The 72089-nt window shown below is 46.0% G+C and overlaps 1 protein-coding gene across 1 annotated transcript; it reads right to left on the reverse strand.

Annotated features, from left to right (window-relative positions):
* Positions 1–23203: 23203 nt before the first annotated feature.
* Positions 23204–24887, reverse strand: LOC120646232. Its single transcript, XM_039922901.1, has 4 exons — positions 24682–24887; positions 24504–24596; positions 23882–23986; positions 23204–23791 (listed from the first exon to the last, which is right to left on the reverse strand). The coding sequence occupies exons 1-4, from the start codon at positions 24838–24840 to the stop codon at positions 23459–23461; spliced, it is 690 nt and encodes a 229-aa protein (XP_039778835.1). The 5' UTR covers positions 24841–24887; the 3' UTR covers positions 23204–23458.
* Positions 24888–72089: the final 47202 nt, after the last annotated feature.

Below are 72089 nucleotides of genomic sequence, written 5' to 3' on the forward strand. Positions count from 1 at the left end.
ACACATATTACGGCTACATTGAAAAGATATGGGAGCTGGATTACGGTCCCAATTTCAAGGTGCCTCTATTTCGTTGCCAATGGGTTAAGCTATCTGGAGGAGGGGTAACAAAAGATGAGTATGGGATGACAATAGTTGATCTCAACAATCTTGGGTATAGAGACGAGCCATTTGTCCTAGCCCAGAATGTCGCTCAGGTTTTCTACATTAAGGACATGTCCAGCAAGCCAAAGAAGGGGATAAACAAGCAAAAGGATGAGCCTAAGCGACACATAGTTCTATCAGGAAAGAGAAACATTGTTGGAGTGGAGGACAAGACAGACTTGTCAGAAGAATATAATAATTTTGTTGTCATTCCACCTTTCGAAGGAAATGCTGATCCATGCATCCTGCTAGCCAATGATGATGCTCCATACTTGCGCCGTGATCATAATCAAGGGACATTTGTGAAGAGAAGGTCTGTTACCGCTAATCCTTCATGTACTTAAATCATTTTATATTATTGTATAAAAACATAATCGCAATTCGAATACTTTTATTATATATGTACTGTATAATTATACTTTATGTGTTATATATATTATTTTATATATTTTTCACTTAATTACCAGACTCAATTATAATTTTCATTCAATAATGGATTACTCAACTAATTTTATTTATTTCATGAAATTACATTCACATTAACACACTATACTCTCTCACTAACACACACAATCTCACTAACACAAACTATCTCTCAAACTCACACACTACTCATTAATATCATGAAATTGCTTAATTTTATCTAAAATTCACTTTTTAAACGTTAATATCGTGATAGAATCCACTTTTTGTCGAAAAGCAACAGTTTGAAAAATTTTGTTCACCTAATATATTTTTGCATGGTCAAAATAACAAATATGATTTCAAAAAAGTTAGATATTTCATTGACCCAATCACTCGAATGAAAATTAATTATTTTTGTTGCGTGTATCAAGTTTATATAGAGATAAGAAATTTTGTTCCATAATTTTCGGAATCATAATTTTATTAACTGAATTAACAAATGAAAGCCAATTTTAAAAGAGAAGTAAAAAGAAACAAAAACAAACATAAGATTAGGCGGGAATGAGGGAAAACGGGCCCCTTTTGTCCCGGGTGGTAGATCCACCCGGGACTAAAGATGGGCCGCGGGCTGGGAATTTTCCCGGCCTGCCCAAAAACACCTTTTGTCCCGGTTGAAGCCACGACCCGGGACAAAAGGACCTTTTGTTCCGGATGGTGGCTTCACCCGGGACAAAAGGCCCCCCCATATATTTCCTTCCTCCTTCGCCCTTCCCAAACACTTGGTCATTTCATCTGCGCCTGGTGCCACCGCCGTCCCCGAGCACCGCCGCCGTCGTCGTCGCCGCCCAGAGTGCCGTTGTACCTGCGAGCGCCGCCGCCGTCGACGTCCGCCATCCCGGCCCGGACCCCGCCGCGCGAGCCCAACACCCCGGAGCGCCGCCGACCTTACGCCGTCACCCAGAGCCCCGCCGCGTCCTCCGGCTCGCCCTGCCGTCGCCTATGCGCGCCCTGGCCCTGCCACTGCAGCGCCCAGCCGGCGCCGCCGGCCGGCGCCGCCGCCCTAACCCCCTTATGTGTTTAGAAATTAGTTTAAATATGGATTATTTGTTTAAATTTGAAAATATGGACTATTTGTTTAGAAATTATGTTGTAAAATATAGATTATTTGTTAATTCGTTTAATTTTGATGACAAATAGGGTGTTAATTACTTTTGAAATTATATTATTTAGAGTTCATGTTATTTAGAGTGAAATCATAATTTGTTGTTTAGAGTGAAATCATAATTTGTTGTGTAAATAAACGTATATTTGCAAATTTTTAAATGTATGAATGTGGATGTATGTATGTATGTGCAAAGTGAGTTTAAATTTCTTTTAAATATTTCATGCATATTTCTTGAATTACTCAGAGAATATTTCTTGACTTCATCCATCGATCGTTACTTAGTGAAAAAACCGTCTAGAATATTTCATATATAGATGATTTCAAGTTTATTTCTTGAATTACTTAGAGAATATTACTCGACCTCGTCCATCGATCGGTACTTAGTGAAAAAACCATCTAGAATATTTCACAGTCGATACTTAGTGAAATTATAGATAGAATATTTCGTGTATATTTTTGAATTACTTAGAGAATATTTCTCGACCTCATCCATCGATCGGTACTTAGTGAAATTATCGATAGAATATTTCTTTTATATTTCTTGAATTACTTAGAGAATGTTTCTCGACCTCATCCATCGGTCGGTACTTAGTGAAAAAACCGTCTAGAATATTTCATATATAGAATATTTCAAGTTTATGTCTTGAATTACTTAGAGAATATTACTCGACCTCGTCCATCGATCGGTACTTAGTCAAATGCTCGCAAATATGTGGATTATTTAGAGATTTTTTAAGGGTTTTTTTTGTATTCATATTTTAGTTACGATGGACCCGCGACACACAGACGCGGAAGACGAACAGTTCCTGTTAAATATGATTGGCGAAGGTCAAGGAGATGTCCCTGAATAAGCTGATGATTGCAGCAATACCGACATATATTTGAATATGTCCGGTGATGGAATTGAGCCACCATCTATTCAGGATGATGCTGCTGCTGAACAAAGTGCTAATGTATATATCACAACTATACTTATTTGTAGTGACAATCATATTCTCATCTGAATCTATATGAATACTATGAATGTTTTTTTATAGCCGTCTGGATCATCGTTGCAGCAGAAAAAGACGAAGCGAGGCCCAACAAAAAAACTGGAAGGGCGGTTCATTATAACGGAAGTTGGTCCAGATGGCGAACCGATCGCTCCAGAAGCTGCCGCTAAAAAATTCATAAGACAATCCGGATGTATTGTCAGGGACCACATCCCGATCAGCTTCAGGCTCTGGAAAGCTTCCAATCCAAGCGAGGAACGGGATGCGGTACCCAAAAGAGAAAAAGAATGGTGCTGGCGGGAGCTTAAGAAAAACTTCACGGTTCCAGCTGAATCCGAAGAGATATGCAAGCGCTGGACCCTGAGTAAGATGGCCGAACAGCTGCGATCATTCAAGAAAATTTTGACGAAGAAATATATCAAGACTGGGACCACAGCCGTATTTACCGGCGAGCTCGAAAAGCTCAGGGGTCACTGGGATGTATTTGTGGAATACAAGTCTTCAGAGCTTGGGCTTGAGAAGGTGCAGAAGGCCAAAGACAACGCCTCGAAGAAAGTGTACCATCACACTCTAGGCCAAGGAGGCTAGAAGCTTGCAGTACCCAAATGGGAGAAGATGGAGCAGGATCTGCTTGACAGAGGCATCCAACCTGCGATCATGAACTGGCCTGAAAGGTCAAGGACCTGGTTTTATGGTCACGGGGGAAGCTTGGACCCATTGACTGGTGACTGCATCTATGGGCCAAACATCCAGCGAGCAGCCCAGAGACTACAGGAGGCCATACAAGCAGCGGCCGAGGGAACATTCCAGCCGGATAGAGAGAGGGACGAGCTGACTTACGCCCTTGGGAATCCAGAGCATCCGGGCCGCACAAGAGGCAAAGGCGTGGTTCCGTGGAAGTATGGGTTCTGGGATTACATTGAATCATATAGAAGCCGGCAAAGAAGAAAGAATGATGAGCGGGAGCACATGCGAAGGCTAGAGGAACGGCCCATGTCACACGATCAAAGACTGGAGGAAGAGGTTCAACGTCAAGTGGCCATAGCAATGAGCCAGCAACAGCAAGCCCAAACGGTGCCTCCAGAGCCTAATGTCGCAGCCGATCACCTGTCTCAGCGGAAAAGCAGCTGCGCTTCCACAGACGTCGCCGTCGCCGAGCCAACGGGGATCCAGGCCGCAGTTGAAGCGTCGGCCCCGCAGCGATTTCCAGTGGATGAGATCACCCACCGGACACCTTGTGACCTGCAGACTGCCGTTAAGAACTTAATGTTCACTGTTGCGTACGGTACCGCCATGCCAACCGAACCAGGCGACGTGTACCACGGGCAGCAAATTCCGCCTAGATACACAAGAGTTGGCGTGGAGCAGGTGTGCCAGGGTTGGGAGACGCTCGAGCTTGATATTCCTGGAGGCGATGGGGAGAGGACACTAGCAGAAGCCATTCATGGCTACATCCTATGGGATAAGCGTTACATTGTCCTAATGTCGGATGATCAAACACCAAGACCGGCATCTTAGCATGCCTCTCCAAGACCGGCATCTCCGCAAAACTCCCCAAGGGCAGCACTGTCTCGGCAAGGTTCACCGGCACATTCTCCATCACCATCATCTCATGCGCCGATAGACACTCAAGCGTCACCGTCGCCTCCATGGTCACCCCATCTGCCGCCGGCAAAGAAGCAGAAACGGCCGCCGGCAAAGAAGGTAGCTGCACCGGCTAAGAAGCCTCCAAAGAAGAAGGAAAAGGATAATGTAACACCCGGTTTATAAAAGAACATAAACCGAGCAATCATATACGTGCCAGGATCAAGTCACACGTATATACAACAGAATGAACAGTATATCATAGCACATATCACGTAAAAAGATATAATAAAGCGAATACGAATGTTATTTATTACAATAATGACATAAATGTCTGATACAGCGGAAGCGAAGTACAAAATACGAAAAAGCTCTCCGAAGCTGAAGCAGGGCGCCACAGGGACGTCGACTGGGAGACGAAGCACCTAGAAGTCCTCGTAGTCCTGGTAGCGCTGGACGAACTCCCTCGTGTCGGCAGGAACTGAGCAGCAGTAGCGTAGCCAAGAGGAAAAAGTAGAGAAGAGGCAAGAGTGAGTACACAACTTGTACTCAACAAGTATAACACAAACTATGTGGCTCTAAGGTTGGCTGACTCAACTGCATTAGCTTTTAAGTGTTGGCAAAATTTTATTAAAGCTATTTACTACGAGTGGATGAATTACCATTAACCCAGTTACATAGTAATTAATCAAGATTAAACATGTTACTACTGAGAACCAAACCAAGACCAAGCCACCAAGGTAAACCCCGAGAAGCACCTCCCTCGTCGGAAGGAGATAACTTCACTAATCAAAAGGAGGATCTGGGCCGCTCATAACCGTGAGCACGGCTAGTATACCAGTTTTACACTCTGCAGAGGTTGCACATCTTTACCCACAAGTCGTGAGCTACGCCAGTTGTTCATCACACTTCCTTAGGTGAGATGGCCAGCGACTCACTACGAGGCCTTTAAAAAGAATCTCGTTGGTAAGGCGTAACCGCGAGAGTTAGGTCGGCGACGATGGGGCCCACCTCCGGGGGTACAAGCACAGGAGCGCAATCCAAGCACAGACCAAGCCGGAGGAGCAGGGACCATTGAAGCTTACTACTCTTGCCCCGCAGGTAAGTTACTCCAAACCAAAAAGATCTAATTATTACGCCAAGTCTATCCCATTCTAGCCTTGTGGTAGCGCTGTTGTCCCAGGTTGTCGCTCTATGAACCGGTCCTTATGGAGAGTGGCCAACCAGGCAGTAAGCACCGTGCTGGCCCCCTAAACCATGTTTCTACAAAAACCATATTTTAACGAGACGTGAGCCACTCAAGCACGAAGCACAGAGGGCCACTCTCAGAATTAAGTTCAAGTAAACCATTAATCAAATTAATTAAAAAGGACCAGAGTATGTTATAGCGCAGCAACCTAGCACAACTAACCAAAATGCAACCCAAGGATATATATAAAGGATATAAACTGGCTAGGAAATCCTTAAAGGCATACAGTATTAAAATGCAGTATGAAATTGTAATTAAAAGTGATGGGTTGTTCATGTTATACTTGCCTTCCTCGTACTGCTCTGGCTGCTGCTCAAAGTGGTCAGAAGACGGGTGCTCCGGGTACTGGTACTGGGGCTCCTCAGATGGATCAACGTCTACTCTCGAACACATGGCCAAAACATTGCACGAAAATAAGCATACAAACAAACATTAACAAAAAGCTAAAGAATAGTACATCAATACATAAAAACAGCAAGAAAAACTAAGCTAAAACTATTCTACGCGTTACAACGATCGCGTGGATAAAAAGAACGCTAAAATCGGAGCTAAAACACATTTTCTGGGCTAAAAACAAGTTCTAGGGGCTTATTTGTAAGAAAAACAGAGTTCCAGGGGGTTTTCTGCTAAAACCGAGGACTAAAACGTAAATAAACATTAAATCTAAGGGCTGACGTGCAAAACATAAGGCCTGGACTGCGGGTGCTAATTTGGGAAAACTCAGGGGCTTAAATGAATAAAACAGGGCCAAACCGTAATTATTTTTCAAAAGGAGTGGACTGCGGGTTGATTTCCAAGAAAGGCGAGGGCTCTTTAGCAAAAGGGGCAGGCCGAAGGGGTACGGTTGGATCTCAGCCGTTGGATCCGGATCTGATGGTCCAGATCTGATCGGTTTGGGGATCTAATCGTGACCATCTATTTCGGATCGGACGGCCAGGGCGGTTCGGGCGTTCGGGGCGCGGCGGCGTCGTCGCCGGAGCTCTGCTCCGCGGCGGAGGGTCGCCGGGGTTAGCAAATCCGGCGTTCCGGGGGCGGATTGGAGTCGGGCTATGGTCTAGGGGCATCTAGGCGGCACACGCAAGCCAGCTGAGGGGTTAACGGGGTTCGGGGAGGAGTTTTGCGGGGTTCTCCCTGGCGCCGGGCGGAACTGGGTGGTGGTGGTCGCCGGCGAGCGATGTTGTGCGGGCGGGACTGCGCTACGGCCACGAGAACTAACGCAAAAGGAAACTGAAGGGAATGGGGTGCTCACCGAGGCTCGAGATCGAGCGGTGATGACGTGCAGGGGAGGAAGGCGGCGACGTCGGGCGGCGGCCCGCTGCGGAGCTCGGTGACGGAGATGATGCAGAGGTGTTGCAGGGGTCGTAGCCGGGGGTAGAAGCTCTGGGAAGTTTCCTGGCGGTCCCGGCGGAGTCGAAACGCGGCGTGGGCGGGACTCCGGTGCGGCGGAGGGGCGTGGCCGCGGCGGCGCAGCCCTCTGCTCTGCTCGACGGAGCTGCGTGGCGAGGCGGCTAGGAATTGGGGCGGTGCTGCGGGGTAGGGTGGACGTAGGGGGGGTCCGCGGGGGTTTAAAGGAGGCGCCGGGGATCTGGGGGGCGCGCCCGTCGTGATCCCGGCGGGGATTGCGGCCGGAGATCTCGGCCGCGCCCGCAGTTCCGTTGCTCCGCGGAGGGGAACGAGCTGCCATGTGGGCCCGGGTGGTCAGGCGGTGCGGGTGAGAGGGCGGCGACGCGGGGTGCGGGCTGACGCGCGGGCCCTGGCTGGCAGGCCGACGGGGCGGGACTGGGCCGAGCGGGGGAGTGGCGTAGCGGGCCGGAGAGCGGGCTGGCAGGGAAGAAGCTGGCCGAGGGAAAAAAAATAGAGAGCTGGTGTGGGCCACGAGGAAAGCGGGCCGGGGGAGAGGGTTGGGCTGGTGAGCTGGGTTCTCCCCAATGGACTGGTTTGGGTTTCTCGATTTGGGTTTTTGGGTTTCTCTAACCTTTTCTATTTCTATTCCAAAACAAACAAAGTTTGAATTCAAACAAATTTGAATTCAAACTCCCTAGCACTCAACCAAAATAAACAACATATGCACCAGCATGTATGCAACAAAAATTTAAACCTATGATAAATTTTAATTTCTTGAGGAACAAAATTGGATTAAATGCCAGCTAAACACAATAAACCTTAGAAAATTAAATAAAGCCAATTAATTTATTAATAAATACTGAAATTTAAAATTAGGGTGTTACATACCCTACCCCATTAAAGAAATCTCGTCCCCGAGATTTAGCTGGGCTGGCTAGCAAGGAGATCTGGATATGTCTTCTTCAACTCTTCTTCTCGCTCCCATGTAGCCTCAGCTTCACTGTGATGACTCCACTGAACTCTGCACATCTTGATGCGCTTGTTCCGAGTAACCCTCTCTGATGTCTCCAGAATCTTCACCGGATGCTCAGTATAAGTCAGATCCTCCTGGACATCGACTCCATCCAGGGGTGCCTGCTCCTCGGGTACTCGCAGACATCTCTTCAGCTGAGACATATGGAAGACATCATGAACTCCTGAGAGGCTGAGAGGTAACTCCAGGCGATAAGCAACTTCGCCTTTCCGCTCTAGCACCCTGAATGGCCCCACATAACGAGGTGCTAACTTCCCTTTGACATTAAATCTGCGGATTCCTCTCATCGGAGACACCTTCAAGTACACATAATCGCCAACACTGAAAGTCAGGTCCCTCCGTTTGCCATCAGCATAGCTCTTCTGTCTGCTCTGTGCAATCCTCAGATTCTCTCGCACAGCCTGAACCATCTGCTCTGCATCATCTATGATCTCAGGGCCGAAGAGCTGCTTTTCACCAATTTGATCCCAATAGAGAGGAGTCCTGCATTTCCTGCCATACAATGCCTCAAAGGGAGACTTCTTCAGACTAGCCTGATAGCTGTTGTTATATGAGAACTCAGCAAATGACAGGCACTTATCCCAACTAGTACCATACTGAATAGCACAAGCTCTCAGCATATCCTCCAACACTTGGTTGGTTCTCTCCGTCTGCCCATCTGTCTGAGGGTGATAAGCCGTACTGAAACGCAGCTTCGTATCCAACTAATCATGGAGCTGCTCCCAGAACCGAGAAGTGAACTGAGACCCTCTGTCAGATATGATCTTCTTGGGCACACCATGCAAGCAGACAATCCGAGAGATGTACAACTCTGCAAGTCTAGCACCGGAGTAAGTAGTGTTCACTGGAATGAAGTGAGCAACTTTCGTCAGACGATCCACTACTACCCAAATGGAGTTGTACCCTTTCTGAGTACGAGGCAATCCAACAATGAAGTCCATAGTGATTTCTTCCCATTTCCACTCTGGAATCTTCAAAGGCTGTAATAGACCTGCTGGCCTCTGATGCTCAGCCTTGACACGCTGACAGGTGTCACAAATAGCCACGTACTCTGCCACTGAACGCTTCATCCCATACCACCAGAAACGTTCCTTCAGATCATAGTACATATTCGTGCTGCCCGGATGAATAGAGTATGCTGTATCATGGGCCTCACTCAGAATCAACTTCCGGAGATCATGCACATCAGGCACGCAGATCCGGTTCTTGTACCACAGAGTACCCTGATCATCCTCTCTGAAATGAGGAGCCTTGCCCTTCTTGAGCAACTCACGGATCTCCTGCAGCTTCTCATCATCTTTCTGATGCTGCCTGATCTCTGACTCTAGAGTCGGTACTGCCTCAAAAGCTGCACTAGAGGTATGATGCAAGAAGCCCAGACTCAACTGCTCGAACTCCTCGCATAACTCTGGAGGCATCTGGAAAGCAACGGCCATGTTGACATAACTCCTTCTGCTCAAAGCATCTGCTACAACATTGGCCTTGCCCGGATGATAGTGAATTTTCAGATCATAATCCTTGACTAACTCTAGCCATCTTCTCTGCCGCATGTTTAGCTCATTCTGCGTGAAAATGTACTTGAGGCTCTTGTGATCAGTGTAGATATCACACCGCTGCCCATACAAGTAATGCCTCCAAATCTTCAGAGCATGCACAACTGCGGCTAACTCAAGATCATGAGTAGGATAATTCAGCTCATGCCGACGTAACTGCCGTGAAGCATAAGCTATCACTCTGCCCTCCTGCATCAGAACACACCCAAGACCATCCTTCGAAGCATCACAATATACCGTGAACCTCTTCGTCTGGTCTGGCAGAGTCAGGACTGGCGCCGTAGTCAACCTTTTCTTCAGCTCATCAAAGGCCATCTGACGCTCATCAGTCCATACAAAAGCCACATTCTTCTCTAGCAAAGAAGTCAAAGGCTTCGCGATCTTGGAGAAATTCTCAATGAACCTCCGATAATATCCAGCTAAGCCCAAGAAAGACCTGACTTCCTTCACTGTCTGCGGTGTCTCCCACTCAAGCACATCCTTCACCTTGCTCGGATCAACAGCAATGCCTCCCTGAGAGATAACATGACCGAGGAATGGCACCTCGTCAATCCAGAACTCGCACTTGCTGAACTTGGCATACAACTGATGCTCTCTCAATCTCTGCAACACGAGCCTCAGATGCTCTTCATGCTCTTCCTCTGTCTTGGAGAAGATCAGAATATCATCAATAAAGATCACCACGAAAACATCCAGATAATCCATGAAGACCATGTTCATCAGATGCATGAAGAAAGCCGGGGCATTAGTCAGGCCGAAGGACATGACTGTATACTCATATAGCCCGTACTTGCAGGTGAATGCCGTCTTCGGAATATCCCCAGGACGGATCCTCAGCTGAAAATAACCCGAACGAAGATCAATCTTCGAGAATATACGAGCACCTCGAAGCAGATCGAAGAGATCCTCAATACGGGGCAGTGGATGCTTGTTCTTGATAGTAACTGCATTCAGCTCCCGATAATCCACACACATCCTCTTCGAGCCATCCTTCTTATCTACCAGCAATAATGGAAAAGCCCAAGGAGAGAAGCTGCGACGGATATAGCCCTTGGCTAGCAACTCATCAATAGTCTTCTTTACTTCTTCATGCTCTATAGGTGCCATACGGTAGGGCCGCTTTGCAATAGGAGCTGTGCCAGGCAAGAGATCAATACAAAACTCAATGGCGCGTTCAGGCGGCATACCTGGCAGATCATCCGGAAAGACATCCGGGAATTCAGACACCACGCGAATACCGTCCGTGGGTCTAGCCTCCATCTGATGAAGAAATCCAGAAGGCTCTGAAGCACTGACTGTCACCTCTTGGCCATCAGATGCCGATAAGTGAACTGTCCGCTGAGCACAATCAATACGGACTCCCCATCTGGTAAGTGTCTCCATGCCCAAGATCACATCTATCCCCGAGGAGTCAATAACTATCAAGCCAGTGCGGAATTCTACCCCCTTTATGACAATACTAACTCTGGAGCATATAGAGCATGTACGAATCTGACCCCCAGGTGAGGTGACTACCATAGCTGTCCTCATACAAGAAACCGGTATACCATGCTGCTCGGCAAATGACTTGGAAATGAAAGAATGGGTGGCACCGGTATCGAAAAGCACTGTAGCGGGGTGAGAGTTGACCATGAACGTACCAATAACCACGTTAGGAGCCTCGGCCGCTGACTCGGCCGTCACGTGGTTCACTCGAGCCTGTGCTGGCGCCCTGGGCTGAGCTGGGCGTCCCTGCTGTCCCGCCTGCGCCTTCCGGGGGCAAGCGTTGGCGTAGTGCCCCGGCTGGCCGCAGTGAAAGCAGGTGCGAGGAGGTCCCTGAGCCTGCTGTCCGGTAGGAGCTGCCGGACGTGGAGCCTGCGGTGCCGGTGGAGCAGCACGAGCTGGAGGTGCCGGTAACCTCTGACCCTGACCTGCCTGCTGCTGTCGAGGCGGGTACTGCTGCGGTGGCCTCTGCTGGTACTGCTGAGGAGGCCGGTACTGCTGCTGGTACTGCTGGGGCTGCTGGAGTCGAGGACGAGTGTTGCTGCCGGAAGCAATGGGGACAACCTTCCTCTTCTTGTCCTCCATCTCCAAGTGCTTACGCTCAGTGTTGAGCGCACTGTCAACCAGATGGTTGAAGTCGTCGAAGCGGAGGTTGAGCAGCGCGTACTGGAGGTAGTCCTCAAGACCCTCCATGAAGTGCTCCTGCTTCTTGCGGTCATCCGCAACCTCGGCAGGGGCGTAGCGAGCCAGCTGAAGAAAGCGATCACGATACTCCGTGACCGACATAGTCCCCTGAATTCACAAAGACAGATAGATATCGGAAGATCAACTCAAGATTCATAAGGATAGAACAAGGGGCATTAGCTCAAAAGAAACCGCTGAATGATTATACTTAAGGTTACCTGCTTCAGTGCAAGGAACTCCTTCTACTTCATCTTCATAACGCCCGCGGGGACGTTGTGGCTACGGAAACGCTCCCTGAACTGGAGCCAAGTGAGAGCCTCGCGGTCGTGAACTGGGTGGGACTCCCACCAGTCCAAAGCTGCCCCTCGCAGTTGTCCTGCTGCGTACAAGACGCGCTCACGGTCATCGCACTGGGCGATGTCCAGCTGACGCTCCACTGCACGGAGCCAGTCGTCAGCCTGGAGAGGGTCGGACGTGTGAGAGAACGTCGGCGGGTGACCCCTCAGGAACTCAGCACGCCTGTCGCGAGGCTGCGGTGGTGGAGGAGGTGGAGGCTGAGTGTGAGCCTGCTGAAGAGCCTGAACGGTGTTGTTCAGGGTGGCCATCATCTGCATCTGGAGCTGGAAGTACTGCTCCGGAGTCAAAGGCGGAGGCATCGGGATCCCGGTACCCTGGTTGTTCTGACCCTGCTGCTGGCCAGAACCGGAACCGGTGCTCCTGGTGTTCACCATCTGATTTGAACAAAAGATTTCACGAGTAAGGATATTGCAGGAATAAACTCAGATGGATATGATAACTCTTTGCGGAAAAAGACTCAGCCATGATAAAGTAGACAGGATAGAGTTGACTGTTTTACCCCCAACGATCTAACTCATTTTATTAATTAGTTAACTTTAACATCCGAGTGATTTTCTTTAAGCAAATTTAAACTACTAAGCTAGGCAATCAGTCAAAAATCCAGATCAAGCATGTAGCATAATAACAAGCAGACAATTTTCACAACTTAGCCGAGTTTAGCAAAAGACTCGACTAACACAACGCGTCGCAGAACGTGCTATCGTGTTATTATAAAAAGGTCACCTAGCTAACTCATGGTGGTCAGATGACTGATTCAGGCCAAAATCTACGAAACTATTCTTCAGAGAGAGAAATCAAGGCAAGAAGGGTAAAAAGTCATAGAAGTCAAGGGGTATAATAGTAAAATAGTTTCAGCAGTCAAGGATTGGAGAGAAAGAGTCCTAAAACTCGACCAGTTCTATCTAGGCTTCGTCCTACAGTCGATATGGCTCTGATACCACTCTGTAACACCCGGTTTATAAAAGAACATAAACCGAGCAATCATATACGTGCCAGGATCAAGTCACACGTATATACAACAGAATGAACAGTATATCATAGCACATATCACGTAAAAAGATATAATAAAGCGAATACGAATGTTATTTATTACAATAATGACATAAATGTCTGATACAGCGGAGGCGAAGTACAAAATACGAAAAAGCTCTCCGAAGCTGAAGCAAGGCGCCACAGGGACGTCGACTGGGAGACGAAGCACCTAGAAGTCCTCGTAGTCCTGGTAGCGCTGGACGAACTCCCTCGTGTCGGCAGGAACTGAGCAGCAGTAGCGTAGCCAAGAGGAAAAAGTAGAGAAGAGGCAAGAGTGAGTACACAACTTGTACTCAACAAGTATAACACAAACTATGTGGCTCTAAGGTTGGCTGACTCAACTGCATTAGCTTTTAAGTGTTGGCAAAATTTTATTAAAGCTATTTACTACGAGTGGATGAATTACCATTAACCCAGTTACATAGTAATTAATCAAGATTAAACATGTTACTACTGAGAACCAAACCAAGACCAAGCCACCAAGGTAAACCCCGAGAAGCACCTCCCTCGTCGGAAGGAGATAACTTCACTAATCAAAAGGAGGATCTGGGCCGCTCATAACCGTGAGCACGGCTAGTATACCAGTTTTACACTCTGCAGAGGTTGCACATCTTTACCCACAAGTCGTGAGCTACGCCAGTTGTTCATCACACTTCCTTAGGTGAGATGGCCAGCGACTCACTACGAGGCCTTTAAAAAGAATCTCGTTGGTAAGGCGTAACCGCGAGAGTTAGGTCGGCGACGATGGGGCCCACCTCCGGGGGTACAAGCACAGGAGCGCAATCCAAGCACAGACCAAGCCGGAGGAGCAGGGACCATTGAAGCTTACTACTCTTGCCCCGCAGGTAAGTTACTCCAAACCAAAAAGATCTAATTATTACGCCAAGTCTATCCCATTCTAGCCTTGTGGTAGCGCTGTTGTCCCAGGTTGTCGCTCTATGAACCGGTCCTTATGGAGAGTGGCCAACCAGGCAGTAAGCACCGTGCTGGCCCCCTAAACCATGTTTCTACAAAAACCATATTTTAACGAGACGTGAGCCACTCAAGCACGAAGCACAGAGGGCCACTCTCAGAATTAAGTTCAAGTAAACCATTAATCAAATTAATTAAAAAGGACCAGAGTATGTTATAGCGCAGCAACCTAGCACAACTAACCAAAATGCAACCCAAGGATATATATAAAGGATATAAACTGGCTAGGAAATCCTTAAAGGCATACAAGTATTAAAATGCAGTATGAAATTGTAATTAAAAGTGATGGGTTGTTCATGTTATACTTGCCTTCCTCGTACTGCTCTGGCTGCTGCTCAAAGTGGTCAGAAGACGGGTGCTCCGGGTACTGGTACTGGGGCTCCTCAGATGGATCAACGTCTACTCTCGAACACATGGCCAAAACATTGCACGAAAATAAGCATACAAACAAACATTAACAAAAAGCTAAAGAACAGTACATCAATACATAAAAACAGCAAGAAAAACTAAGCTAAAACTATTCTACGCGTTACAACGATCACGTGGATAAAAAGAACGCTAAAATCGGAGCTAAAACGCATTTTCTGGGCTAAAAACAAGTTCTAGGGGCTTATTTGTAAGAAAAACAGAGTTCCAGGGGGTTTTCTGCTAAAACCGAGGACTAAAACGTAAATAAACATTAAATCTAAGGGCTGACGTGCAAAACATAAGGCCTGGACTGCGGGTGCTAATTTGGGAAAACTCAGGGGCTTAAATGAATAAAACAGGGCCAAACCGTAATTATTTTTCAAAAGGAGTGGACTGCGGGTTGATTTCCAAGAAAGGCGAGGGCTCTTTAGCAAAAGGGGCAGGCCGAAGGGGTACGGTTGGATCTCAGCCGTTGGATCCGGATCTGATGGTCCAGATCTGATCGGTTTGGGGATCTAATCGTGACCATCTATTTCGGATCGGACGGCCAGGGTGGTTCGGGCGTTCGGGGCGCGGCGGCGTCGTCGCCGGAGCTCTGCTCCACGGCGGAGGGTCGCCGGGGTTAGCAAATCCGGCGTTCCGGGGGCGGATTGGAGTCGGGCTATGGTCTAGGGGCATCTAGGCGGCACACGAAAGCCAGCTGAGGGGTTAACGGGGTTCGGGGAGGAGTTTTGCGGGGTTCTCCCTGGCGCCGGGCGGAACTGGGTGGTGGTGGTCGCCGGCGAGCGATGTTGTGCGGGCGGGACTGCGCTACGGCCACGAGAACTAACGCAAAAGGAAACTGAAGGGAATGGGGTGCTCACCGAGGCTCGAGATCGAGCGGTGATGACGTGCAGGGGAGGAAGGCGGCGACGTCGGGCGGCGGCCCGCTGCGGAGCTCGGTGACGGAGATGATGCAGAGGTGTTGCAGGGGTCGTAGCCGGGGGTAGAAGCTCTGGGAAGTTTCCTGGCGGTCCCGGCGGAGTCGAAACGCGGCGTGGGCGGGACTCCGGTGCGGCGGAGGGGCGTGGCCGCGGCGGCGCAGCCCTCTGCTCTGCTCGACGGAGCTGCGTGGCGAGGCGGCTAGGAATTGGGGCGGTGCTGCAGGGTAGGGTGGACGTAGGGGGGGTCCGCGGGGGTTTAAAGGAGGCGCCGGGGATCTGGGGGGCGCGCCCGTCGTGATCCCGGCGGGGATTGCGGCCGGAGATCTCGGCCGCGCCCGCAGTTCCGTTGCTCCGCGGAGGGGAACGAGCTGCCATGTGGGCCCGGGTGGTCAGGCGGTGCGGGTGAGAGGGCGGCGACGCGGGGTGCGGGCTGACGCGCGGGCCCTGGCTGGCAGGCCGACGGGGCGGGACTGGGCCGAGCGGGGGAGTGGCGTAGCGGGCCGGAGAGCGGGCTGGCAGGGAAGAAGCGGGCCGAGGGAAAAAAAATAGAGAGCTGGTGTGGGCCACGAGGAAAGCGGGCCGGGGGAGAGGGTTGGGCTGGTGAGCTGGGTTCTCCCCAATGGGCTGGTTTGGGTTTCTCGATTTGGGTTTTTGGGTTTCTCTAACCTTTTCTATTTCTATTCCAAAACAAACAAAGTTTGAATTCAAACAAATTTGAATTCAAACTCCCTAGCACTCAACCAAAATAAACAACATATGCACCAGCATGTATGCAACAAAAATTTAAACCTATGATAAATTTTAATTTCTTGAGGAACAAAATTGGATTAAATGCCAGCTAAACACAATAAACCTTAGAAAATTAAATAAAGCCAATTAATTTATTAATAAATACTGAAATTTAAAATTAGGGTGTTACAGATAAGAAAACCAAGAAGGCTCCTATTAAACCCTGGGATATGAGCCTTGAAGAATGCGATCGGATAACTCAAGAAAGAGTTAAAGAGCACTTCAAGCCGAAGCCGAAGCCGGAGCCCGAGAAAGTGATAAATCCGATAGATTTGAAAATTTTTTAAGGGAATTTGCGAAGAAAATAAGAGAAAATTCATTCCGAGAGACCCCCCTTCAGACTACGAACGCACAATTATCAAAACTACTAAGAAAAAGAAGAGACAATCAAAGTCGTCGTCGTCCGACGTTCCACATCTCGGAGCCCAAAAGAAACAATCAATAGAGCCTCTCGTAGTGGGACAGGCGACGCAAGAACAAGACTTTGTTACATTTTTGAAAGAATCAAACCTGACGGCGGCTCAGATTGCAGGGGGAGAAGATATTCCAAAGGCCGATGTGGTCGTCAAATGGACGTTTGAGATCGGCAAAACTCTTGTACCCCCCGAAGTAGTGTCTGTGCTTCCAACGCAAATGTATAAGCTGCACCAGCACTACATGCGTGCGATGGCCGATTGCATCTTCATGCAGGGTGAAAAGATTAAATATGACGATTTCTTAGGGGGGAGGCCATTATATGGATAAACTGGGAAGAAATTTACCAACTATTCCATCAGGAGGCCCTCGACATCTCTATGGTCGGCTTGTGGGTTCTGTAAGTAGTTTTACTCTCCTTACGTATTATTTTGCATGATCTCAACATACTGATCTCTTGATTTATTCGGTATCATGTAGAATGGAGATACATACTTGCAGAAGAAAGGGATACTCTCACCTCGGCTTCATCGACCCAATTACTTGTAATTGGAGGCTTCTACGTGACAATTCCGATGAGATATTCCAAAACTTGTTCAAGTACATAAGCGTTCATCACAACAATCAAATGATATTGTTTCCTTACAACTTTGCGTGAGTGATTCCTTCCGTCTAACTCTTTCTATTCTGTAATCGAATTGTTTAAACCTTAACTACCAAGAACTGCCTCTGTATAATCTTGCAGTGAACACCGGGTCCTAATTGTCATAATTCCCGAGAAGAGCCTACTCGTGGTTATGGACTCATTGAGGAGATCTCCAGAACAATACGAAAATCTTCTTAACATGATGAAAAAGTAATTCTACCACTACTCCGTCGATGACCGATAATTTGAATCACTTTGTTACTTGACTATAATTGTTCTAATCATGCACAGGATTTCGAAAGAATTCGCTAAAAATCATCTAGGCAAATTTGACAAAGAAATGAAGATTAAGACAGATTTTCCGGTACGCACTTGGATGATTCGTTGCATGATTCATTAGTTTTATTATATATTCATGTAAATACCTGATAATTTCTTCTCTCTTAAAGTATATGAGGCAGAAACAAGGCACTGTATTGTGCGCATACTATGTATGCGAGAACATCCATGGTCTGGTAGGTCCTCCAAAGGGCTGGACAGATTGGGAGGAGGAAGTAAGTAAAAAACTTGTTAATATTTGAACTCGTATTTTAATTAGTCGAAATTAATTATCCCCTTTGTCCATAGGTCGGGGAGATGCGCAATAAACTCATACCGGAGGAAAAGATTATGACGATTCAAGAACAATTCTCCGGATTTATTGTTGAGCAAGTCCTCGATCCAAAAGGTGAATTCTACTATGATGGAATATCTAATATTGACAATCGCAGCAAATATGACAATATACGCGTATATATGTAATTAAGAACGAATATATCTATGTAATTAAGAACGAATATACCTATGCAAATACGATGGAGTATGTATGTATTATATATATAAGCACTCCAATAATATATATGTGTATATATATATTTATATAATATTGGTCCTAGACATTTTCATATGTAAAGGAATTCACATGTATAGATATGTGTATACACACACACACATATATATATATATAAGTGAATTAATTTATATATGAAAACTATCTAGGACAAAAAACTTACCAGCAGATCAAGTCGCTCGAATGTGAGGCGTCCTTGATCAACTCGAAAGAACTCGTCGAAAAAGAGAAAAGAAAAGGCGAAGTCGTCAAAAAAGTACAAAGAGAATTGTAAAGTATTGTTGTATTGATCGTGTGATAAATCTCCTACAATGAATGAGGGTACATATTTATAGCCTAGACAACCTAGTCGGTCACGGCACACCAAACTTGCTAAAGAAGAAATATCTTAAATAAAAAGAAATACTAATATACATGGACTTTAAATTCCTTGTGTAGAATCCTCGTCGATGAAGCTCCTGACTTATCTCGTCCGCCAGAAGAGATATCTTGATTGGCTTCCCAACAGACGTATATCGTCGGTCCTCAGGCCGCGTAAACACCGACCATGCATGTACATTACGTATGGTTTCCAAAATAATATACCACCAACGACCGTGTACAAAGCTCTTGGTCCACACGTGGATCTTCCTGCCTGCCGCACGAATGTTTTCGTCCTTTCTTTATTCTAATCAATCATCATCCTGCGCACATGCCAAATACTTATCTGAACAATCAGGCAACCTCATGCGTTAATTATGGAAGCCAATCTGGGAGCTATGCCTCCTGCTTGCCGATACATGCATATGCATCTCCTCTCCTACGTGAAGAACACATAGACACCACGCACCAGGATAAGCTTGACCAAAGTATGGCATCATCATTTGCATGCGAGCTCCTATTAGCGTTTTCCTCCGATCGTCGTCACGACTTCATCGGCAACTGCTGTTGACTGTCGGCTTACACATTGACCCAAAGAGTTAATTGTTCCATAATTCAGAGTACATCGGATTTGTCAAAATCCGGTGTCAACAGAAGTCCATCGAGATGTCCGCCCACACCTGGGTGGGAACCTCGAGGGGCTGGAGCAGCCCCACTGGCCGCTGCGTCGGTGTCTTGTTGTGCTGGCATGTCGGGTAGGCGCGGACGAACTCCTGCACCAGCCGACTGTCGTGGGGGACGTAGAAGTCGGCGCGCAGACGCTGCAGGGTCTTCTGGACGCCCTCATAGCCTGCTGAATGGATCAATGAGAGCACCCGCTGGCGAAGGTCGTCCTGGGCAGGCACGAAGATGCGCTTGCCGTGGAGGAGGAGCCCGGCATCCCAGCGCCAAGGAGCCGTGAGGCCATCACCCTGGTGCTAGGCGGCTTTGCTGTCGGTGGAGGTAGCCGCCCGAATGTCGTCGATGAGGCTGAAGGATGGCCCGGAGATGGCGTGGAGTGCCGCTGCGTCGTCGGAGCTAGACTCGCTGTCTCGGCGAGAGAGGGTGTCGGCCGCGGAGTTGAGGCACCCCGGACGATACTCCACGGCGAAGTTGAAGCCGAACAGCTTGCTGAGCCACTGGTGTTGTGAGATCGTGGACAGCCGCTGGTCGAGGAGGTACTTCAGGCTGTAGTGGTTGGTGCGGACCAGGAAGCGGCGCCCCCACAGATAGGGCCGCCAGTGCTGCACAACCTGTACCAGGCCAATGAGCTCCCTCTCGTAGGCTGCCAGCTTGACGTGGCGGGCAGCGAACGGCCTGCTGAAGAAGGCCAGGGGTCCGGCCCCATGGTGGAGTATGGCGCCAAACCCGGTGCCAGAGGCGAGTCGACCACGAACTGCCGCTCGAAGTCCGGCATCTGCAAAACCGGGCCGGTGGAGAGCGCCTGCTTTAGCGCCGCGAAGGCCTCTGCTATTTCTGCGGTCCAGGCGAAGGCCTCCTTGCGCAGGAGGCAGGTCAGGGGGCGGCGATGGCCTCGAAGTCCCGGAGGAACTTCCGGTAGTACCCGGCGAGTCCCAGAAAGCCACGGACGCCCCGGGCCGAGTGGGGCTCAGGCCAGGACACCACAGCCTCCACCTTGGTGCTGTCCATGGCGACACCCCCAGCCGAGATGACATGGCTGAGGTAGGTGACCGAGCTGCAGCCGAAGGAGCACTTGGAGCACTTGAGGTGGAGGTCGTGGGCGCAGAGCGCGTCGAAGACGAGGCGAACGTGCTGTAGGTGCTCGGACCACGAAGAGCTGTAGATCAGGATATCATCAAAGAAAACAAGCACGAACCGTCGAAGGAACGACTGTAGGATGTTGTTCATGAGAGCCTGGAATGTGGCTGGCCGTGGTGGGTGCGGAACTCGGTCTTCTCCACGTCGGCCAAGTGCATGCGCACTTGGTGATAGCCGGAGCACAAGTCCAGCTTGGTGAAGAACTTGGCGCCGTGCAGCTCATCGATGAGCTCATAGACCACTGGGATCGGGAACTTGTCCTTGGAGGTCTTGTCGTTCAGCGCGCGGTAGTCGATGCAGAAATGCCAAGTATCGTTCGCCTTCTTGACCAGCAGCACAGGTGCCGAGAACGGGGAAGTGTTGGGTCAAATTATGCCCTGAGACAGCATCGTGGCACACTGGCGCTCGAGCTCGTCCTTCTACAGCTGGGGGTAGCGGTACGGCCGGACCGCCACTGGAGCTGTGCCCGATAGGAGGTGGATCCTGTGGTTGTAAGGGCGGGATGGAGGCAGCCCGCGCGGCTCGGCGAAGACGTCATCGTACTGCTGGAGGAGGACGACGAGGAGGGGGCGCTCGCGGTCGGCGGCCAGGACCCGCAGGCTCGGCTTGAAGATGTCGTCGCAGGGGGATCCAATACCCCGCCAGAAGACGCGGCGCCCGTGCCACGTGAACGCCATGCAGAGGTCCTCGAAGTCCCACAGGATCGGGCCCAAGGTCCGCAGGCAGTCGACGCAGAGGATGACGTCAAAGCCGCCCAGGTCGATGCCGAGGCAACTGATGGTGTATTCCTCCTTGCCAATGTGCATGGCGATGTTGCGGGCCACCACCCCACAAGGCACACGGTCTCCATTGGCCACCGTCACGTGCGTCTTGGTCGTCGATGTCGCCAGGCCCATGCGACGCATCAGATGTACGTGGACGAAGTTGTGCGTAGAGCCGCTGTCGAGGAGGGCCGTGAGGCAGTGACCATGGATGTAGACGGGTACCAGCATCGTGTCCTCCGTGCGGATGCCGGCGATGGCGTGCAAGGAGACTACCGAGGCGGCCTCCTCGGCTGTCAGGGCATCGGCGTCTCCGGCCGCCGAACCGTCCTCATCGTCGGATGTGTAGTCGCTCACCTCCAGGAAGAAGAGGCACTGGCACTAGTATCCGCGGACATAGGGCTCGTCGCAGTTGTAGCAGAGGCCCTGGCGGCGGCGTTCCACCATCTCGTCTGGCGTCAGGCAGCGAAACGTCCGGGGCGGCGGCGCTGGTAGGGCCGGCGCTGGGGCTGCCGGGGCCGGCAGTGCCGGGGCTAGCGCAGCCAGGCGAGGCGCCGTCAGGGGCCGTGGCAGGGGAAGACGCATGGGAGGGCGCCCTAAGCGCTGCGGTGGCACGGTCGTAGTGGCCGCCGCGCGGCGCTTGAAAGCCCGTGCCAAGTGCATGGCGTCCTGGAGTGTCTGGGGGGCGCGGAGCTCGACGTTGACGTGGATGGGGTCAGGCAGGCCACCCACGAAGGGGTCTGCCTTCTGCTGCGGCGACAGCTCTGGCATGTGGCACACCATGGCGTTGAAGCGCTCCTGGTAATCCTAGACGGCGCTGTGCCTGGGCAGCCAGTTCCAACTCCGAGAGACGATTGGCACGGATGGCTGGACCAAAGCGCTGGGTGACGAGCTCCTTGAGGCGCTCCCAGGATGGCATGCCCTCGTCCTGCTCGAGGGCGTAGTACCAGGTCTAAGCCATGCCCATCATGTGATATGAGGCGAGCCAGACCCTATCCGAAGCTAGGGTGCGCTGACTGCGGAAGATCTGCTAGCAGCGGTGCAGCCAGTTCAGCGGGTCTTCAGCGCCGTCGTAGGAGGGGAAGTTGATCTTGCTGAAGTGCGGAACCCCCAGCCGCTCGCTAGCACCGCCATGCCCTTGTGCCCCTGGCGCCCCGAACGAGGGCATGGTGAAACCATCCGGGATCGGCGATGGCGAGTGGGAGAACGGGATGCTGGTGATCGGCAGGGACGGCGCCGTAGTGGACGCCGCGCTCGTGGCGGCGGCGGCCGACGAGGAAGAGCCTGCCATCGTCATAGATCCAAACCCTGTCATCCCGTAGGGGAAGGACGCGGTGAAGGTCGGCGCACGCTGCGACTCCAATGCCTTCAGGCGCGCCTTGATGTCGTCCAAGGCGTCCAGGCGGCCGAGGACCTTGGTCATCATGGCCGCCAGTCCGTCGATGGTCGTCGGCGTAGGGTTCTTGCCTTCGTCGCCTGGCATAGCTGATACCAGGTTGAATGAGGGGGCTTGCGCAGCTGCCGGCGAGTGGGCGCTGTGGCTGCGAGCGGCGGTGACGGAGGAGGAGGTGGTGTGCGTGGCTTGCGCGAGAGACAGAGAGGGAGGCGGCATTGGGGGATGCCCCGTGAGGCAAGGGCAAGAATATTGCCTGGCTTGATTCTCTCTCAGTTGTTTAGGGATACTTATATCCTTTTACAAACCAATTAATTTATGGAAACAATTAAAATATCTAAAGGAGCAGATCTTAGCCACTAGTGCGACGGCGACGTTGATACGTGCTGATCGGCGGCAGCTGCGCCGGCTTTGGCGCATGGGCCGACTGGGCCTGGCCCATAACACTCTGCTGACATGTTATTGATGTGGACGATGGCATGGCCACTGACGTGGATGATGATGTCATCATGGAGGCCCATTTATTGACAGGCCAAAATGAGCACGTACCATTTTTTCGAAGGGAGTGCAGCCCATTTATTAGCAGGCCAAAATGATTACCGGGCCAAATGTTCCTAGGCCCAGCAGCACACTAAATTCAACAAAATATATGGCCCAACAAATTTGAACAGCTTATTTTTCACAACCATTTCAGCCCAGCCCAAGAAAAACCATACCATATAAAAGTAGTAATTTTTTCGCACAATAATCAATTTCAATATTAGCACACAGATACATCATCTCTAGTTTTCATCCAGATTCTAACACATCCAACAATCCAGAAATTGAGCATGACAACACACAAGTTTGTTGAAGCAACATCACATCCCATCCCATGATGTGTTCTGCAACAAAATGCTGATGCAGTAACAAAAGTTTATTGCAGAACACATCCAATCCCATGGCATATAGGCACTCCACCAAAAACAGCAAAACACTACAGCAAGCAGCAGCAGAATGGTAGCAGTGGTACAGCAAAACAACATATGCAGCTGCTTAACTCCGTCGAACCTGACTTAGCACTAGTTCAAGTTTCGCTTCCAGCTCAGCTTACTTCTTACTTGTCTCTTCTTTGTCCCGATTCTTCCCTCCTCTGTTTCATGTACTTTCATTGTCAAATCATCAATCTGTCTATGTTGGGTGTTGATAATCGACCGAAGTTTAGCATTCTCTGCTTGCAGATCTGGGACAGCACCATTTTGTTCACTGGATGTAGGCTGTGCAATCTCGATCCCCACATTGCAAAGGAACTGATTCTTTCGTGTTCTCTCAGCAAGCACATCAGCTACAACCTGATTCACAACCTTGGGTGCTTCACTTTCTGTAGTTGTAGATAACTTGTTCTCCATTTGAGCCTAGCAAGCATGCAGCAAGCATGGTTCATGATCATTAGCTATAGATTGAAAGTGATAATTTGAAATAGCATCATTTAGAAGCTGACTTACAATTGCAGCCTGCACAGCAGGCGTGTAGCCCTTCGTTTTCTTGTTGTAGTGGCAGTCCTTGAACAAATCAAATGCATCAGGTTCATGACCACTGTACTTATCTCCCTGAAAACATATACATGTATAATCTTTATTCACAACACCTGATAGTAGCAAAACATTGAAGAAACAACAGTACACTAGAATACATTTGACATATATTTCTGCAGCAAAAATATGTTCTGTACATTTTTAAAAATAGAACCTGATAACATAAGCATTGTAGACAAGTACACTAGAATAGATTTGACATATATATCTCTGCAACAAGAACATGTTCTTCGCAATAAAATAAATAAATTGATCTAGACAACATAAGCATTATGAAACTAGAAGCATCATTTTTGAAATCTGAATGAACTATGCACAGGAAAAAAGATCAGGACTAGTTGAGCCATAATCCAAAATAAATTACTGATTTGCTAAAAAATGATAGGACAACATCATTTCTAGCTAGTGTCAGAACAACACTATCACTTCCTGCTAGCGAAACTATTTATTATGAACCACATATTGAATGTACAAGTGAATTAAGGTATATAGAAGATGATAGATGTACTGAACATCAACATAGGTAACTTACAATATTTTCAACAAAGACCATGTAACTCTGGGACCCGGTAGTTTGATGTAACATAACATTATCTCGGTTGTCTTTGTTCGTTTGACATATGTCCTACATCATTGACAGAAGTAATGTAAGGCGTGTCGCACAGTAGGATGTACATGCAAGAGTTCAGTTTTTGGGAAGAAAAACATACCATTTTTTCTGGAGCCTTCCATGATTCCACAAGGTCAATCCACTGTTTATCAGACATGGAATTGATTGGAGAAGTTTTCATAACTAAATGTAGTGGAAAAGGATCGAAAAATGTCTTCTTCAGCCTGTAACGTTGTTGGCGAACCGCAAGCTTCATCATCTCAATACAAGCTTTCTTAATTGTCGGATTCCTTGTGTCAACATCAAACTTTGCCTATTCAAGTTGAAGATATATAAGAAATTTAATATATTAAAATGAACAACGACATTGCGGCAATGTTGACGTTGTGGCGACCGTGGATGCGGCGAGTGTTGACGTGGTCGATGGCGTGGCGACCGGCGAGCGCAACGGGGCATCCTGGTGGTGGGCAAGGCGGACGCCGTGCTGGTGTTGGGCGAGGCGGATGCCGTGCAGCGGAGAGCAGCCTGGACGGTGCCGATTCGGGATGGTGGGCGTCGTCGATGGCGGATCTACATGAACTGCCTCCCCGAGCAACACTCCCTCGTCCCTCAGACCCAAATCCTCGCCGGATTCCATCCGCGGCGGAGAGGAAAAACGGGGTGGCGGAGAGGAAAAACGGGATCTGGGTTTCGTCCAGCAACCTCAAAATATTCAAATACATAAAAGTAAATAACGAGGCTGGGCACTAGCAACCAACTGGCCTGGTGGTAGATGAGCTCAATGTTATGTCTCAGGTGCTGGGTTGGAAACACCGTCACGCCGCAATTTTTTTGGTTTTGTTTGCGGGCCAATAATAGAAAGCTGGAAAGAGTATAAAAAGAATACGTCCCCCATCTATAACACAGAAGCTAATGGCGCAGTGGTAAGGAGTCCGTTGGTAGGTGGAGCTCTTTTTTTTTTTTGGCTATTTTTCTCATTTAAACGCAGCCACCAGGGCATCATGTAGTTAGTGGGCTATACTGTGACGGATTCATTAGAACGTCACTATATTTTGAGTCTAATATCCATTGTTGCAAATCTGTGACGTTCTCGGAATCCGTCACTAAAATTTCGTCACAGATTAAATAGATTGTTGTAGTGCTCCGCCGGCCTGTGCCACATCAATCGTGTTGACGACTATGGACTCGAGGCAACAAGAAGACAGAACAGATCATGGAATGTTGATTCGAGGAGCTGCGTGTAGCGTGGCGCCATTTTTATCGCTCGGCCAGTCCGTGTAGTCATGTATACATGTTGGCAGAGCTCTTTGCCGATTTTTCAAAAAAACATGTTGGCAGAGCTCTTGCCGGTTTTTTTATTTTAAAAAACGGTATTCTTTGTGCTTGGATGTCCGATCAAATTTTTTATCAGAAGGTCAGTCGTAACATTAATAAATAACAATTGTAACATCATAAATCAACTCTCGCGACATAAAAAATAGGTAAAAAATATGTATACAAATAGCTCTGATATCCGATTCAAGGATAAAAATTCTCATCGCAACGTAACATCATGTTTCATGCAACATCCACCGCAATATAAATAATAAAAATAATTGCAAACGTACTGGTACTTATATTATCTCTACAACATGGGTCGGAGCGTCTGATTTTTTCTGAACATCGGACGTCTTAATCTTAGCATTGCCGGAAAAATTACACAACATTGAGTCATTGAGAGGCCCCTTGATCTCGGGGGGCGTAGGCGGGTCCGAGGAGGATCAGAGAGTGGATCTTCTATGTGTCCCAGAGCGCTTTCACAGACATCCCTAGCCTGATGCCTCGATCACAGTGGTAAAGTTTGGCTGTATGTATCCACCATTTTGTGGATATAGAGGCCGGATTAATCTTTTATCTAAAAAATTGCGTGCTACGATGATGATCTTCGTGCACATCCCTTGTCTGTGGTAAATAATGGGAGGATAGCTATAGTATTATTATGGTGAAACTAAAGGACTTTCCAGGATATATGATCCGAAGGGCCCAAATGTGGCAAAGATGAGTCCTCATGTTGGATTTGATTTGATTTGTACAGATATTTAGTTGTGTTGCTTTTGTTCATTGATAAAAGTTTTACAACCCATGTATCCCTATGGCCCCCCTATCTATTGTTATCGTGATACTTTATGGTTATTATCCTCGGTTTTGTGAGGACCAATGGTGGTCACCTCAGATAATAAGTAATTTGATAATGTTGTATGGATTTGATGTATCTCATGGCTCGTGATGTGCAAGTGTAAGATGCAATGTGGCGATCGACGGCATGCGGTGAGGTCAAGCGAAAGGTTCATGCTGATGGACCAACAGTGGTGAAGGGTGAAAGCGAGTAGACTTGGACTGAGAGACCCAAGGAGTCCGGGCGGAGTCATGGATGGTCCACTTAGTACACGGAAGATCAAGAGTACATGGATCTGATGTAGACGGCGTCAGTCAAGTCAAAGCGGAAGGCAATGGCAAGTTCGAATAGGCTGCCCCTGCGGCGGGAGCGGGGAAGACTTGAAGGTGTCGAAGTTGGGTGGAGGCCGGATACGCGTCGACATCGGAGGTGGCAGGTTTACCGGTTTGATCCTCAAAATCGAGTGGCGGCAGGTTCATCGGTTCGGCCCTCAAAACCAGGCGGCGGCAGATTTGCTGGTTTGGGCCTCAAAACCGCGAGCGCGTCCGATGTGGCCGGATGGCGGTTGCGGAGGGCACGTGGCGTCATCGCGAAGCTTGCGCCGAGGCGAAGTGATGTCGTAAAGGCGGTGTGTCCGTCCGGTGGTCCAATAAAAAATTTGACGGTTTTACCCCTTAGGGGTATTTAGGTTGTATGATTTATGTAAGAGCATTTTGGTCATTCCACAGTTGCTTATATATATGTGGAAGACCTGTGTGGGCAGCTTAGAGGTCCTCTCATTTGTGGGTGATAGTTTGTTTTTGGATTAGATAGAGAGTGGATTATTGTTTTGATCTTTTGGCAATCTTACCTTTTTGTGTGCTCAAGAGTAGCTTGCAACCAGATCTCATGGAGTAATTGAAATATCCTATTCGTGTTCAATCTTGTACTCCGGAGCATTTTTATTTTTTCACTATTTTTGAATATTTTTCATGCGACTTTGGATTCTGAAGTTATACTTGACTTTTTTCACAATGATTTTTTTCACCAACTTTTTTCTGAATCTGTTAATTGTTGAGTTTGTGCATTCATGATTCGAGTTTCCACAGATTCAATACGTCACATGATGCGGAGCTTTGTACAAGAGAAAGAAAACCCTCTTCTCTGGGCATCAACTTATCATGCAGGTGAATGTCTTGACCCAGTAGCAGTTGCTGAAGCAAAAGCTAGGCGGAATGCAAAAAAAGGCTCAGGCGTGTCAAGCAGCTCAAATATTGATTACAAAAAAAGGCCCAGTAGTCACATCGGCTTCTTGTTTCTTCAAATTCGGGATCAATGGGGTCGAGGGACGGGGTCGAGGAACAGAATACGGTGTTTATGAGAGGTTTTACAAAACGGGGACGTAAATGACTCCGCGTTTCCGGAACGGGATCAATATTTTCAGGTCGAGGAACGATACCCTCGAACCCGATTTATGTGACTATGGTTCGAGCAGGTGAAGCATTCGCTGAGCGAGCACCTGTGGCACCGCGGTGGGCACTGTGCGCCCGGCGGCGCGTGGAAGATCGGAGATAGGGCGGCTTCGCTTGATGGACAGCTGCCGGTGGCGGCGGAGCACTGCGCTCCCTCAAACGGTCGTGGGAGTGCGGGGCGAGCAGCCCGTCAAGGCGAGCTGCCCAGCAGGATGACCAGCCCATGTGGCGATGGGCTTCGCGTCGCGGCCCAGAGAGGAGGCCAAGTGGGGCAGACGGGGCAGTGGCCCAGGAGCAGCACCGAGGCGGGCCCAGAAGGAGCAAGCTCGTGCCTTAGCCCAGGCGGAGAGGCAGCAGCCCACGTGGGGTGCAAGGAGTCGGCCCAGCTCACCAAATCAATCCAGGAGCACAGTGAGCAAGTTTCTTTTCTCATTTATTCTCCGCACATGTCTCGGCTCATTTCATGCTTAGGCTAATTGATTAAGAGTACCTGTGTCGCTAACTCTTGATAATCTTTACATGCTTGGTTAGCTTGAATTAGTACTTGCTCGTACTAATGTCTTGTGAAAATTTGTATGTTTAATTGACTTGTGTTAATTAGCTCTATTTGTTAGTCTTCGCATGCTTAATTGATCGGGTTGTGTGCTAATCATCACTACTACAAAAACGATTTGTAGCAACGCCTCATTTTTTTAGGGGCAGACCAAAAAGTCACCCGCCCCTATAAATGGCGTAAGGGTACTGTAGAAACGGTCCGCCCCTAAAGATGGCATCTGTAGGGGCGGCTCACCCCCCATCCGCCCCTGAAAAAGCCATCATTTTTAGGGGCGGCTGAGGGGGTGAGCCGCCCCTAAAAGTATCATTTGTAGGGGTGGCTCATCAGCCCACCCGCCCCTAAAAAGGTATATAAAAATTTGGGCTTCTTCCTCCTTCCGACCCTCCATTATTGGCTCGGGAGAGGTGCTCCCCAAGATCGAAAAAAAGGAAAAAAGGGGGGAGAGGTTTTCAACTCTATTTCCTTGAAGTTTGGGGATCTAGGTGGTAAGTTGACGCTAATTTTTTGTCATTCCTAAGCTCTTTTGTTAGATTTGTGGCTCAAATGGTGCGCTCTTTCCCTCTAACTAGCTCTAGATCTCCATGGTGTGTATTAGCTATTTTAGATACCATTTGCCTTAAACTTTTGGATGAAGTTGTGCTATTTTAGATGGAGAACAAAATTATCTAATCATTAGTATTGGATCTACATATTTTAGCCACATTTCTAAGTAAAGTACTCACTAGATCTATGGTGGAGAGAGAATAAGATTTGTTTTTTCCCTATTTTCACTCACACGGATGATAGTTTTTTTTGTTGCAAGAAATTGTGTTACAATAATATGTTTGGTTTTATTTTCTTATTTAGTACTATCTAAATTACATTTTATTAATATATACGCTTATAGATTACTATGTATATTTGCAATTTCATTTATGGTTATTATACTTTGGAGAAATGAATTAATGTTTTTCCTAATTATTTACGTAAGTAGTTGCTTTTTTTGATTCATTTGAATTATTTGTTATTGTTTAGAGATGGATAGGACATGGATGTACACTGCAAAAAGGACAGACGCCTATTTTCATGGAGAGCTTAACAAATTCATTCAAGTTGCCGAGAATCATGCAAGAAATGAGAAGACATAGCTGATACATTGCCCATGCAATGACTGCGAGAATTTGAGAGTATTCAGCGACCCAACTACAATCAGATCACATGTGATTGTGAAAGGTTTTGTCAAGGACTACACGGTCTGGATGAAACATGGCGAGGTGGATGCTCTACCTCAGGCGGATAATCCACTTGTTGAAATCATACAAGACGAGGATTTTAACAGATTGGTTCATTCTTATTTTCACGGCGGTGAAGATGATGACGGTGTCGACGACAATGATGATGCTGCTGATGATGGTGGTGGTATTGGTGGATCCCATGGTGATGACGTCGACTGTCCCATGGATGGTGATAGTAGTGATGATGAACTTGACGATGGTGATTTTCTCGGCCAGTTGTTGCGCCACACCAAAGCGGAGGTATTGGTTGCTAGTGCTCGGGGGTTAGCAAACTTCGAGACGGTGAAAAAATCAGCTAAGGAACTTATTTATGACCGCTCGAAGGGATGCTCGAAACACTGGACGTGCTTCGTTTCATACTTGAGTTGTTGACTCTGAAGGCTAAGCATAGTTGGTCAGATGGTAGTTTCAATGATCTGCTGTGTATCTTGTCTTGGTTGCTTCCAAAGCCAAATAAAGTGCCAGCCAACACATACAGAGCAAAGAAGCTTGTCAGCCCGTTCACCATGGGTGTGGAAAGAATCCATGCGTGTCCTAATCGTTGTATATTGTATCGTGGGGACACTTTTAAAGACCAGAAGAAATGCCCTATATGTTCCGCAAGTCGGTACAAAAACAATGCTAGATACTATGATGATGACAATCAAGATCCAACCAATGTGAATAAGGGAGCCTTTGTTGAGCCAGATGACGCTACTTTAGGCATATCTGAGAAGCAGAGCAGAATTCCCACCATGGTTATGTGGTACCTCCCAGTTTCTGATCGCCTTAGGCATTTCTTCTTGAACCCAAAGGATGCTGAGCTGATGCGATGGTGGGATTCAGATAAGCACAAAAAGGGTGACGGAAAACTCCGACATCCTACTGATGCTCGGCAGTGGAAGAAATTTGATGACATATACTATCTGGAATTTGGGAACGACCCACGAAATGTTCAGTTCACGTTGAGTACAGATGGAATGAATCCGTTTGGTGAAAAAAGTAGCACTCACAGCACATGGCCAGTGATACTGACAATGTACAACCTGCCTACAAGGGAGTATCTTTTGCTATCCGTGCTTATACAGGGCCCCAAGCATCCTGGCATTGATATAGACGTTTTTCTTGAGCCTCTGATGCAAGAGATGAAAACTTTATGGAAGGAGGGTATCGATATATATGATGGTTTTGCACGACAGCCCTTTAATCTTAGAGCTATTATATTCATCACTATCCATGATTATCAGGCATTGTTTGTCCTGTCAGGACAGATCAAAGGAAGGACGGGATGCACGATGTGCGTGGATGACACCGTATTATCTTTCCTTGAGGGTTCTCGGAAGGTAGTTTACCTTGGATACAGATGTTTCTTGGTTGAAGGGCATAGGTACCGAAGTAAGAAGTTCTATAATCATTTTGATGGCAACCCTGAATTCCGTTCTTCCTCGCGCTCAAGGTCCTCCGCCCCTCCCCGAACTCGGCCAAGCCCTACCCCGGCCGAATCAGGGCTTGCGCCACCGAAGCCACCTGTGCTCCTCCGCCGGAGCGCCTGTTCGTCGATCTCCGTTCTCCGGCCGCCCTCCGTCAAATCGAGCCCGCAGTGAGCTTCCCCGTAGCCTCCTCTTCCTCCCCAACCCATTCTCCCTGGGTTCTTGCTCCGCCACCGCCGGGGCACAGCCGCAGCTGCTCGCCGCCGCGCGCCCCCACCACAGGCCGCCCCTGCAAGGGCCCGCGCGGCGCTGCCGCCACCCCACCGCCGCCTTGCCTCCCTCATGTCCTCGCCTCCCTGCCCTGCACCGGCTGAATGCCGCCGCCACCATGCCTGGCCGTGCCCATGGCCATGGCCATGGTGTGCGGGATCGGAGCTGGGGCTGGGCTGGGCCTCTCACTGACTAGTGGGGCCCAGCTGGCAGCTAGCCATGGCCATGGATGTCGGACACTGATGACTACCTAAAGCCATTTCCAACCAAGAAGAAAACACAAAAGGCACGAAAAAAATTTCATGACGAGACCATCTCAAACGTTGCGGCCTACATATCGCTTATGATGACACGATGGGAAGACATGGATATCATATATGCTCCATACCACATCCAGTAAGTCTAATATTGACCATTTCATAATAAATCATTGCTTGGATCCATGCCTACAAAACGTACATAATATTTGTTTTTTCTTAGAAATCACTGGATTGCTTTCCTTATACAACCAAAGCTCGGAAAATTCTCGTTTTCGACTCTTTGAATTGGGAAACCAAGCGTTACGAAGAATTCTTAAAAATTATACAATTGTGAGTGAATTTCTTATTATCTTTTCCATGCACATCATGCTTATTTCTATAGAGAATATACATATATAAATTAACGTTCATTCATTTTAAAACAAGGCTTACAAGTTCTACATTTGTAAACGAGGATCTCATCCCACCGACAAACCTAGTGAAATGACTCTGCGCACAAGATTCCCGTGCCACAAGCAACCTGCAGGTTCCATGTACTGTGAGTACTACATGTGCGAGAATATGAGGCAGCAAGGGAGATATACAACATATTCAGAACGTGTAAGGGGCTACTCTTTATTAGGGTTATATGCATATGTCTACACAATTTTTTTACTGTAACTAGCACTTGCATAATTTTAGCATGATTTCCATAATTGCAGATTCATCCTGAAGAACACGGTAGCCAGCTCCAGGATAAACAACTTCTAAATGTAGTCGACGATTTGTGCCGTTTCATTATGCATGAAGTGGTCAATGCTAGGGGCAAATTTTTCGATCAAGTACAAGATTTGGCAACCGAAGATAAATACATTGGGCTTCGTGAATGGGAGAACCAACAACACCGTGCCGCCACTAGTAGCGGTCCTAGGGAGGATTAGGAGAAAAACATGTATTGAATATACACTTTAATAATTTGTACTGTAATGATGTTTAGTTTTCATATAATTTAATTTTGTATGCGTAAGAATTTTTATTTACTGAATATATTCTATATTTCGATCGCCTACTACATTGAATGAATTGAATTGGCTTCAATGCAAATTGGCGGCAAATTGCAAAAAATAGCGGAAAATATAATTGAAACTTTCAAATTCGAAAAATTATTGGCAGGAAAATCATTTGTAGGGGCGGGTCACCCCTGAAAATCCATTTGTAGGGGCGGGGGGCTTATGGACCGCCCCTACAAATGCATTTCCAGGGGATTTTTAGGGGCGGGTTCGTTGCCCGTCCCTGAAATAGAGGTATTTTTAGCAGCGAAAACAAGCCACTGATTTTCTACTCGCCCCTAAAAATAGCGTTTTACCCGCCCCTACAAACCTTTATTGTAGTAGTGCATTATTGAATCGTTGAATGCTTTGTTAAAGGGAACTAGATCTTCGCATGCTTTGTTAAGTGACGTTTTGATGAAAGTTTTGCTCGAGCGAATCGCTTTATATTTGCTTCCGCTTTGTGTTGTGTTTGCTTTGCGTCGAGCTTTTCCTAACTATTCCTAGGTTGAGCTCGTCACGAGTTGTCTTGTGTCACCTTTGCGGTTAGAAGAGAGGCGCGTAGGATTGTATTTAGGATATAGGCTTTGTTCTCTCGGAGAATTTTTTAAAGGCTCTCATTTACCCCTTCTCTAGTCGCCCGTCCCGATCCTTCATTTTGACACTGTTCTGATTATGGCCGGTAATAGGGCGATGCGGCTCTGCGCGTTATGAAATGATTAGCAGTTTTTGAATACTAAGCATGTGTAGTTAACTTTATTTGTTCGTCCCTTGCCATGTTCTAGGATGCATATTTACCACGGATTGGTTTGGCTCATATGCTTGAATCACATAATCTGATTGATCTGTGCACCCTTTTTGTTCTTTGCAGGCCCAACCATCTACAATCTGGAGTTGTAGCCCTTGCTTTTTATGAGAGCTCAATTCAACGGCCTTCATGACTTGATCTGTTATACAGTACGTCCCAAAAGACATCAGTCTCTCAGTTATTTGTCATTATAATATTTTTCATCATTGTGCGCGTTTTGGCTCAACATTCTTTCTGGAATGGAGGGAGTATCGGTAAACCCATTCCTGCTCCTTACGAGCCTTGATTACCTGTCGTTGTGTTGGTTCCGTGCAATAAAAGTGGAAACTATGGATTCATTGAATTTTAAGGCCGGTTGCATTCAGGCAAATTACCTCAACGGGGGAGTACAACTGTACAAGTTGATTGTGTGATTGGTAACGGCTTTTTCAGCTACTCTTATGAGCAGCTATGCGAGGTCTTCACACTTGGTGGCACAATGATGCTCGGTGCAGAACCCAGTAATAATGGCCGTGTTTGCATCCAAGAGCTAGAGCTATTTGAGCTAGAGCTAATTAGCTCAAGCAAATAGCCCTTCAATAAAATAGCCCTTAATATGTTTGGATTCAAGAGCTATTTAGCCTTTAAAGCATCTTTTCCCAATCATTGGAGCTCTATTACATCTCTTGCTATTGTGGGCCCCACCTGAAATAGCTCAAATAATCACCTCTTGGGTGGGAAAGTTTTTTTAGGTAGGCTATTTGCAAATAGCAAAGAACTAGCCCTCATGTTTGGAGATTTTGAGCTATTTTGGGCTATTTTAGGCTAAAAATAACTCTAGCCCTTGAATCCAAACACGCCCAATATATATACATTTTTTATGGGTAAGTTAAATCCGATGGCAAAATTTACAATGTATATTGCACGCCACGCCCAACTTTGCAAAAAACACAAGAAAAAGTATTGTCCTGAATACATAAGCATATCATTGTTTCAAATAAAACCAATGCTAGTACTTCATTGTCCTTGACCCACTAGCTAACGCAAAGCCCACCTGTCCCACTTTTTACGACCCAACAATGCTACAAGTGCGCCCCAAGCGGACCACATCCTTGCATTTGCGCGTCTTTGGGTCATACACCCTCAACACGCCGTCTGGAACTTGCACCCAGAAAGCGAAGTACCCGTCATCTAGCACCATCAGCGGTTGCGCAAAGTTTTCTCGGGGGCGTCGCATCACCGGTATCAATGGAACCGGTTGGCTCTTGTCGGGCTCTTCCCATCCACGCAGAACCGATCCAAATTGAAGAGATTCGATCCTCAGCCACTTCTCCTTCGCCAGGTCCGCTAGCACCCACATGTTGATGCAGTAGGATAGGTAGTCATGGTACACAAACACCAGGCAGGCGTTCAGCTCGAACCAGGCTCAGACTGGAGTGGCAGCAATTGCGGGCATTGGCGATGATGGGGCCTTGGAGGAGGCTCGGCCGCCACTCCTCCTTCGCCAAGTCAAACGAGGCGATGCCGTCATAGTCGCCCACGTGAGAATTGGGCGAATGAGGCGACGCCATCAAGAAGTGGGCGAAACCTTGGGCGACCGCCCTGTGCCGGGCAACCGTCATGTCGACGGGCGCCGGAGGGCTCTATGCCGGCCTCCAGCGCAGGTCTCTGCGGCCGTCGATGGTGAGGATCTCGCATGATTGGCTGGGCTTGTCACGGTCTTGGGCAGTGTAGATGCGGAGAAGCTTGTATTCAATTGTGTTGGGAACTTGCCCAAGCACGTACGACGACCAGGTCGGCCGACCATCCACCGTCATCGTTGATCCAGCGGGAATGCTGACGGCGCCGGCTACCGGATTGAGCACGCGGAGCGAGCCGCTGCCAGTGGGCACATGGCAGATGAGGCCGCCGGTCGCCACGATGCTGCCGGCTCTCTGCGCGTCCAGCTTGCCAACGATGGCGCCGGAGGCCGCGTCCACTTGTTTAAGGTCGACGCGTGGACGGCGGCGACGAGGAGGGACAGCCCCTTGGAGCGTGTGGCGGGCGCAGCAGCGGCCATGTGCGGTGCTGCTGGCGACGCCATGGATCGCCGGCCGAGTGGAGACTGGAGAGAGCGAGGCTTGCTGGATCGGAGCACCAGAAAAAAAAAAGTATGGAACTCGAGCGCTGGGAACGCTTTGGGATTGACGTGGTGCTGGTTTGGTGTGCCATTGGTTGCTTACAAGGACGGGGTGGCTTGAGTCCGACTCGGCTGTTCTGTCTGAATCGGCGTCTGACTTGAGAAGCAATCGGAGTCCGGGGTCTTTCCGTGGAAAAAATTTCTGTGGAGGAGGGTTGCAAACCTCCTCCGATGCAGCCCTGCCACGGATTGCTGCCGCGTGGCCCTTCGTGGGATCTGACGTTGCCTGCTCGTGCGCATCCTCCTGTGCGGTCGGCCGGCTCGATGGCTTCAGGCCTTGAATCAACTTCAGGCCTTGAATCAACAGGTACACATCGGCTTCAGTCGCGCTCATGCAATTGCCACCGCCGCCGGACTCGTGACAGCCTTGTGTTCTCTAGCCAGCATCGTGATCAGACCTAGCAGCCACCACTGAGGCCGACGCTGTTACTGCGGCCTACGCAAATGCATTCACATTTTGAATCTATGCGGAAACAAATCATATTCTGCGAAAACATTCTTTTCCAAACAATTGATTTTCATGGCTGCTCCCATTCATCAACGTTGCATTACATATTTTAGAATAGGTAGGTAATTTAGAAAACCTAACTGGAGTCACTTAAGAATGTGGCACATCTTTTTAACACATCCATGACGGTACTGATTTCAAAACAACCATGTATGTATTCTAGATCAACAAAGGCATTTTACATTATCCAAAATATCCACCATTGACACTTGACGCAGCCCATAAAAAATCTATCAGCATCTACATTCTAGGTCTGAAGTTTGTTCAGTTCTGATGATGGTCTTTCAGTTCTGCAATAGCATTTCTGGCCATCCTGGTTCATTCAGTTCTGAAGTTTCGCAATAGCAGCGATGCATGTATAGAAACAGCACTTTGCTTTCATTTTCTGCACATGGACGTGATGAGCCCGCGTGCGGCGTGTAGAGGTGATTATACTTTTAGCACCCTGTGGCAACGGTGTTGTACATGAAGACGTGGACGGGGCTGCCGGAGCTTAGGCGGCGGCGATTGCAAAGGTACGCGTCGGGTCCTCGGGGGGCTCATTTCGAAAGGAGGGATCTGGACAGGGGCGCGGGACCGGCGAGGTTCATAGTGGCAGCGGCGGGCGAAGCTTGGGCCTGCCGGCCAGGGATTTGTGAAACGAGGGAGAGAAGGAAACAAGAAAGAGAGCGGCGCGTCTGAAACGAGCGAGCCTGAGCCGAGGGAACCGCCGGGCTGAGGAAATCTTCTTCCTGAGCCGAGCGATGCCCCTCTGCTCGTTCTAGCGAGTAGCGTCAGATCCCACGAAGGGCCACGCGGCAGCAATCCGAGGCAGGGCTGTACCGGAGGAGCTTTGCAACCCTCCTGCACAGAATTTTTGGGAAAAAAATTCGGTAAGGACGGTCTCTAAAGTCCTCACCGTGAGGACCCCTCTCGATCTCTGTCACGTGCCATCCTTACTGATACGAGGGGATAACAGACTTGGCTCCTTGTGCTTTGATGGACGCGGCTCGTTCGCCTCCAAGCCAAGAAGATGGTTCCACGTGGCTCGGCTCCCAGCGCAGGCAAAAGAGCAAATAAGGCGATCGTCATCTACCGCCATGGCCACCGCCGGTGGTACTCCCTCCAGCCCTGCTATCCAACGAGGATTTCCTATCCTATTCTATGGCGTAGCTACCCACCTGAACCTACACTGCTAGAAAATTAGGCATGAGTACCGGACAGGAACCTCCGATTAGTACTGGTTCCCCGCCCGGTGCCGCCCCATCGGTACTAAATGCGCCTATATTTAGTACCGATCGGGCTTACCGGTACTAAATATTGAGTTTAGTACCAGTTGGTGTGTTACCAACCGGTACTAAACTGCTTGCCACGCTGGGGCATCTGACGGTGCAGTATAGTATAAGTTGGTGTTACCAACTGGTACTAAGTTTTTTTTATTTTTTGTTCCCTTTATGTTTCTCTTCTTTTCATTTTAGTTTTAATTAATTAGTATTCGTATTCGTAACCATTTGTGTATTCGTACACGTATTCGTATCTAGCATTCATATTTGTATCGAGCAAAGCAAAAGCAATTATATGTACATATTATATTTATATACACTTAAAATATTACAATTACTTCTAATAGTAGTGCACTTGGGATTACAAAAATATTTACAAGTAGCCATGCTCAAAGTTTTTTCCGACAAATTTTTAAATAATACTGGTCGTCGACGTCGTTGCTGCCATCGTCGTCGCCGTGCTTGTTTCGATCAACTCGAGCCACGCTTATCCTATGATCCGCATAAAATTCTCCATTTGGATTTATGACCTCATCCAACAGGAATCCACCAATTGATTCTTGAATTGCCCTGATTCTTTCCGGTTCGATGAGGTCCTCTTTCATACACCAAATCTGTCAAGTGCAAACACCAATATTTCAATTAGTACCTGCATGGAATTAAATGCAAAAAATTGTTATTAATGTTATATGTACATCGAATGCTTGTTGTTGCATCCTCTTGGTGGCTCCACAAAAATAATACATGTGCTCACATACATAATAGCCACATAGGTTGTTTTCTGGCTTCTATCTCAAACACTATATATATATATATATATATATAATTTCTTTCTACACTTGTTTGTAGCTACTCCCATGTGTGCATTTCATGATACATGATGTATATGCTCCAACAAAGAGTATGTACGCGGAGTATGTGTTCATACTAGAATATATATGATGATATATATATTGGATATGTGACCATACATAGAGTTTATGGATATACTTATTTTATATACAAATACTAAGGTATAATCATAGTATATTAAAAAAATAGGGTTGTTTTTAAAATTTTTTCATGTATATACCTTTGAAGTATCTTAAAATAAGTATATGAACATACTCAAAGTGATAAATGAGTATGCGGACATACACACAATGGTATATTGATGATGAGAGTAGGTACACGCGAGTGTAGAAAAAACTCATCACAATGGTATATTCATGTATAATATATATATATATATATTATAGAGAGAGAGAGATGGGTTATCAAATATTCATGGTGTTTAAAGAAATGACAGTAGATGTGCGATATGTAATCGTACCGGCTTTTTCAAGTTTAAAATAAAGATCACACGGCGTGTTGACGTGACTCCTATGTGTTTTTTCATGAACCGAGCCCATGCCTTTTGCATGATGTCTATGAGAGCTTGGTAGTTTTCTTTTGGCTTCCTCGAAGAGTCGAACACCACAACTCGGACGCGATCGATCTCGATTCAGAGCAAGATCCAGTGGAAGCTATTGAAATTGAAGTGATGAAAAAAGTTAAAGTTTTCACTCAAAGTTGTACGGCAAATTGAAGTGATGAAAAAAAGTCAAAGGACTTACTCGAAGTAGTACGGCAACAGAATGAATGTACAAGCGTGCTGCCTATCTAAGGCCACGAATATATTGTTCTTGGTCTGATTTGGCCATCTGCGTACACTCTCCTCAGGTATAACATCTGCGTCCATGAAGCCGTTGTTGTAGATTCTTTTTTTTTGGCATTCTTGCAGCTTCATCCTACACGATTAAAAATAAAAAGAGGGGATGAGAAAGCACAGACTTAGTAGAGCTAGAATATAGAAATGAGAGAAAACACTTACATAGCAAATGCACTGATGAGGGACTTGTCTAGGGCATCTTGATGGTATAGAAACCAAAGATTTTCAAATTCGATCCATACGCCATCCATCCCCCGATGGAAATGGTTATCTTTAATTTGAGCAGCGAACATTATATTCCCCTCTGCAGATGATTTCATGTACCATTGATGCAACTCACGCATTCTTGTTAGTAGCATGTCAATCAACTCTGGCCACATAAGAGGTTCTCCCAGTACAAATGGGTTTCTGCCTGACCCTAGGTGAATCGGGACTTCTTCATCCCCTCGGAGCTAACCTTTTGTGAGGCGGGTTTCCTCCACAAACTGAGTAGTAGCTTCATCCTCTTTTGAAAGCACCTTGAGAGGGGGTATCGTTTGGTTGGGTTGCTCTCCGAGCTGGGGAACTTGGTTGTACCGATGGTTACCCTTCTTCTCATAAGACTTTGTGATTGAGCGGTCGTAGTCCGATAAGCGTTCTTTCTTCCTTGGTTCGCACATGATGTCTAGAAAGAACTTCTTTCCTGCTGTGTCCACTGGTTCCTTGGGTTCAGGCTTCTTTGGCCTGAAGTGATCATCCACCTTCTTTTGCCCATGCGCTGTCAATTCCTCAAGAGTCATTTCACATGCTAACTTCTCTGGTGCAGGCTTATCTTTCTTCTTACGTTGCGTCTTCTTCGGCCTAGGAGGCGGCGGTGGCAGGACCCAAGCAGATGATGATGATTTCTTCTTTGCCGGAGGTGGAGGTGGAGGTGGCAGAGGCGATGGACTAACGCTGGGGTCCCTTGCCTCGGCTGATGATGGCAGTTCCATGCTAGGGTATCTTTGTGCGTTTGGTGACCGCGGACCAACGCTGGGGTCCATTTCTTCGGCTGGTGATCTCTGACCCGATGCTGCGGACTCTGTATTCTGTTACGAGGTCGAGGGCCTATCCTAGTTCCTCTTCTCCATCGCCTCCAGGGATCTCGTGGTTGAGGTCTTCCCATCCTTTCTCGACTCGGTCAACCATGACCCTAGCATATCCTTTAGGAATCTGCATGCCATGAATTGTCCCGCCTTGGACAGGTACTTCAGTAATACCATGCGCGACCAATTTGATCTTTTTCCTCTGCTGATAAACAAGCTTGTAGGGGGTTCTCACGGTGATGTTGTCCACGGGGTAATGCTGTGGCTCATCTGCAACCACTTCGGTTCGACCTCCGGCTGGGTGCTCCGTGGAAGCGAGACTGCTACGGCGTTAGGAGCCGGGGCTGCTATCCAAATGAGCAACTGATTTGGCTTCTTGTTGTTGTTGCTAGTTAGCTGCCAATGCACCTTCAATCTAAGCTACCCATTCTTCTAGGGCACGCATCTTCTCTTCCTGTTCAGCCTTCCTTCTAGATCGGCTTTGATAAGTGTTGAAGTCAGCATTGAAGCCGTGCTTCCATGGAACTACGCCCATGCCTCAGACACGTCCTGTGTGTTCCGGTGTCCCGAGAGCGTACGTTAACTCATCTTTCTCTCTATCAGGCTTGAAACTACCCTCTGACATGGCCTTCAGTGCCACATCGAGCCTATCAGCTGCTTCTCTTATGGCGTCGCTAGCGACAAACGAGCCATCTCCCATGTTCAATGTGCCTCCATGAACATAGAAGAAATACTTTGCTCCCATCGGCCAGTTGAAGGTTGCCGGTACGATTCCTCTTGCAATGAGGTCGTCTTCCATCTTCTGCCATTTCGGAATCGCCGCCGAATAACCTCCTTGCCCATGATGAATGAAGTGCTTTTTCTTGCTAGCATTCTCTTTGGCTTGTGATGTTCACTTCTCGCTATTCTCGGACAATTTGTATTGCACAAATGCATCGCAATAAGGACATTGATTCTTGAAGTCTTTCTCAAAGTTTGGTGTGAGGCCCTTTTTGATGTAGTCTTTGTTCAAGTTTTTCTTAAATGTCTGAAAAGCAATAGCCATCTTCTTCTTGACCCAATCCTTAAATAGTTCTTTGTTCTCCTCTAGAACACTAAAGTGCCACTTCACATCTGCCCATAACATTTCCTTCTCAGTGTCGGGGACGATGTCAGCATCACTATCGGTGACTTTGTTTTTCTTCCATAGCTTGAAGCTAATGGGGATGTGCTCCTTGACATAGTATCCACATTGATTGACCACTGTCGTCTTAGCACCCTTGGGAGACTTTGGTTCACCATTTGGGTGCAATGAGGTGATAGTGGTATGCCCCTCCATCATTTTCTTCGAGCCTCGTTTCCGTTTCAGCTTCCTCGATCTGGATGCCTGTAAAAATATATATTAATATCTATAAAGCATGAATTCCATATACCTCGGCTTTCTCGATCCGGATGCCTAAAAAAATTTCTATTAATATCTATTAAGCATTAATTCCATATACCTCGGCTCCAACGTCTTCCACAGCCATTTCTTCTATAGCTTCTTCTTCTTCGCCATCACCAGTATCGTTCAAATATTCGCTGCCATCAAACTCGGGAGCTTCTTCTTCAAAAGGTGTTGATGTCTACCAACGTCACCACTAGGGTCTGGTGATCCCGGACCGCAACACCCGCAGACGTCAAGAGGGTGGCAGGTATTTCATGAACCACGAATAAATCCGCAAGCACACGGAATACCACTGCATCATTTTACCCGGGAGTATACCGGGGTGTCATTTATATTTCTGCAGGGAAGGCGGCGGTTAAAGATGCATAGGCCAATTAATGAACTAATCTTGATTGGATATTCATTTGCATAAACAGGGGTAAGATATATGGTATGATGAGGTAGTGTGACATACAAGTTTACACTCAGCTCTAAATATTCTAAAGGCAGGGAGAAAGGGAGAAGTTAGCAGCTCGGGTCTTATGTGCTTAAGTTAGCTGTATCTATACTATCCCATGATTAAATTCACATTAGATTAAACTGGTACAACTGGGAGACCACTACTAGCTTGATAGGAGAAGCCCGACCAAACCATACGGCTTTTAATGGACCTCCAACCCCCCCAATCCGAACGTAGAGGATTACAGGGCACGGACATGGCTGTCACCACCAGCCGGCTACCTCTACAAACCGTGGGAAAGGGTGATATCCAGCAACACTTAATTAAACCAAACACCATATCTGCATTAACAAGTGATACTCTAGTATCCCGCACGGAGCTCCCACCCTCCAGATGGACAGACATCATACTAGAGCAAACATACGAATACTGGAACAGCTACCAGAGTTCTATGGCTAATATGCTAATCATCACAAGCACATGGCGATAATGCAACCAAATCATGAAGTATATGTCTGATATTTCAGGATATAAATCATACAGATATCAGTAACTATAAGTTAAGTCTATTATAAATGACCGAGAATTACAAAGGAGAACTAGAGACGAACTCATACCGAAACTCCCGAGCAACTCCGGGGACCCGATGACTACTAAACTCAGCCTAAACTCCACTAACCTATAGAGCTAAAATAAGAGAATGAGCTTGAGCTTCAACTTGAGGTGTGTGTTGATTCCTACCCCCCCTCTCATATTTATAGGAGGGAGCCACGGGTAGCATAGCCACTTCCTGCAGCAAAGCCTCTTGGAACCGACCTCTAGGACCAATGGGAAGTAGCCGCGTAGCTGAGTTGAGGCGGTGGGGCCCACGGGCTGGTCGGCAGACTAGGTTGGTCGGCTGGCGGCCCAATGGCACCAACCGCCCCCAACTTCGGGGGTTGGGCTGTCCTAGGCTGTCTCCTGTCCAAATGACGTGCCACGCCTTGTCCTAAACTGCTTTGCTTTGGTGCATGAGCCTCTTTTGATCCATTTGTGCTCGAATCTCGTGCTCTGATTTGTCGATGATTTTATCTTGGATCAAAGTGTGCGTGCATCCTGCATTTTAGCTCAAAAATACATTTTGCATATGTTCTAGGGGTAAAGTGGGTTTAGGCATTTATTTGGATAATGATGCGTGTAAGAAATGCAAACTCTTATGATTTTCTGATCAAGTTGACACTTAAAATTGGTCTTTATTGAGCGTCAACAAATGGCCCTTCGTGCTGGGTATCTTCACGAATTATACTATGAAGGAACTCGTCGTCATCATGACGAATGGGATCCATTTCGATTCCTGTGCGAACAACGTGCCACGAAATTTTCTTCAATTTTGTACAATGTGCCATGCAATTGTCTATAATATATTTACAATATTCTACTATTTTTTATAATTTTGTACAATAATGCATCATGCATGAAAGCTTTGTAAAAATGTCCATGGAAAAAAATAATTCATATAATCACATAATTGACATCATATATAACAAAATTAAATTACATCGTATATATTCATAATTTACAAGTTGAATACATGAAGTTGTACATTACATAATTTACATCATATATATTCATATAAGGTGTAATGTAAAATTTTTCTACAAAAATTTATAATTTGCTTCAATATTCCACTATTTTGTACAAATTTTCAAGTTAAACACAGGAATTTGTAAAAATATTCATGCAAAAATATAATTTCTACAATATGCCATGGAATTTTCTACAATTTTTCACCAATTCCTAACATTTCCTACTATTTTCGTACAATTTTCTTTTACTTTCTACAATTTCCTATCATACATAAACAACAAAAGTAAGAGAATGACATCAAGTCAGCATCAATTTGTCCACTATTTTCTACAATTTTCTTCAACTGTCTACAATTTTCTACAACTGTTCTACTATTTTCTACATTTTCTTACATTTTTCTAGAATTTTTCTAACATTTTCCAAAAAAATTTCTACAATTTGTCAACTAATGTCTACATTTTTTCAACTATTTTCTTAATTTTTTCTACAACTATCTAAAAAATGAAGAAAAAAACTGACGCCAACACCCTCGCAGGGGGACGGCGGGGCGGGGCGGCCGGGCGGGCACGCGTACCGCCGCGGCGGGGCCTGTGGTGGCGGGAGGCGGCGGAGGAGGGTGGCGCCGGAGGGGATGACGGCGCGCGACCGGCGAAGGCTGATGGACCTCTACAACACATATGGGCTTCTACGACGTTTCATTTATGTCACTGAAAGTGGTATTTTCATCATCTTTCATAATCTGTGACACTTGCGTGACGAAAATCGATTCGTCGCCTATACCATGTCATAAAAGGTCTTCTGCGATGAAAACATTTTTTTTGTCATAAATCTTATGATGATTATTCTATCGTCACTAATTTGTGACGCTCATTTTTTGTCATAATCAATACCAAGAAACGTCACAAAATTGTATGCTTTGATGACTATACATGTGCCACGTAGGATAGAAAATGTCATAAAATTTTTACCTCAAGCGATGTGGTGATGACTAGAATATGACGTGGCTCCTCCATTATGACGATTTGATTCGTCATAAAATATTAAAATTATTAATTTCAGCCTATTTATTCAATCTTATTATTTGATTTGGGCTGAGATCACTTCAAACACAACATATTCATTAAAAACAGCAGATCACTACACAGAATATTTATTACAACCCAACATCACTTATCCAAAAACTACCAGATTCATATGCATATCACAGCCCAACATCACTTGTCAAGTCACATCATAAACATCCCAAAAACAAAAAAGACAAGTCACTCAATAAGTTGACCAAACAGCCAAGACAACTCTAGACTCACAACCAATTAAAAAGACTATCCCCCTTGCACAAACTTTCAATCTCTCTGCTTTGATTCTCCCTTGCTGCTTCAGAAACTTCAAGTCTCTTTGCTGGTCATCCATTTTCTTACTTTGCTACTGAACCCTGCCTCTCTGATTCTACTTTAGAAAAATAATGCAGAAAAAATAGCTAAGTAAGAAAAATTATGTCGATTGAATTACTATACGAGTGTGTAGTGTAAATGCTCAAGGCACTCCACCAGTTGAATATGTAATTATTTGAGAAGTGTGTTTTCTAGGAGCCAACATATGTTCAATATGTAATTTACTACTGTCTGGGGAATTGTATTATGTTAAGTACAAAAATAACAAGATATAGGACAAAAATAATAGCCATTAGCTTCAATGGATAGATATGAAGACTACTTAATAAGAAAACTTCCACTAATTGATCTATGAGTCTATGGTGTGTCCATGGAAATGGTTTGCTAAAGAACAGATTAAGCAAGGCATTTTACGGGATCTCAACCTTTTAGCATTTACAAAAAGAGAAAAAACATTAGGTTCCATAGCTAGGGCCAACAACCAGTGGGCAAGGCAAGGTAATTGACTGTTAACAGATGAATTATTTTTGGTGCTAGATCATGATGTTTACCTTTATAACTGCTGCATTACCAGAGAATACCGCAGCCAGCATTGGATTAAAAACATTATGGACGGCATAATTCCAAGATACAATCACACCAATCACTCCAAGAGGGTAAAATTCAACTTTACCTCTCTTGTGCAGCATTGATCTCCCAGTTGATCTGAACAGCATTAAAAGCAAGTAGCCAAACAATATACTTAATTGGAGGCAGACAATAAGAAAAGAAAACAATTCTTACCCTTAGTAAAAATATCCTGCTAATGAATTAGTACCTGGGGCATCAAGAAAGGAATGGAGAACTTATTCATCTACGCAAGAGTGAATATAAGTTGCATAGTCCTAGATTTCATTTTTTTCTTAAGATTCTTAATTTTCAGTATTCATACATATTGGCCTACATAACAATAGTGCACAGCACTGCAAACTAAGTGTAATCCAACAAAATTTTCACATTGTGCACTTGAACTCAAATGCTCTGTCTCAAATCATAATGAAAGCTAAACATGATTTTTTGCTCGAGCATAAACAGTAAAAGCAAAACAGCATTAATGAGGTTTAAAATATTGCAAAGAGCAGTACATAACAAGCTTTATTCGTTTCGCCAGTCAGAGAAGAATATTTTAGAAAACAACATAAAAAGGTCAATAACAATAAGGCCCGCATCAAATCTATGGTTTGTACTCAAGAGACCTGACCTAAGTATACCAGGCCAGGAACATACCTCGTCAGGAGTCAATGCAGGGAAATAGCCCAAGTATTTCATGGTTGTTGGTCCGTAGCATTGGACCTTGTTGGTCTGATCTGCTTTGCTCTTTCTTGGTATCTGCAGCAGTGCTGCTATCAATTGATAAACAAAATGAGGTGAAAACAAAATGGTGTTCTGAGGACATTTGTAGAAAAAGAAGCTCTGCCTAAAGCTTTCTGAAAGACTGAAAGCTATTTCAACACGAATAAGACCCAACCAAGCTTATTGCATTAAGTTGGTTCATTGCAACTCTGAGCTTATTGCATTGAACCACTTTGAGCTTGAGATGTAACCCACATTAAGCCAACTGATTAACTTTATTACTCTAGTGGCTTAAGAACAAAAGTCAGATTGAAATCAGTCATATCATTACATATTTACTTTGACCAAACAATTCATTAGTGCACAGTGTGTTATAGTAGACCAAATGATCAGACTCATCACTCATTGACATTTATAAGAGAACCTCAGGTTTCCCATACTTCATCCACAAGAACTGTAATTTATAGTAGAATGTTAGTAATCACTGGCATAATTTATAGAGGGGAGCAACCCTCTCCTCGGCCTGAATTCCAGCAGGGTACTCCTTGAACCGACTTAAGGAACCAATCAGGTAGTGACACGTCGAAGACTGAAGGTGGTGGGGCCCATGGGCAGGTCGGCCGACCTGGTAGGTCGGCTGGCCTCCCAGTGGGCCCACCAACCTTCCTCTTTGTCCTGTGGGCTGCTCTCGGGGCCCACTTGTCAATGGTGTGTGACTTGACTCTGTTCCTGCTGGTTTTCTTCTCTGGTGGGCCATCTGATCCATGTGAAGCTCATGTGATGATATTTGATCAAGCAGCATTTGCTCCTCAGCTGAAAAGGGTATGATTGCCCTTCATTTTCAGCTAAAATCTACACTCATAGAAATCTAGAGGGACACGTGGAATTCAGTGATTTATTAGTAGCATGAGTGTAAGAAATGCAAGTCTATCCATTTATTTTGGCAACATTGACGCTCAGAAATGGTCGTTAGTGAGCGTCAACAACCGTCAACTATCGCGCAAAAGTTGAGCATCGAAAGGAATAAATGTTAGCATAGGATGATTTATTAATGAATTCCACATATGTTGGTTTGAGACTGTGTGCAGGTGATTTTGAGCTAAAATGTAGCAAAATGGATTGAATGGCCACCAGAACACGTGTTCAGGCTCAAATGGACCAAAAGAAGCCCCAAAACCAAAGCAAACAGGCTTAGGACATGGCATGACACCTTGTTTGGACCAGAAGAAGGCCAGGACAGCCCACACCTCAAAGCTGGGGGGCGGTTGGAGCCGGTGGGTGGCCGGCCGACCACCCTGGTCGGGCGGCCAGGCCCAAGGGCCCCACCACCTCAACCAGCCACACACAATTGGTCCCCAAGGTTGGTTTGGGCAGGCATCAGGTCTCCTCTACGGCCGAATGATGGTGACACCCTCCTATAAATATGAGAGGAGGGGGTGGAAATGAAGAACACAACTCACCTTGGAGCTTCACCTCTTCTCTTCATTTTGGAGCTTGTGAGCTTCCATCCTAGATGCTTTAGGCAGCCTAGGAGTGTAGGAGACTAGGGAGAGAGTGGGGTGGAGTCAGAAAAGTGACGGGCTTGTCGGCACTCTTCTCCGCTTGTACCTCGACGGATGCCTATCAATCATAGTAAGTGTTCGTGACTTCCTTTGTTATTCAGAAATAGAGTAAAGTGCAAGTACTAGTTTCTACCTTTTACTGGATTGAGTGTTTGCTTATTGGTAGCAAATCAACCTAGCTTAACACTCCTGGTAGAGACGGATAATTTTGGCCAGGGTTAGGATCAGTACGGTGTAGTGTAGACGTGGTGTCTAGGCTAGACTTTACCACTTGGTTGTTGTATATCCTATGGTCGTTGAGGTAGCCTGCAGGTGGTGACAGCCTTGTTAGAGCCCAGTAATCCTCCCCGTTCGGGTGTATGATAGTGCAAATTTTTTGGAACATCTGATAGTTATCCAGGGGAACCCGATAGATCAAGGTAAACGGCGAAACTAGATCTTCTCTTGACTTAGGTTCTGAACCTTAGGAAATCCTCTTTATCCTTTTATCCTACACGAGTGTATGTCCTTGGTTGAACTTGAAACCGTAGATAGTGTACTCATGTTCCTCTGTGGATATGATACCCTGGAATACTCCTGGGTGAAAACTACAGCGTATCCGTACGCTTGCGGATTTATTCGTGACGTTACAAAATACCAACACACACCCTGTAGGTGGTTGCCACCTTGCCGGCGGCTTGCATCCCTGCCAGACCCTATAGTCATGGGACTACGTTGCAGCTCCTCCATGGACCACGCGATCTGACCGCTCACAGCCACAGCACTCTTCACCGTTCGCGTAGCAGCAGCCTCCACCTCCTAGCAAATGAATCCGCGATGAGCTGGATGGATTCCAATGCTCGTACCAAAAAAATAAAGGGGGTAATATTAGAAGGAGATAGTCGAAAGATGTGTCCATGCAAGCAAGGGGATCCTTACCAAAGGAAAAGGAGGGACAAATCTGCAGCCGTTGGGGAGGCATCGGTGGCGGCAAGGAGGTCTCGGCAGGGAGGCTGCCACCGCTGCTGCCCACCAGACCGCAGCTCCGGGGCTGCAAGGCGCAAAGATGCACGCACAGGGCCTTGACCGTGGGCCGGCCCGGCGGCCCCACAGTCCTTGGCCACCAGGCGCTGGACGTCGGCTCTTGCCCCTGTCCGCGGCCTGGCCGCCTACGCCTTCTAGGGCGCCTGCCGCCACACCTGGCCATCCACCGCCTGCACCTGGCCACGCTTGCCAGCGCACCGCCTGTCTAGCCGTGCTTGCCGGCCCGCCGCGCGTCTGGCCGCAACCGGCCACCCGCGCTTGGCCGCGACCGGCTGCCCACCGCCGCGCGCCACCGATCTGGATGCGCCCTGGCCGCCAGTGCTCCGCGCAGAGGATGGGAGGGGAGGAGTTGCAAATGGGACGAAGGGATTGTGGCGGCTACGGGAGTGGAGGGTGGGGAGGGAATCAATTACCTATTTACCTATGTGTTCCTTTGTTGAGTCGGGCCACCAAAATTTTGTGGGCTGCACAGAAAAGCGGGGTTTTCAGTATACTTGCGGGCTAAAATTGCAGCCCGAGCCTGATCCGAAATTTTTGCCTGGTCAAAAAAGAAAAAATAGGCCCGTTGACTTTTCGCGTCGGTTCGGATCGGGTTTTTTTTAGGCTGGTTGGTTTGGGTTTGTCAGGTTGGACGGCCCATGATCTGGTATAGTTCGAACCCCAGTCCCATGTGCCATTTTTAATATAATTAAGAAGAATTGCCACAACTAAATACAAATGGTGATGTGGCTTGGTGGTAAAGCATGCATGGGTGTCACTTTACATCCTTGGTTGAAGCCTTGAATGCACCTTTGTTTTTGTGTTTCTTATTTTCAGTTTTAAATTTTTGTGCTTTTTTTTCTCTATATTCGGTTCTCATTTTCTCTATATTCGGTTTCAATCTGATGGTGGGTCCACTTAACCAGCATTGTTGCAAATCTGTGACGCATGGTAATTGTCATAAAAATGAAAGAGTATTCGTCAGAATATGATATTGGAATAGTTTATGATGTTTTCTGAGTGTACTTAGTGACAAACACCTAACTTTCATTACAAAAGTATACCGCTCCCTATAAAACGTCATAAAAGTGAATGAGCTTATGACGTTTTGGTTTGTTGTCATGAGATATTCATCGAGAAGGCCATATATGTTGTAGTGAGATCAATGCTCAAAAATATATAATGATATTGCAAAACAATGCACATTCCAAGTGTACACAGATCGTATATATTCATATTACCTTCTTCATTGAAGACTGAAAGCCCGAAATCAGTGGCCTTAAGCATTGCATTCTCCTCCTTGGGTGCGAGCAAGAAATTATCTAGTTTCAGATCACGACGCACAAATGTTCACAACATGCACAACTGCTCTGCAGATTGTAGCAGCTGACCATTCTGTGTAGTGGCCTTTAGCAAAGATCCGATCGAATAGCTCACCACCTGAGCAGAGCTCCATCACCACATGCACATTGCTATTATCCTCCAACGCTCCCCTGAACTCAACAATGTTTGGCTGTCCCGAAAAAATGATGCATGATCTGGATCTCCCTGCGAATGTCCTCCCCTGAACTCTTGCTCGGCTTGTGAGCAAGGTTGATCCAATTTGTCAAATACTTGCTATTGATTCAAACAAGCAATTATATTTCTGTAAAGAAGATGTCGAGCGTGTATTTGGCATTCCCTGCAATGGCAAGAGTGTGTTTTCATTAGGAGCCCCGTCAAAACAGACCATATCTAGGGTGACAGAGATATTTCTGCCTGGCCGTGCAAAAGAAAACAAAAGCGTTAAGGTCGCTCAGGATATCTTGGAAAAACAGTATACAGAGGGGATGAATTCGAGAGATGCTGATGCATTCAGAGTTGCGTTTGTCATATATATAATGTCAACCCTTTTATGCCCTGGCTCAAAGCACGACTACCTATCAGTGGATTACTGGAACGCCCTGGCTAACCCGTCAATAATTAATGAGTTCGACTGGGCTGAGTATGTCTTAAAAAGACTAATGCAAGCAGTTGTCAAGGTGAAGACTGAACTTAGCAGCAGTAATAAAGTGACAAATGTCAATGGTTGCTCCATTTTCCTACAGGTATAAAATAAAGATAACTGTGAACACAGACTATGCAGGAATAAACCTAAGCCCTTAATACAGTCAATTGTAACATTTCAGGTACTGTACCTGGACAGCATTGACATCGGATTGCTGAACCTGGATCATGGGTCCTTCCCAAGAATGTGGGATTTCAACACAGATGTTATGAAATCGATGATTCTTGCTGATAGCATACCAGCTAAAAGCGATACGACTGCTGCCGATTTCGGCAAAAGCCAGGTAAACATCTAGAGCCTCGTGATATACAACTAATAAGGTATCTAGAATTGTACATCTGTGATATCGTCCTAATCGATTAACACTAATGTTACTAGCCAAAACAATATAACTTCGATGCAGCTGCGACGCAATGGATTCATTTGTTATTCGTGGGCTTCAAAACACCCACATAATGCGCCTGCAGCAGCTACGTCAGTTTCACCAACCATTGGGCGGTGGGATGTTGCGTCAACATTCACCAGGTTCCTTGGGGTCCAAGCTTTGGTATGTCTAAGTTCATAGAACCATTAAATACTCGAGTAAAGTGACGACCGCATTAATCCATAGTAACAAATGAGAAGCAGGCATTTAAATACTTTGATACAATCACCATACAAGAGGTAAATTCATTTGACATAATCACAAAAACATATACAAAGTATAGGTAAAATTCATTTGACATAATCACCATATTATGAAATTTATGCCCAAAAAAAAAATACAAGAGGTTGGTGCTGAATCTTATCAAATATATACAGTAGAACCAATTGTGAGCGGCCCCTTATTGTTGGATAAGGTTGTAATTGTTGACTACTTGTTTTCGTTGTGCACTTAAACACTTTTATGCACCTTGCTTATAAATATACAAGGTAACAAACATTTTTTATACTTGTTGAACAGAGAATGTTATGAAGGGAAACATATTCAACACATCTGACCTCACATGCAACGATTGGAACAGCAGGTCTTTATCATATAGTTTCCTTTGTTGTGATGACATTGTGCGGGCTAATGGAGGTGATCACATAGCAGACAAGGCGTCATGTCATCTCACCAAGAAACCAAAATTGTCGAATGGGGGCGATAAAGGACACTGGGACCATAGATATTACAGTACAAGCTACACAATATGAAAACATTGGGTCTCTCTGTGAATATGACAACAACATACTGAAGCAGTGCCCATATGATATGTTGAAGAACATGTTGGCAGTGTGCTCAATGGCTAGGTACTATTTGGTTATGAGATGCATGAATCTCTAAAAGACGAAAGCTCACCCTGGGATCGGGCCCAAATCGAGCGCAGGAGGAGCCACGTCACCCGAATTTTCTCAACCGTCCGTTCCCATGCTAACGATCGGATTCAACCTCTGCAGCTTCTTCCTCCGGCTATTCTAGAACCATCAGGAGCTCCCTCGACCTCGACGTGTGAAGGTCACGGCGACGAATCAAACCAGGATCCTGGTCGTAGCGAACCACGCCGCCGGCGCCCGCTCGCGCCTTGGCCTGCTCGTCCACCGACACCACCCGCGGCCGCCTTGGCCTGCACGGCCGTCGATGCCGCCCACGCCCACCGTAGCCCGTCCCGCCACCTTGGCCTGCTCGTCCATGGCCCGCGCCGCAGCCGTGGCCCGCCGCACGCCGACACCGCCCGCGCCTGCCGACACCGACCTCGCCCGCCCGCCCGTACCCGTCCGCGCCGACTGACGCGCCGGATCTGGCGATAGAGGGCGGCGGCGGATAGGGGAGGAGGTCGCGCGGCACCAGGGAGGGCCTGAGCTCCAGCAGGAGGACGTCGCCGGGGAGGAGGTCGCGCGGGGAGGGCCGGCCACCAGGAGAGGGCTACGGTGACCAGCCCGCGGTGAGCCGCTACGCCGGCACGCCTGGCCCCTGCTTGTGCCCCCTGCTTGTGCCCGCCACCGCCCAAATCTGGGGCCTCCTCCGCAGGTGGAGGCGGTGGCGGCTCGACGGCTGCATGGCAACGGGACAAAGGCAGAGGTGCGGACCCATGGGATAAACTCTTTCATGCAGATCACCATTTCGTTACTTGCTTCCTCATTCATACCACCATATTGGTCTATGGTCGAGAAGCCAAGAAATTGACTGCAAGGCCTTAATAAATTTGTACAGCTAGCAGTTGCGTCAAGTACTGAAAGCTGATTACGAGTTGAAGAGGATTGCACAGGACATCTCAATTCAACGGCGATACGGAAGTCCGTTTCTGTGCTATAAAGAAACTAGTAAAGGTTGCTTGGAAACCACAAGAAGATGAGTAAATATTAAGTTTGCGGGTAATCTTGGAGCCATGATGTGAAGGCAATTCTTCTTTTCAGAAAAAAAAAGACAGCAATTCACCGGATTGGGATTTGGGGCTCTAGAGCATGCCACAGGACGCATGGCGCTATTCACGCTCTGTGGAAATACATAAAACCAGATATGCATCTAAAAAAATTAAAACAATTAATAATTGGGACGGATGGAGTATGTGGTACTGATCATTTTGATACATAATTGCGAAAATGGTCTCTACAGAGGAAGTGGAAACTTTAATATTCTTTACATGCCTTTGCTTATCATATTGAACTGATGGCTTGCGACGGACACCACAACACCGGCAACCTCCTCGGTTGAAGAAGAACAATGCATGGGTCCAAGGGAACCTCCCTTCTGCGATAGCTTGCGCGCCAGTAGCGCGCGAGGAATAGATCCCCCTACCGGACTACTGCCATGCCGCTTCATAAAACAAGTTTCTAGCATTTCTAAAGCTTACCATTTCGCACCAATTCTACTGTACGATTCTCCATCCCTCCTGGTTATAGTCCGAGCTAAACTGCCGAGTTGACACGGAGGAGAAGCTCTAATCTGATGAAGCACACACAAGAATCTCACATACTGAAAAGGTGTACCACTGTGTAGCGTTTAAACGGTGTGCAAACAGACTAAACGACCGTTTACATGAACAGTAGTTTCCAAACAATATATTGACAAAATATATGGAATTACCTTTGTGTGCATGCTTGACGACATACTAAAAAGAAATAAATTTATATAGTCACATCATGGTCACGCAATATGATCTTAAGGCATGGATATATACATTTGGATTATATAGTGCAAGAATAACTTACACTCTTGTTCTCCCACCATAAAAACAGTGGCTAAGCACCATCACAGGGCGCGGCAAAGCCGCGCCAGGTTTCTAGTAAAAAACTATGCGCAGGTATGGCCATAGGGGCTTCAAGATCCGAAATGAATACCAGCAAGAGTCCGAATAGTACTGTCGTTCACTGCACACCGGAATTATTGGGAAACAAATCTCAGACAACGGATTCATCAGAAATGCTACAGCATGTCGCGGATATACTAATAAGAGACTGCAGTGTGCCACAAGACCATTGGTAAGTCGAGAACAACTCAATAGTATTAACTCGTAAAAATCAACCTTGTAAAAAAAGCGGAAGAATAATAGAGTAACTTAAAAACAAGAATTATAAGAAAAATGATAGATAAATACTTTGATACAATCAATTTCTAAACAAAAAAGAAGATACGTGAGCATAGAAAAATTAATATATACATTGTTCATGCAGGCCTGTGGTTCTGCACTTCGTGCCAAAGCACATTGAGGTATCTTTGAAGTCATTCAAAGCACAGCTCAATGGCGAAGCAGAGCTGGTTATGGATATGATTTATGGTGTAATGCGGTGATTCCGTGAGCTTGAACGTGACAACCATATGTCCCAGAGTTGCCAGAGAAAAAGACATTTCTTCGAATCTGATTTTGTGGTACGTGCACATATGGTATATAAATACTACATGCAATAAAAATGGGCATATTTCTGGTGTGGACCATGTAATCAATCGTCATGCAGTTATCATTTAAAAAACCCTATCAATCACAGGGCACACTCATGGCTGGTTGTTTCAAAGGCAGCGACGATTGTGTAACAGATCAAGTTGCTGGTCCACACATTGGGTACGACGTTCCTTGTTGCGATTTGGTGAGCCCATTCCCAAAACTTAACACGTATGGTTATATTGTTTTGGCTACTTACATTAGTGTTAATCGAATAGAACAATATCACTGCTTTACAATTCAAGATCCACTTAACACGTATGCAGTACGCATCATTAATAGAAATATTGGTGATTAGTAAAGCGTAGGAAATATAATACTAATGGCAGAAATGCTCATCCTTTTTTGTATTTTAATCCCTTATCGTTTTGTTTCATACAGTTATTTTCCCCCGCTATTCTAGGGCACCGATGGGTATGCTACGCCTGGGATCTGCAGCTTAATACAGTAACAATTTTTTATCCAGAATTCTGAAATCTAGATGATAAACAGACATTTGCTCTTCACAAGCATTTGGTTAATATGCTGAAGAATGCAGTTCGGTGTACGATGCACCTTGCGTTCAAAGGTTGGGGCTACAACTGGGAATCCGCTAGTATTGAAGTTATACGGCCACCTATGAAGTTAGTAAAAAGGTATATAAATAACAGGTTTAATCGCATTTCGCACTATATGATGTTTACTTGTAAGTCTGACATGGAACTTTTACCTAGGTTTACTTGGATGGTGGCTTTAACCAAGCTTTAACCAGAGTGGTTAATGCTGGATTATTAATAGGCTTTACTAGATGCAAACTTTTACAAGAGTGGTTGGATTATTACAAGGTTTAACCTAGATTCAGACAAAATGATGGTTGCATTTGCAAATTAATTTGCTGATGTTACGGTGATCAATAAATTTTCTGTAGGATAAATCGTACAGGATTAGCGGTGCCGCAGTACTGTAGGGCTTTCAATGGAACCGTTTCATCAGCGCTAAGCAGTAATGCAAGTACTGTCCTGTGCTTTGCTTCTTAACACATGTTGAGTTTGTGCATGCCATTTTTTTATTTATAACGTTGTACTGCCGCGTATGTACTACGCGGAACAGTGCTTGAATTAATATGTGATTAGTTGAAAGTGTCGGATCTTAGATATATAACAACTAATTACAGAAACGATCCAAACCATGAGTTAAAATAGCTGCTGCAGCTGCAGACTGCCACATGATTCACTGCTATAATTAAATACATTGTTTTTGACGAGAACACCTTTTTTTAAGTGTTATCTGAGATGCAGTTGAATTGTGAAGATCAGAAAGCGAGCACTACTAGACGATTCAGTCAAACTGTATAATAACGAAGTGTACTTCCCGGCCGACCTTTTTTAAAGGCTAGTTTGGAAGCCCACTTCCCGGCGGGGATCCCCATCATTTCCCCGCGCAGGCAGCCCACCCAGAATTTTTCCACGCGGAGTCCAGCATGCACATTTGGAAGCCCGCTGCGTTGGGTTGCGGCCCGGGTGAGCCCAGTATCACCGTGGAATCGCGCCTGGCCTGCACACTCCAGGGAGAAGTCCCCATCCCGCGGAGTCGCTTCTCTCGACCCACGCTCCACTCCGCGAGGTCGAGTGGAGGAGCGCCGCCGCCGCCTGATCTCCTCTGACAACCTCGCCACGGCAGCGTTTCCTCCGCCGGCGTCTCTACAGCGACCTCGTTGTTCGCATCAGGTGGTTCCCATCCCTTCCCCTCCCCTCACCACGCATCTCCCTGCCCCTGCTAGGGTTTCTCCTCTCCTCTCCTCACACCTTTTTCTTGTAGATCCTGTTGAAGCAGAGCAAGACTCAGACGTGGTGCAGTGAGCGTGCGCTTCCTCTTCCTAGCCCTTCCTTGGTTGGCCACTTGTTCCAGGTAAAGCTCAATCGAACTCTATCTTGGCTCCAAATCCATGTCTGTACTCCCAAACAAGTCCTTAGCTGGGGGCTCGGATGGATTTCTCCCATGGACCTCACCTCGTTGGGAGGCAAAGCAAGCAAATCCAGAGCCACCCTATCCTCCATGAGCCATAGAAATAATTTGAATTTGCCCCCTGTGCATGTTTCTTCATCTCTTATTTTGCCGTGTTGGGTGGATTGCCAGATCTAGCAGTCTTGACAGCAGGTTGTTGCTAATATAATCTGAATTTGGACTACCCATTAAGCCTTAAGCAACATGCAGCTTCTGTGATTATTTCAGATTAGCTTCCAACTTCTACTCATATCTTCTTTAGATTGTATTACAATGCATCGAGTAGCTTTGGGTACTGAAATCTTGCTTTAGCTTTTGATAATTGATAATGCATATTGTGCTTATTAACACGAAATTAGCGTGCTGAACTGTTGGATGCAATCCCTGTGTTAGTAGTGTTCAATACTTCAGTGTCAGAATCTTTTTGTTTCAAATAGCAGTCTGTTAGTCATCAGTCTGTTAGTCATCCCTTGTTTGGCAATCAGCTTTGCATGTTTCAATTTGGTTCCTGTAGCCAGAAACTAGCTGTTATAGAGGTGCCACTGCCATCAAATGCCTACGCAACGCAAACCATCGTGGCCTACTAGCCTCTACTTGACTACCCTAGCAAGGGCTGGTGGGCTTAGTTTAATTGGCATATCATATTTAAGTTCACACTTGATAGTACAGTTTGAATTATCATACAAATATTGTTCTATTTTTTTAGGGTCTTGCTGCCTTATACCATGTTAGTAAATATTTTACTAAGTAATATTATCTATATACTAGATCATGGACTCTTGGGATGAGGAAGTTAGGAGATTCATGTTAGAAGAAGAAGAAGAAGAGGATATTATTTTTTGTTCTGGTCCCCGCACTTCAATTGGGCATGTATCATGAGAAAGAGCCAGAGCACACCTCAGTTTTGACCGGTCCAAAATATGTCAAAGAAGTCTTAGAAGGTCATGAGAGGTGGTGTAAAGTGGACTTTAGGATGGAGTCTGAGATTTTTAGAGCTATAGTACACTTTCTTAGAGTGGAGAGTCTATTACGTGACACGCGCGGTGTTATGATTGAAGAGCAGTTTGCAATGTTTATGTTCATGCTCTCTCATAGTGCGAGCACCGAGAGGCTAAAAAAGAGATTCCAACATAGTGGTGAGACTATACAAGCGAAAATTACAGAGTTCTTCGATATAATTCCAGCCCTTATTCATAAGTTTCTAAAGCTTCCAGATGTATACCAAACACATGTTAAGATTGCGTCCAACCCTCAATATATGCCTTTCTTCCAAGTCAGTTATATGTACTAGATACTTGGCCCAATCATAACTGCACAACACATGATTCCAACACTCATTCCTTGGTTTAATTTTTTTAATGCAGAACTGCATTGGTGCTATAGATGGCACTCACATCCCTATCACCATTGCACAAGAAAAGGCACCTCCTTACAGAAATAGGAAAGGAACATTGTCACAAAATGTGATGTGCACCGGTGATTTTGATCTGAAATTCACTTTGGAGCAGCTTGTTCCTGTTCTGGTATCCATGGTAGCATGGATGATATAGCTATGGCAGTGCATGCTTTTAGTTTTTAGTGTTTGGATTATTTGAATGCATAACCATTAGATTTTGTGTTTAGAAAAGTAATATTTACATGCATGCTTGAAGCTTTGTGTCATTATTTCTTCACCGGTGCTTTGGTAATTATTTAATTAATGCAAACTTTCTTTGTGCTATTTTGTAGAGCACTTGCTGCAAACAGTGCATAGAAGGTAGAAGTTATTTCGTGACAGGAGTGACACAAATGCAGATTGGTGAAGCTTGATTATGGTGAAACGTGACAGGAGTGACACAAATGCAGATTGGTGAAGCTTGATTATGGTGAAACGTGACAGTGGTCTGAAATTTTTTGTTCCAGATTGAAAATGGTCAAATAAATTGCTCGTCTCATTTTATTTTGTATTATCTATCTGAGTATGTGCATGGACGTGACCATATGTAAGGCATTCATCTCGGTGGGGCAGTATATCCTGCTCATATGTAATCAGTTGGGCAATATATCCTGCAACTTGGCTGTGTAACTTTTACTCATTGGATGTGCTTGTAGTAGCATGCTGAGAACTCTTTGTCACACAAGTTAATGAGTAGTAGAACTCAATCTGGCAAACAGGAATTATATCTATGAGCAGTGCTGTTAATCTCAATAGTTATTTTTTAAAAATAATTTGTAGTTGATCTAGTCGATGGTAAAAGGTTGCTATATCTGATGCAGCTTCATGATCTTTTGTTCATTGTGCATGTCTTTTGTGCTGCTTGAACTGTTAAATTTTAACTCTTGCTGTGTAATGGATGAATTGGATATGTTAGGATGTGCCACGAATTTCTCAGGCATTTTATCTGCATTTTATCCTGCTGTGTAATGGATGAATTGGATATGTTGGGATTTTGATCGATGGAAAACTCTTTCTTGCAATGTACTCGGTTGAGAATGAATTGAATATTATTTTTTACGTCGCAGATTTTAATTTTTTAGACATGCTATAATCTCTTGCTTGAGATAAACTCATGCCTGCAATGCAATTTGCTGGCTGCCCTTGTCTGCTGGCTGGTGGGAGAGCACGCTGCGGGGTTTGGGCTCCCAAATGCTGCCGGGGATGGCGCAGCCCATAGGGGAGAGCGTGCCCCGGGATCTGATCGTGCAGGGGTTTACCCGTGGGGGAGCGATGCCCTGGGGCCTGCTCCCCTCCTTTTCCAAACTAGACCTAAAACGGCCCCCCAAGTATTCAATGAAATAACTACAACACCAGCAATGTACTACTGTAGCACGTGCGCACCATTATTTGTATTGGATTCCATGTACCATTTTTTTGTTTCCTAAAATATTCGAATAAACTTATTTGTATGGCACTTTTTCCAATTGCAATGACAATTTATAGCCGTGACCCTGTAAGCTATAGTCGTGATGGTGAACCATAATTTCAGATTAGGCACGAATTTAAAAAAACTGCCATTGGTACAAGACAAAAGCTAAAAAACAATGTAATAAACGGTTTCGTGGAACATGATAAAAACTGATTCGAAAGAAAATGAACATATGCTTAATATGGCTAGTTATACAATCACGGCGGCCTTTTGGCCTAGATAATCGACCAAATTATGGGCTTGGGAACTGATTACAATCAACTATCAGCAATTTTTGAAATGGAAGTAATCAATGGTATTGTATAGGTGCCGTCATCTAGAAGCTGTTGCAGCGCCAACCTGTTAAGTGGCAAATAACTGAACCATTAGCGATTTGTTTGTGTCTGTCTTTCAGTTTGCAAGAAATATGGGTACTCCTTTTGCATCTATAGAAATGACAATGATCTTAAAGGGAAAAAAGAGAACCATATTTACCTTAGTGCGGGTGGATCCATCTGCATCTGATGCTGGAGGTAAGCATAACTAGCCGCAGCCTCACTATTCCTGCGTTACGATGAAATGATTATAGTTTAGAAGGAGGCCACATGCATATTTTTGCTTGCTTTGGTACAACATGTAATTTAACAGTTTATTCGGCGCGTGGATGCGTATAACTGCATCAAGGCGTTGCTGACCTGATGTAATCTTTAGCTAATAAGCATATGATTGCCTCCTTATCAAATTCAATGGCCAGGTAATTGACGGTTGTTTGAACCCTTTGGGCAGCCCTAGAGTAGCTAGTTAAGCTTATATGATCATTATTTATGCAAGAAAGATAATGGTGTGTCAGCTCGTTATGATCCATCAATTTCCTGCAAAATATAATACCAGCCAAAGAGATATGAACAATTTGGTCCTGGGATTTGTTAGGACCAGTAGGAGGAAAAGAAAAATTAATGATATATATATTTGTACTCTGCGTGAAGAGTCATCAGCGTTGCAACCCCAATGCCGACATGCACTGTGGCGTGTACTTTGTAGTATGCTGACAATTTGTGAATAAACATAAATAATCTTATAGTCGAACCAAATCCACCATGTGGTAGATTCATTAACTTGATAACAGTTCGAAACTAATCTGCAAGGCTGATAGCACCAAATATACTTACTCCCCGCCGGAAAAGAAAGTCTTGCCTGTACTGTAATCCCTCCTATAATTACAGAGAATTCCTATTAGTAAGTATATGGATAGTCACAACTGTCTAAAGAGGAAGAGAAGCTATCATTGAAGTAGAGGGCCTGCAATTTGGAGAGCCCTGTCATGGCGTTTTATAGCAAGCACGGTTGGAACTTCAGGAGCAGGATTGAAGCTCCTAGTGTGCTTTAGTTTTCGGTTCCTTTTCTTTTTTTTTGTGTCGGTCTTGTCCGGTGCAAAAGTTGAACCTTTTGGCAGCGTGTGCTGCGTTTGGTGTCGGCGCTCTTGTTGCTATTAAGCGCGTGTTGACAGCTTAATTGCTGATTTTGTAAGACCTAGGCTGTAGACATTCATCCTGAATGTTCAAGGCCCAAACTTTTCCTTAAGCTAAAAAAATATGGATAATATGCTGCCATCTATAAACATAAGTGTTACCAGGCCCTGCCACATATCTCTCCTGTGCCGTCATACAGGGAGTAGTCCGTGTGTCCTCGTGATCCAGTTTGGTCAGAACGCCACACACTTGGGACCTGGGCCAAAAAAATTTGCATATGACTTGCTAGCGACGGCCAGTACAAACAACAAACTAATTTATGAACCAGACTTGATGAGCATATATACCAACTTACCGTGTAAATCTGGGAGCTGTTGGTAACAAGGCGACCCTTGTATCTTGGGGCCTTAACTGATCGAAGTAGCTGGAGAACAGTGACGTGCATTTTGTTGACGTGGCAATGTATACCCCAAGCATGGGACTAACAAGCTCCGACCTAATGGTGCTCGAGCTCATGGGCGCAAAACCAACTCTTTTAATGTCGGAATATACTACATGATACCTGACTACACAGAGTGTGAGTGTGTGAGTGGTCATCCAGCGTTTATATAGAGCGGCGCACCCTTCATTTAAGTACTGTGTGCAACCGGGTTCCTTCGTGGATATGAAAGCTAGCAGTAGGATGGTCGCAGATTTTTACACGATACGGTGTTCGGACTCCAAATGACCGGCTTAAATGATCAGTAAATCTAAGCCCTTGGAAAAAGTGCAGTGCCAAACCAACAAAAATGAACCAACCGCCCGACGGCAAGTTAGTTGTGTTAATTCAATTAGATTTTGTATCGGTAAGTAACTACTATGTATAAACGCAATCTTTAGCACTCCAAGGGGCACTTTCTTCAACTGGGTCAACATGCATATTCCGACGGCCCCACTGGCGACATCACTGACTCGAGGTTCGCTGAATGCAGCTTGTGTCACGAATCGAAGTGTGGTCCATATGTGGCAGTAGATTAGAGCTCTTCATGGTTGATCTCTTTTTGTCAGTGTAACGTGCGTCACTACCATAGAGCTGAAGAAAGAAGACGCCACATCACTGATGCGTAACGCAACACGTCTGTAATATAGCACTAGAGACGTTGGTATCAAAACACATCTGTGATACGACACTTATCACAGACGCGTATACATAAAACTGTATGTGATAATATTATGGACGTGTGTTGCAAAACCGCGTCTCAAATAATATACTAAATACAGACGCATGTAGAATTTCAGTTATCACAGACGCGTTTGTTTAAACCGTGTCACTGATATGGCATATATCATAGACGCGTTTTCTTGAGACACGTCAGATTTTAGTTACAACTGAAGAAAAACAGTCATTAACCATTGGCAATCCTACATGGTAGCAAAAAAAACAGACATGTTTTATGTATACGCGTCTCAAATAATATACTAAATACAGACGCATGTAGAATTTCAGTTATCACGGATGCGTTTGTTTAAACCGTGTCACTGATATGGCATATATCATAGACGTGTTTTCTTGAGACACGTCTGATTTTAGTTACAACTGAAGAAAAATAGTCATTAACCATTGGCAATCCTACATGGTAGCAAAAAAAAAAAATCTATAGCATACCCAAGAATTGAACTGGGTACCTGTTGCTTCAAGACCCACCTGGTTAACCACTACAATGTCCATGTGTGTCCGTCCAACCATTCAAACTACTGCTTCTTATAAGGAACCGAATTGCCGAGTAAGACTCTGTAGTGCCGCATCAAACCCCTCCACCCTCCTCCAGGAGGGACGCACCGAGTTCCACCCTGCGCCGCCGACCCTCCTCCATAGGGGACACGCCGAGTTCAACACCGCGCCGCCGCCTCTCCCTCCGCAAGGGACGTGCTGCCGCCCCTCCTCCGCAAGTGACGCCGAGTTCCACCCCGCGCCGCCGCTCCTCCTCCGCAAGGGATGCGCCGAGTTCCACCCCATGCCGCCGGCCCTCCTCCGAAGAGGACGCGTCGAGTTCCACCCCGCGCCACCGCCCCTCCTCCGCACACGACGCGCCGAGTTCCACCCCGCGCCGCCGACCCTCACCGCCTTCCCCTACACCCTTCGCTGGAAACGAGCACCCACCAGGTATGCCCGCCCCTTCTCTTCCCTTCTGCCATGCAGAATGGAGCACCCCAAACCCTAACAAAGCTATTTGTATTCGGATCTGTCCCAGTTCAATATATTACAAAATGTCTTGCTGTGATTTTCACACTAATTATTGTGCCAATAGAAATTCTGAAGACTGCTTGTGAATTTCTAGCCATACAGATATTATTGTATCACGCCTGTAGTGCCCAAAATGTTATAGGCCACTTACACGTCACATTGGAGTCTTAGACATAATGGTTTGATGTGATAGAGTGACTAGATGATCTAGTTCTTGATTTCCTGAAATGGCGACTTAATTATTGCATTTGTTTGCAGGTGAACAAGTGTTGCCTCACCTTGCTACTGCAGAAGAAGAAAGGCAGGCAAGGTGGTTCTTGGTGGGAATTGTTTTGCCCAGCTACTGCATATCAAAATGGTAAGCTACATTATTGGCACTGTTAGTAGCTTAGTGTTGACGCAAATCTCGGTCAACACACGAACGCACTAGATCGTGCGGCGCGAGAAAGAGCTCGATGCAGCTCTCTCTGCGTGGAGCGGTCAGACCGGTCTAATGGACATGTCAGACCGGTCGCCGGTGAGAATTGGCGATGGCCGACGAACGCGAACCCGGGAGGGACCCTGTTAGGGTAGGCGCACGTAGGGTTGTTCTAGGATCGGCAGGCCACCTAGAACGCCTTCAAACGTCGCGGAGACGAAGGAAGAATAGCAGAGGGGGTTGGAAAAGCTAGGGTTTTGAGAAGAGGATAAAAAGTAGAATTTGTATTGATTTTGTTCGATTGTATTCTCTAATCGGCCATGACCCTTTATATTTATAGGGTGGGGTGGACTTATCCCGCAAGAAATCCTGTTTGCAGATCTAAATCTTTAAAAATCTCTAGTTGTACTCGGACTCTACCTGGACCGGTCAGACCAGTCGGACCTACCGGTCAGACCGGTCGGCCCCTGCCGGACAGGCCACAGTGCCTTGACCGGTCAGACCGCTCGGTCATACCGGTCAGACCGGTTGGTGCCAATTTTGGCTGTCAACATATGCCCCCCAGTTTTTTTGGTAAAGCTTGCTTACCAAAAAACATTCTTCTGAGCCAAAATTGTCTAAGGGCGATGATTAACACTACATCGGCCATGTTTTGCTCAAGTCAATGTTGAAACAACTTGTTTGGGCCGCCACACCTTCTTCATTGTCGCTGACGTCTTCGGCACGGTCTCCACTTGTTGTCCCATTGCCTCCTTCTTGCGCATACGTTGCAGCCTTCGCTTCTGAGTATGAGACAAACCTGAGGGACACCACCTCGGCTATAAATACTTTGAATCTTGCTCCTTGCTCTTCCCATTCTCTTTGCTGCAATCAACATCTTGCTTGACCGGATTATTGCTAGCAACAATCGGTCTTTGTAATAATGCATGATTTGGATACATTGGAGGATATTGAATATAATATGATTGCATATGCATCCTACTATAATCCATAGGTGTATAAAAATAAGGATACCAACAATACCATGGAGCAATCGGTCCACTAGATGAAGTATAATTACTTTGACTCGATTGCTCTTGATGTCTTGACGATGATCCCGTATCCTTGACTTCGCTTGGTGGCCCCTTCTGTCTCTGAGCACTCCCTTCCTTCTCATATTTGGCCAAGAGTTCTTTAAAACTTGGCCTTGTCTTAATTTTGGAGGAGTCCCCAGATTTACTGGGCGCACCGGTCAGACCGGTCCCATGACCGGTCAGACCGGTCGAACCGGTCAGACCGCCGCTGTGGCCGGTCAAACCGGTCGACTTGTTGTCGGCCTTCTTCTTGTCTTGCCCCCCGAGTGTTTTTGCACCTTGAGGGATCTCCTGTGTCAGCTTCTTTTCAGGTCTTTCATCACCAATAACTACATTCTTCCCCTTGGTTGATTCGGCTTGACTCGGCCGAACTAGCACTTTAGGATTTTTCAATTCCAACACATGCACTGGGAAATGATTCTTATCAACCTGTATATTAGGAGTAACCAATCGTCCTTCATTAATGGCCGATTGAATTTGTCTACGTAACACATTGCAATCATTAGTAGCATGTGAAAAAGTATTATGAAACTTGCAATATGCTCGCCGCTTCAACTCTTCAGGCAGCGGTAGAGTATGTGACATCTTAACATATCCAATCCTATATAGCTCATCAAATATTCTCTCGCACTTGGATACATCAAAAGTAAATCGTTCATCTTGCCGATTTTTCTGAATCGGCTTAAGAGCAGAACAAATAAATGGTTTATTTTGAGATGGCCAAGCAAACTCAGCAGCATACACATCATTAGATTCATCGTTCGAACAATTTGAATTGCATTCTAAAGTATGCACACTAGAACGATGATGTCTTTGAGATTCTTGAGGCTCTTTGCTTCGGCTTTCTATAGCCAAAGCTCTTTGATGCACCTGAGTAACAGTAAAGAAATCATAGCCCTCTAATCTTTCTTTAATATGAGAGCGCAAGCCATTAAAAGCCAAATCAGCTAAATCCTTTTCTGCAATATTCACACTAAAGCATCGGTTTTTTGTATCGCGGAATCGTCTTATATAATCATTGACAGATTCATCACGCGATTGTCTAACCGATGTTAAGTGAGACAATTTAAGCTCATCATGCCCACAAAAAAAGTGCTCATGGAACTTCTGCTCTAATTGTTCCCATGAACCAATAGAATTAGGTGCCAAAGATGAAAACCATGAGAAAGCGGTTCCAGTTAGAGATAAAGAAAATAAACGCACTTTCAACTCATTTATTGAACCAGCTTCTCCTAATTGGGCAAGATACTGACTAATATGCTCAAATGTACTCCTAGTATCTTCCCCACTGAATTTAACAAACTCAGGCAACCTAAAACCAGCAGGGTATGCAACCGAATCAAACGAAGTAGGATACGACTTTTGGTATGTGCGGGTTTTGCTTCTAACATCCACTCCAAAACTTTCTCTAAGCAGATTAGCCAAATCATTCTTATAATCAGCAAGTATTTTATCAAAATTACTTGAAGAATTTGGCTATGTGGATGTAGATACCTCTCGCTGGTTTGAAACAAACTGACCGGATGGACCGGTCGGACCGGTCGGTACGACCGGTCGAACCGGTTGGTTGGAACCGGTCTGACCGGGCTGATATACCGGTCTGATCGGTCTCTGCCGGTTTTGCCAACGCTGCACATATCGGTCAAACATCTCGTCGGAGATAGGACCGGGGTGTAGCACTGAATTCCTGGAGATTTCTGGTGGTGTGTACTGAACAATCTCGTTCGTTCGGCTAATGTTGGCCGAACCAGGAATACTCATAATAGGATCAGTGTATGTGGGTGTAACAGTTTGACCACTGAAATAATTTATCGGCATCCCATATTGAGGTTGACTCGTAGGAGATGCTGCCGTTGGTTGAGGAACATAAAATTCAGAAGTAGAAACAGATGAAGGTTCATCGGCTGATTCTGGTTTCTTACCAGCCGGTTCCCTTTCCTTAGAGCTAAGCCAATTAACCCAATAAACATCACGCTCAGCTAACAATTTCTGAATTTGTTCCATAGTAACACCAGAAGGTGGAGCAGTTGCAGCAGGTGTTACCTCAGTAGATGCATCCGAGGAGGTAGAAGTGAAGTCGATCTCTTTGATCTTGGTGACCTTGCCGCCTCGACCGACCTTGATGCTCGCAAGCGCCGCTTGTAGATCTTCTTCATCACGCTTCTTCTTGCGCTCCTCCAGCAGCAAACGAACGTCCTCCGGAAGATGCTCATATGAAGGGATAATGTTCTCCTTGTCGATTTCTGTGTTGGAGCCCATCTTCTTTGGAGTAAATTAGATCGGTTCTATTAACCAAGATCTTTCTTCCCCAGCGGAGTCGCCAAAAAGTATGTTGACGCAAATCTCGGTCAAAACACACGAACGCACTAGATCATGCGGCGCGAGAAAGAGCTCGATGCAGCTCTCTCTGCGTGGAGCGGTCAGACTGGTCTAATGGACCGGTCAGACCGGTCGCCGGTGAGAATTGGCGACGGCCGACGAACGTGAACCCGGGAGGGACCCCGTCAGGGTAGGCGCACGTAGGGTTGTTCTAGGATCGGCAGGCCACCTAGAACGCCTTCAAACGTCGCGGAGACGAAGGAAGAACAGCAGAGGGGCTTGGAAAAGCTAGGGTTTGGAGAAGAGGATAAAAAGTAGAATTTGTATTGATTTTGTTCGATTGTATTCTCTAATCGGCCGTGACCCTTTATATTTATAGGGTGGGGTGGACTTATCCCGCAAGAAATCATGTTTACAAATCTAAATCTTTAAAAATCTCTAGTTGTACTCGGACTCTACCTGGACTGGTCAGACCGGTCGGACCTACCGGTCAGACCGGTCGGCCCCTGCCGGACAGGCCACAGTGCCTTGACCGGTCAGACCGCTCGGTCATACCGGTCAGACCGGTTGGTGCCAATTTTGGCTGTCAACACTTAGTTCACTTTTACATTGGCGGAACCAGTAGAGGGCTAGCCTGCTTGCTCAGCCTGCTGCAAGCTTCTGAAATTAGTGCTGTTGTGCTATCAGTTGCAAGCTTTCTCCTGATTGCAAGTCACTAATATTGAAGTTTACACTCTTGCTAATTAATGGATTTATGCCTAGGAAAGCAGCATGAATGTATATTTTCCAATTAACAATTAATTTAGAATAATTTAAATAGCAAAATTTTATGCATTTGAATGCATCATGGATAAAAATTTGCCTCTATGGTTGCAGCAAAGCACAATAGCATCAGATTGATTTCAGGGAGCAAGTGGTCCAGCACCATATTTAATGAGGGACATAATGGTCTTTTGGCTTATGCTTAAAATGTCCTAAGATTCATAGAAATTAAAATCTGATTCTCATTTGTCATGAATGAGCATGATTTATTCAGTCACATGCATTGCTGCTTTCCCTGTGTTCCTGATTTCTTTCTATCACAAATAAGAGAACAACAAAAATATGTTAGTTTAATCCCTGTCCATGAGTTCTATTATTTTCAGAGTCCTTCTAGTTTCAGAGTCGAGTGTCTTTACAGTTTTAGAGTCCTAGTTTTGAGTTCTTCCAGTTTTTGAGTCCTTTCAGTTTCTATCAGTTGTAGTTTCAGAGTCTAGGTTGTTGGCATGTCCTAATTCCAAGAAGTAGTAGACTCACTTAATTTTCTGTTGAAACGGCTGTATTTTATTTCAGGATGCATACGTATTTGTAAAGTGGTATTGCTGGAATCTGTCCAATGTGTACATAGCTATATTGAATCCTAATGGATTTTCTCCTTTTGCATGACAACAAATAGGAATTTGAAGTGCCGACTGAGGCCCTCAGGTCAAGCCCTCAGGTCAAGTGAACTCTTCAACATGCTCGCCTCACTTCTGATGTGCCAAGTCATCAACAAGAACAGAGAGTTCCATTGTGCCAATCCTGCCTTTTTAAACAAGTGTACTGCATGTGACTTATGTCATGCATCTCAAGCTGTGTTTGTCATTTTGTGAAGGGAAAACACTACGTTTAATTAACAGTGTACTAGATCTTTTTATGACCTGTCATTATGCTGATTGCAAACACAATGGATAAACTGATTGCTAGTTAAGGTGTGTTTGATGGTGTCACTGTGCTGATTGCAAGCACAAGCTGTGATGATGTATCCTGTGACCATTTATGTGTGTATATATTGATTGCTAATTGAGATGTTTGATGGTGAATGTAAGCTATGGGAATGGTACAGGGTGGGAGGGCCTGCCAGTGACTGTGATGTGGAAGTGCTTACTGACACGGTTTGGCAATGTGGGTCAGTAATGTGATGCTAATTACAGACGCTTTTATCATTGCCGAGTGTGTACATTCTTCTATTATAGACGTGTGTTATTTCTGAAGTGTCTGTGATGATATCATTTAGAGATGCGGTTTATCAGGCACACGTCTGTAATAGTAGTCATTAGAGACTCGTTTTACTATAACACGTCTGTGAATAGTGCTTATCACAGACGCGTATTTCCACGATGTGATGTGGTCACATCATAGACGTAAATTTTCAGATGCAAAATAATTTGGTCTGTGATAATGGTTAATGTGCATCTGTGATAAGACTATCTGTGGTAGTGCGTATTGTCTACCAAAAGAAAAATTTAACGTGCGTATTGACAAGAATTTATTAGTTTCCATTTTCTCTCCGGCAGGGTCATAGGTTATTTAACTCACGATCAGTTGACGTGTACTCACATATACTAGCACAGAATTTAAAACATTGGTGGTAGTTTAAGCAAATTTCTAAGATAAAAATTATGGAAGGCAGTGATCACATGTTGATAGTGATCGGGTGCTCTAGCCTAAGAGGGGGAGGGGGTGAATTAGGCACTAATAAAAACTTAGGCCTATGGCTCCAACTAGTTTGCACAAAACTTATACTAAAACATGCTATCTAGATGTGCAACTAGGTTATTCTAGTGTGAAATCCCTATCCCAAAAGAGTTTAGCAACCTATAGCCTTTCTAATCGAGAAACTACTCTATGAAAGTAAAGGCATACAAATTGCTAGTATGAAATGCGGAAGCTTAAAGAGTGGGATATGAGATAGCAAACTCTTGACGCGGGTGTTTATCCCGTGGTTCGGTTAGCCACAAAGGCACACCTACATCCACGTTGTTGTAGCACTCACTAAGAGTATTGCTACTCGGCCACCAAGTCTCTTCCGTGAACACAATCACGGTCACCTTGGCCCCGTGTTCCACTAAGGAGCTTCTCCACAAAGGATGGGGGTCTCCACGTCCCCCGCACAAAAATGTCGTCGCCGCTCCACACCAAGTCGAAGGGTCGATGACGTTGCCGGCGAGCTTCACGCTCCAAGGTGCCGGCGCACCAAGCTCTTGTTTTGGTTCACTAGAGAACCACAGCACAAAGGCTCAAGGCCTTGCAATCACACTGACTAAGAGCTAATCTAGCACTCACACTTTACAAAGCTAGTGCTATAAGGCAAGGATATGATCTATGAGCTCTTGTATGGCTTGGAGACGTTCTTGGATGTGTATGAGGTGTCTTGGGACTCCAGCAATCTTCAAATGGCCGGGGTGAGGCGTATATAGGCCACCAAGTCTTGTAGCCGTTGCTCCAACGGTCAGCTGAAAATCTGCGTATCACCGGAAGAACCGATGCCTCTTGGCGGGGTAGCGTCGGTTCATCCGGTCACTCATAAACCGAAGTAGCCGTTGAAGTCCTGACAGCTGACGCAGTGACCACCGGTTGAACCGATGCTTTGTACCGATGCATCACCGGTTCATCCGGGGCTTAAGAATCTTCTTCTGGGCGCTGACGTCATTGCACCGACGCAATACTCCGATGCACCGTCGGTTGAACCGGTGCTGAAGAATCTTCTCCTGGGCGCTTGACATCGTCTCTGGAACATAGGACGCCCAATGCACCGATGCTTCTTTTTGACCCGTCGGTTCAACCGGTGCCTATAGGCTGACTGGGCTTCGATTCCCTTCTGCACTAGAATTCCATAGCGTCGGTTCTTCCGACTACCATCGGATGCACCGATGCCCTTGGTAGCGGAACCCCCGTAGGGGCGGCCCTCCGGTCCTTGCTACGCCTATATTTTCTTTCTCTTTGTCATCACTTGAACCTAAAAACCTGAGAATGATCATCTTAACAATCATATTAGTCCAAGTGTTGTGTTGTCATTCGATCACCAAAATTACTCGAAATGGCATAAATGGTGCCATGTTCGTTACACATGTCACGCCATAGGGTTTTGTTTTGCAGTAGCTATGTACTTGCTTTGGAGTGCCTAAATTTTTTGGATTCCTTTGTTTTTTTGGGCTGTTATGCTTTTATCAGAAACTTTATGTTTTTTTTTGCTGTACTAACTGTATATTTTTTATCATTAACTATATTCTTCTGGCCATGCTAGGCATGTTAACTATTGTTTCTTGAGTCTTCCAACTCTCCGCAGCATCTCAAGTGTTTGTAGAGCTTCCCGCGGAAGCTACCACCCCTAATCAATAAGCAAGCTACGGGCTGTTTGGTTAGGGCGAAAAAAATTTCGCGAAAAAAGAATCTTACATGTATGAAGTATTAAATAAAGTCTATTTGCAATTTTTTTTCACAGATAGGTACAACTTTGCGAGCCGAATCTAATGAGCATAATTAATCCATGATTAGATATACTAATGCTACAGTAACTATGCTCTAATAATCCTCCAATCGTGCGGTCAAAGGCCTCATTAGCTCAATACAGCTACAGTGTCATGATTGTGGAGGTACTTTTATAATTAGACTTCATTTAATGTCCCCAATTAATGATAAAGTTGTGAAAAAAATTTCGCCTCCATCCAAACACGTCCGTGGTTGAGCGTATTTAATGCAACGGAGAGACGACTCGTGGAGAGAACATGTCTAATTCGCCAGTCAAGAAAACGGGATATGCAGGGGTTCCATATGCGTGA

This window comes from Panicum virgatum, chromosome 8K (assembly GCF_016808335.1).
Source record: "Panicum virgatum strain AP13 chromosome 8K, P.virgatum_v5, whole genome shotgun sequence".
Lineage (NCBI taxonomy): Eukaryota > Viridiplantae > Streptophyta > Magnoliopsida > Poales > Poaceae > Panicum > Panicum virgatum.

Coding starts and splice junctions, on each gene's coding strand:
- LOC120646232 (XM_039922901.1), bottom strand. CDS start 24,840: ATGATGAAGCTTGCGGTTCGCCAACAACGTTACAGGCTGAAGAAGACA. Junction 24,597..24,681: donor GGAAGGCTCCAGAAAAAATG/GTATGTTTTTCT, acceptor TCAATGATGTAG/GACATATGTCAAACGAACAA. Junction 23,987..24,503: donor TGGTCTTTGTTGAAAATATT/GTAAGTTACCTA, acceptor ATATGTTTTCAG/GGAGATAAGTACAGTGGTCA.